General features: G+C 35.1%; 1 long non-coding RNA gene and 1 pseudogene across 2 annotated transcripts; both read right to left on the reverse strand.

The window, feature by feature from the left end:
- Window positions 1–9447: 9447 nt before the first annotated feature.
- Window positions 9448–26651, reverse strand: LOC147789874 (uncharacterized; annotated as a pseudogene).
- Window positions 26652–46708: 20057 nt separating this feature from the next.
- Window positions 46709–48219, reverse strand: LOC147789875 (uncharacterized). 2 transcript variants are annotated; one of them, XR_015423272.1, is made up of 3 exons: window positions 48039–48219; window positions 47560–47835; window positions 46709–46871 (listed from the first exon to the last, which is right to left on the reverse strand). It is a non-coding gene; the product is annotated as an uncharacterized LOC147789875 (long non-coding RNA). The 2 variants fall into 2 exon arrangements; XR_015423273.1 differs by having other exon boundaries at window positions 47560–47929.
- Window positions 48220–72089: the final 23870 nt, after the last annotated feature.

A 72089-nucleotide genomic window follows, 5' to 3' on the forward strand; every position in this document is an offset into this window, starting at 1 on the left:
TATCTAACATCTTATAATGTCCATTGATTTCATGCTGAAGTTTGTATGGAGACATCTCCCTTTCCTTCAATCTCCAAGGTTTTGTTGTCGGCAAGATACACCTTTCCGAAATTTCCTGATTTGAAATTTCGAAACAATTTCTTACTTGGAGACGAATGGAATGATGCACCTGAATCCAAAATCCAGGATTCAGCTGGGCTATCCACACTAAGGATTAAAACGTCCTCAACATCTTCTGTTGTGTATATAGAATCATCATCATCTTCAGATTTATGATTATGCTTCTTTTTTAGTTTTGTACAATCTGTCAAAAAGTGTCCTTTTCCCCACAGCTCCAACACGTTACGTTGGGTTTGTTTGGAGATTTTCCCTGGTTCTTTGATTTTGAACGCCCATGTTTGTTTGAGCTCTTTGATTTGCTTCTTCCCCTTTGATCAACACTGAGAGCATTGCGTGATGAATCTTCAGTTTCCCGTTTGCGAATACTTTCGCTGAGAACTACATCTCGAATTTCATCAAATTTCAGTTTATCAGATCCTCGGGAACTACTGATTGCGGCAACAACAGTATCCCATGACTCGAGTAAGGATGACATCAAAATCAACGCTTTAATTTCATCTTCGAAATTAATTTCCACCGAACCCAGTTGACTTATGATCATATTGAATTCATTTATATGATCCGCAACACGTCCACCTTCAGACATCTATAGATTGAACAATCTACGCATCAAATACACCTTGTTCATAGCCGACGGTTTTTCATACATATTTGACAGCGTCTTCATAAGATCTGACGTTGTCTTCTCCTTGATGATGTTAAACGCAACGTTTCTAGATAGCGTCAACCAGATCATCCCTAAGGCTCGTCGATCCTTGAGCTTCCACTGTTTCGTGGTCATGGTATCCGGCTTCACCCCCAACAGAGGTTCGTGAAGAGCTTTATGTGTAAAAGCCAAAAATAAATAAAAAACAAATAAAAATAATTATAATAAGGTAGTTAAAATATTAATAATAAATAAATAAATAAAAACAACATTTCCCCACTTCTCTCCACTAACCTCTCATCCCTTCCCACAATTGTCTCTCCTCAACCTATCTTGAGGCCAGAAAGTAACAGTTACTGCAAACAGAAAAAGAAAAACAATAATTGTCAGATTTACGAGAAAAAAAAACATTTACCCAGTTGAGGTTTGCTGAAGATTTACGTGAAGATAGATCTGATCAATAAGGTATGTATTAAATCTTCATTCATTTTCTTTTATCCTATTTTTTTTAGAAATCACAACCAATTATAGTTGTTGAATTATTACTATGATCCATCTTTTAGTTAGAAATTAAATGTCAAATCATTTATACAATTCTAGTCAATCATGTCATATTAGTAATATTAGATTAAATATGAATAGATTAGAGATAGAATGGTCAAGAAAACTTCTCAATAAGAAACAGATGGAAGTAGGAAACACTGAGATTATGAAAGATTTAGAAATAGAGGTCCACTGTAAATTTGGAATACATGAGAACAGAATTAAAAGGCAACAAATAAAACAAAAAAAGAGATTAGGGAATTAAAAACCACAAAGGGAAAGGTAAATACAGAGGGTAAATAGAGAGAACAGTAAAACTCAGAATAACTAAGTTGTACCTACTTTTTATACCACAGTAACAATGAACCAATGTAAATTAGTAACCATGAAAATATAATTATAGATATATAACATTTCAAGACTTCTAACAATGAACTAATGTAAATTAGAGAAATAATGTTGTAGAATTCAAACCCGAAACTAATGTCATGGGCTCATATAGGTTGACCCAGATTTCAAAGGACGGAATCAAACTTTCGTTAAAGATATATTCGTGACAACGACTTAAGCTAGCCAGGTAAGTGACCTTACTATCGGCAAGGTTATATTTGATGTTGACACGTGCCCTGTGGTTCTGCACGTGTCATATATATATTGATATGTGTGAATTGTCTGAGGATCGATATGCTTCCTATATGTTATGTTATGTTATGTTATTATATGTGAATTGTATGACATGAAATACGGTAAATTGCATGATACATAACCCCGCTAGGAATATGTATGATATGTAACAGAATGAGAATGAGAATGACATGTAAGCATGAAAACGTGACACGGGGTTATGTTCATTAAATGATGACTGTAGGACTAGTGGGACCTCATGCATATTGTGTGATCATGCATTTGGGGGGATACCTCTATCCCATCACGAGGGTACGGACGCGTACATCCAAATGGCAGGACAACGATCGTTATGCCCTGCATAGCGCTGCCGTGACGATTTTAGTTTTAACGGGTCCCGGTGGGCCCCCAGAGCATGCCCACCGGCTAGGGAAAGTGGCCCAGCGGTGTGCGAACTAGCTGGTGAGCTCATACTCGCACGTATGGGCTGCGTGTAGAGTATATGGTACACGTCCACGATTACCTGTTAGGATTACACCGTAGGGAAAATGAAACGAAACGAAACGAAAAAGAAACGAAACGAAAGATAGGTCCCATCATTTTATTGCATGTGATTGTTGCATTTAACCCCAATAGTGGGGTCACTTACTGAGTATTTCTTTAGATACTCAAGCCATGTGCTACTACATTTTTCAGGTTAAGGCAAGGCATTTCTGTACGGCTGACGACGGCATCGCAACTCGAGATCATGGCACATGCATAGGATAGTGGTATTCATTTTCTTAGACTTAGGATAGAGTAGGATGTTTTAAACTTAAACGCTTATTTATTTTATTTCGGGTCTTTTGTTGCGTCGTTTTAAAGATGTTTTTGAAACACGTAAGTCCATGGCTGTGTTTTTAAGTTAAAGGTTATGTTTTATGGAATTTAAATGAAGTCTTCCGCATTCAATGTTTATGGTATGTATACAGTAGCGACCTTAAATTAAGTAGAAAATTTCGGGTCGTTACAGTTGGTATCAGAGCCAGGTTATAGATCTTGTAGACTAGCCTACGATGTAGGCTTGGCATGTTCCATGGTCCCACCGTTGATGCCCCGTCTCCATCAGGTATGTCTTGCTTAAGATAAAAAAAAAAATGAAATGTCGTTGATTGTGTATGTTGTTATTGCTTGGTCATTATAAAATATAACTCATAATTGGACTTTTACACCATTGATTGTGTTATAATTTATTGCATTATTGTTGCCTTAATTCTACATTGATATTAAATGTAGAATATGTTATGTTTTACCTTGATTGAATGTGAATGTAAATTGTTGTAATGATGATGTTTTGACTTACTGAGGTTGTTATTGTGAATGAGTAGCTTTAGTTTTAGTAAGCTACTAAATGTTAGTGTATGCGTGAAAATGATTTTGCTAAGCAAGATCATATGTTTTAGTTAGACGTCTTGAACATAGATAAACTACACAGTCTTATGACCATAGAGATGGGGAGGACTGTAACAATGTATACGGAAGAGTAAGTAGTTTTAGATAAAATAAAATGACCTAAGAAGCTTGATAGATGTCAATATCCTATAATATACTATAGATATTAAAAGTGGTAGTGTCTGAAAGAGAATTTTATAACTTTGAAGTATGTAAAGATGAAATTAAAGTATCAGTAAGAAAAAAAAAATTGAGTTAAGACCATAAAAGTTTAAAACATGTATACTTAAATTGATTTGTAAATGACATAAGTGTCGTTAATGGAAGATGAGCTTTGGAAGTACTGAGATGTAGAAAACTTTCATGCCTTAATACGAGCTGAAAATTAAAAAAAAATAAAAAATAAAAAATAATAATAATAATAATACAACCAATTAGGGAAGTTGTGAGGTGATTTAAAAGTATCGAACCATAGTTTGGACGAGACATTACGATCATGGTCAAAATTTTAGAGGTATATGGAGAGGGACTACGGTATGAGATTTGAGATTATCAAGATACCTTAAATTTAAGAAACCATGATTTAAGATGAACATGGGTGGGGGACACACAAGGATTAGAGTGGGACATTGTCTCTAAATCAACTAGAAGTTTTGTGGTAATCCTCCTTAAGGTATACGAATGCACTCAGGAAGCTCAATATAAACAAATTGTTGTAGAAAATTACCAATCAATTTTTCATAGCAATGTCAACCTGGTTAAAAGGTATTACTATAGTTAAAGTTTCAAAACTGTCATTTTACGTTTGATTTTCAAGTATCCCAAGTTTATGACTTGTGAGGATATCCACCATGCTTACATAATACCAATTTTTATAAGAGAATTTTGTTAAGCCCATTCTTCATAGTACAAGGCATTGAAAGGGTTGTGATGTCTTTCCGTTATGGTTATAGGAGTTATGGTTATAGGAGCATTAGTTTTGGGTTGTACTAGATAAGGTATACCAAGAGAAAAGCCTGTTTGACAATGTTTCCAATGAAAGTTACCAAATCCTCAAACTCTAGCTTGACCACAAACCAAATACAGGAAGTGGTTCATAGATCTATGTGATTTACCAGTGCATTCAATTTGCATTGGGTTAGGGTGGAGTTTTTAACCAGTTTCATGTCATGATTTTCACTCCAAAAAAACAAATATACTAGAATTGGAGTAGGTAGCCGAAAGAGACAAAATATTACAAATTTCTTGATTTTGTATGGCAAAATAGGCAAATTTGTATATGGAATTCATCTACAAAGATGAGATCTTAATGACGAACCAAAGCAAGTGGACACTTACAAATGATACAAATACAAACAATAATGTGGAAAGAAAAACAACTCTTTTTCTTTTTAATTATTAAAAATACAGAGAACCAACAATGTTAATTGGAAACATTCCTCTAATGAATTCCCTGAGAACTTCTACAGTAAATGGACTATACAGAGTTGTGATCAGACAAATATTGCGAAGCCCCGGTATCTATTACCTGTCAGAATTGGATTATAACGAAATTTCGATTTATACCGGCACCATAATATTTGATTGGGGAGGAAGATTAGAATTAGAGATTGATCGAGAAACAAAGGTATGAGTGCTTGTGAGTAGGAAACAAAAAAATATCTATTCTAGTTCTATCATCAGCTATGGGTTCGAATCTTAAGAGAAATTCTCGAGAAGGTTTCTACCCTGAAATTTTTCGTTGTCTTTCTTTAATGATAAGGAGAGGAAAAATTTAGATCAAAAGAAAGTGTCATTTTGGAGTTTTACCCACAATTTTCTTGTGTAGGCGGAGATCCCGTATTTTAAAATGAGATTTTGAGGATGTATGGACAAACGGGTCAATTAGTGAACCTTTAGCTAAGTGTAGAAAATCTGATTTGGAGAACAATGTAAATCACAAACTAGTAAAACTATTGATCCAGTAGATGGAATCATGGAAAAAAAAAAAGTGAGGAACTAGGTAAGTTTTCCAAAGTTATTGTACACATAACATTTATTTCAATGAACTGCCTGAGCCACAAACCTTAGATAAATTATGTTGTCCATGAAATTTTAGAAGAAGACTCAATAGGACATGATAAGGTTATGTACGAAATTTGGTGACTATTAGGTTATGATAACGGGCTAAACCAAGTGTAGGTGTAAAATGACTAAAATATCCCTGTATTTATGTACCACTAGCTTATGACCAAAGTGACCTCCAAGTGATATAAAATTTGATGGGGAGCCGTATGTCATGGTGTAAAGAGATTGCACAAAGTTACAAGACCATTGGAATATGTTGAAGAATTAAACCAAGATTCGGGTTGGTAAATGACCAAAAGACCCTTATGAAAATTCTATGACATTTACAAAATCCTAGGATACTCAAAATACTATATGAAAATTATATGAGACTTATTTATGATACTAGGGGTAAGTATGAAAGATTTTAGGGAATTAAAACAATTTTAGAGTATGAATCAAGATTTAAAATATGTAACTATCCAGCAAGACAATTTATATGAAATCAAAGTTTCTACGAATACCAAGTGATAAGTTTGATGCATGCGAATAAATGTTTATGACTCATATGGATTAGGGTATACTTGTTAAAAATTTCTACTTAGTGGTAGTTGAAGACTTAACAAAGAACTCATAGAATAAAAACCCGAGTTATTCTAATATTAAAACACTTTCGAGGACGAAAGTTTCTTGTAGAGGGATATAATGTAACAGCCAAAAATAAATAAAAAACAAATAAATTTATAACAAGGTAGTTAAAATATTAATAATAAATAAATAAATAAAAACAACATCTCCCCCTTCTCTCCACTAACCTCTCATCCCTTCCCACAATTGTCTCTCCTCAACCTATCTTGAGGCCAGAAAGTAACAGTTACTGCAAACAGAAAAAGAAAAACAATAATTGTCAGATTTACTTAGAGAAAAAAAAACATTTACCCAGTTGAGGTTTGCTGAAGATTTACGTGAAGATAGATCTGATCAATAAGGTATGTATTAAATCTTCATTTTCTTTTATCCTATTTTTTTTAGAAATCACAACCAATTATAGTTGTTGAATTATTACTATGATCCATCTTTTAGTTAGAAATTAAATGTCAAATCATTTATACAATTCTAGTCAATCATGTCATATTAGTAATATTAGATTAAATATGAATAGATTAGAGATAGAATGACCAAGAAAACTTCTCAATAGGAAACAGATGAAAGTAGGAAACACTGAGATTATGAAAGATTTAGAAATAGAGGTCCACTGTAAATTTGGAATACATGAGAACAGAATTAAAAGGCAACAAATAAAACAAAAAAAGAGATTAGGGAATTAAAAACCACAAAGGGAAAGGTAAATACAGAGGGTAAATAGAGAGAACAGTAAAACTCAGAATAACTAAGTTGTACCTACTTTTTATACCACAGTAACAATGAACCAATGTAAATTAGTAACCATGAAAATATAATTATAGATATATAACATTTCAAGACTTCTAACAATGAACCAATGTAAATTAGAGAAATAATGTTGTAGAATTCAAACCCGAAACTAATGTCATGGGCTCATATAGGTTGACCCAGATTTCAAAGGACGGAATCAAACTTTCGTTAAAGATATATTCGTGACAACGACTTAAGCTAGCCAGGTAAGTGACCTTACTATCGGCAAGGTTATATTTGATGTTGACACGTGCCCTGTGGTTCTGCACGTGTCATATATATATTGATATGTGTGAATTGTCTGAGGATCGATATGCTTCCTATATGTTATGTTATGTTATGTTATTATATGTGAATTGTATGACATGAAATACGGTAAATTGCATGATACATAACCCCGCTAGGAATATGTATGATATGTAACAGAATGAGAATGAGAATGACATGTAAGCATGAAAACGTGACACGGGGTTATGTTCATTAAATGATGACTGTAGGACTAGTGGGACCTCATGCATATTGTGTGATCATGCATTTGGGGGGATACCTCTATCCCATCACGAGGGTACGGACGCGTACATCCAAATGGCAGGACAACGATCGTTATGCCCTGCATAGCGCTGCCGTGACGGTTTTAGTTTTAACGGGTCCCGGTGGGCCCCCAGAGCATGCCCACCGACTAGGGACAGTGGCCCAGCGGTGTGCGAACTAGCTGGTGAGCTCATACTCGCACGTATGGGCTGCGTGTAGAATATATGGTACACGTCCACGATTACCTATTAGGATTACACCGTAGGGAAAATGAAACGAAACGAAACGAAAAAGAAACGAAATGAAAGATAGGTCCCATCATTTTATTGCATGTGATTGTTGCATTTAACCCCAATAGTGGGGTCACTTACTGAGTATTTCTTTAGATACTCAAGCCATGTGCTACTACATTTTTCAGGTTAAGGCAAGGCATTTCTGTACGGCTGACGACGGCATCGCAACTCGAGATCATGGCACATGCATAGGATAGTGGTATTCATTTTCTTAGACTTAGGATAGAATAGGATGTTTTAAACTTAAACGCTTATTTATTTTATTTCGGGTCTTTTGTTGTGTCGTTTTAAAGATGTTTTCGAAATACGTAAGTCCATGGCTGTGTTTTTAAGTTAAAGGTTATGTTTTATGGAATTTAAATGAAGTCTTCCGCATTCAATGTTTATGGTATGTATACAGTAGCGACCTTAAATTAAGTAGAAAATTTCGGGTCGTTACATTATGGTACAGATAATCTTCAATCTGCATCTTCCAGAAACCGAAATCGGATCCATCGAACTTCTCAATTCCAATCTTTGAACTTTCCATCTTCACAGATTGTGGTGAATTTCGCCTAGCTTTGATACCAGTTGTTAGAATCGCACAACAACGCACACACTCGATCTAGATGAACACAAAGAAAATGATAGAGAAAATTGCAAGGAGAACTCTGGCTAAAAGAATTTTTATTGATGACTTTAGGTATGTACAACAAGAGAGAGTACAGAGAATAGAAAGTACATTTCCAAAGCTTTACTGGACGGGATATATATATGGTTTAGTCTACTAAATATAGCTTTACCAGATTTAACCATCTACTATAAGGTCTTGTACACAACATTGCATAACATATATCAGGCCTTGTACACAACATTGCATACATTAGACTACCTATAGCTGAGGCATAGAGAATCTTTCTCATATCCTCAACTTCTTGAGATGTCTTGGGACATTGTTCCTTTGACAATATAATTCCATGCCTAAAAGGTAGATTGCACTTTTTCGAATTTTATATCGAATACTTGACAAGAATCTTGTCAATATAGGATGTTTTAGACTGACAATATAATTCCATGCCTAAAAGGTAGATTGCACTTTTTCGAATTTTATATCGAATACTTGACAAGAATCTTGTACATATAGGATGTTTTAGACAAGGCTAGTGTTTTGTTCTTATGATCCCTTATAATTTGGATTCCTAGAACAAACTGTGCTTCTATTAAATCTTTCATCTGAAATTGATTAGCTAGCCAACTTTTTATATCAGTAAGATAGCTTACATCATTTCCAATGAGTAGAATATCATCTACATATAAGACAAGAAAAGCTACTACTTTTCTATTGATTTTCTTGTATACACAAGGTTCATCAATATTTTGCTCAAAACTATATGATTTAACCGTACTGTCAAATCTAATGTTTTAGGATCTTGATGCTTGTTTTAGTCCATAAATGGATTTCTTAAGCTTGCAAACCTTTTGCTCTTGACCTTGGCTTATAAACCCCTCTAGTTGATTCATATAGATGTTCTCTTCAAGATTGCCATTTAGAAAAGCAGTCTTCACATCCATTTGCCATATCTCATAGCCAAAATATGTGGCAATGGATAAGAGAATGCGAATAGACTTTAACATTGCAACAGGAGAGAAAGTGTCCTCATAGTTCAGTCCCTCTCTTTGGTTGAATCCTTTTGCCACAAGTCTCGCTTTAAAGGTCTGTATCTTTCCATCTACTCCTCGCTTTCTCTTGTAAATCCATTTACAACCTACAACCTATAGGTCTTACCCCATCAGGAGGATCTACAAGTTCATGGCTTTGATCCATTCATCCTTGTCAACATCATCAATTGCTCGTTTAAAAGACAATGGATCCTCGATGTTATCATCAGTTATGACAACTTGAGCTTCAGTCAAGCCTATGTAACGGTTAGGTTGTTTTCTAACCCTTCCACTACGACGAGGCGTTCCCAATTCTTGGTATGGATGTATCCGATTATCAGAAGGAATGGAACTATCAACAACTCTTGTTGATGTATTAGTAGCTTCATTTAATTCATTTAACACTATCTTACTACGAGGTTTATGATTTCTCATATGATTTTCTTCTAAAAAAATAGCATTTGTCGTTACAAATACTTTATTTTCTTCCGGACTGTAGAAGTAACCACCTCTAGTCTCTTTAGGATAACCTACAAATAGGCATACTTTAGAACGAGGTTCCAATTTCTTTGGATCTGTATTCAACACATGTGCTGGACACCCCCAAATTCTGAAGTGTTCTAAACTAGCTTTACGACCCTTCCACAATTCAAAAGGTGTCATAGTGACACTTTTGGATGGAACTACATTCAATATGTATAATGCAGTCTCCACTGCATATCCCCAAAAAGAATTTGGTAGTGGAGCATAACTCATCATCGATCGAACCATGTCTAACAAAGTTCTATTTCTCCTCTCTGAAACTCCATTTTGTTGAGGTGTTTCAGGAGCTAAGAGTTGGGATGTTATTCCATTTTCTATCAAATAGTCTCGGAAATTCATATCCATGTACTTTCTACTGCAATCTGATCGAAGTGTTCTGATGGATTTACCTAATAAATTCTCAACTTCAGTTTTGTTAAAAAAAAAGTCGTCGGCAGAACCGAAAACTCCGGCGAACGTCGGAGTTTTCGTTCGCACACGACCCACAAAGGGCGACCGAAGGCTGGGATGCCACGGAACTCGACCCCGACCTTCAGCCACCCCAAAACAACCTGCAAAGAACAAAAAAAAAATAGAGAAAAATGAAGAGGACAGAGAAAATTCAACGAAACTCCGGCGAGGCCAAACCCTACGAAATCGACATCAAAACCTCCATTTTACGCAACAAAAGTAGTCCCAGAACCTTTTACACACATCAGGGGTAGATTTAGACGAATCCTATACGTTGAACACCGTCGGCAAGGGAGACAGAACGTCGGATTTCTGAACTTCTCCAGATCCGGGAGTGTGAGGCCTTTACAAACCAAATCCATACCCAAAATGGAGTTAGGGGGAGGAAGAGACTCGGGAACAGAGGAAATAAGAGGGAAAAAGGACGTCGAAAGGACGTTAACGAGGAGAGAGAAAAGTCACTGAAAAAACCCGCAGGCAACCGGGTGAAGAAGATGAAGTGTGACCCAAGGGTCGGATCCCGCAACCCGAATCGAACCCAATCACCTTAGGTCAGCCCAGTACACGACGGTTCCCGCGGCCCAGTTGCTTCAGCCCAAACGCGTAAGCCCAGTTACGGCCCAACCCGACAGCCTTGACCTGAGACCTCCAAGCCCAGTTCAACGCGGCACGCCCAGCCCAGCCCACCTGCACTTTTTCTTCAGCCTGGGCCGGCCTGTCACCGGTGAACAACCCTAAACCCGCGAGCGATCCATAACCCGTGCCTCGACCTGAGACCGCTGCACACGCGTCACCCTCTGGTTGTGCCACGTGGCACGTCTGCAATGCGGCTCCCCTTGGCTCCGACGGCTTAATCGGCTCGGCGGCGACTTCTCGGCTTCGGCGGCTTATTCGGCTCGAGAAACCTATTTCCAGCCCGTTTGTCACCGTTCTGACCCTCCCGAACTTAGTTTCGGCCCTTTTTAAGGTGAAATAGATCATTTTAAGGTCGTATTTCATAAATTTAAGTTGGAAATTAATTATGTTTGTGAAATACTAACGAAGGTGACGAATGAACCAATAGGAACCAACCACCAATGGAAGCGTAGAATGTTCACGAGGAGCTAGGAGCTTACGTTTATATTCTAGGGAGTACTTCAGCTAAGGCCTACCAAGTAAGTTGCTCACCCGTCGTAGGTTACGCGTTAATTGCTGTTTGTTGGCACGTGCCCATTGATTCGCACGTGTCATTAAATTGTATGCTAGTTTTTTGTGCTTAAGTACGTAATCACGTGAACGTGAATCTATGCTATGTATGCTGCTTAGTTTGATGTGATATGTAATGCATGTGACGATATGTTGTTCTTAAATGATTATGACATGATTGTATGGAATATCTGAATGTAAACAGCATGAATTGTATGACATGAAATAAGGTAAAATGCATGGAAACATAACCCCGTTAGGAATATGCCTGATACATAAAGAAAAGAAAATGAGAATGACATGTAAGTATGAAACGTGGCAGGGGGTTATGTTCATTAATGATAAATGTAGGACTAGCGGAGACCTCATGCATATTGTGTGTTCATGCATCTGGGAGGATACCCCTATCCCATCACAAGGGTACGGACGCGTACATCCAATGGCAGGACAATGATCGTTTTGCTTTGCATAGCGCTACCGTGACGGTTACTAGTTCTAACGGGTACCGGCATAAGGGGCTCCCAGAGCATGCCCACCAGATAAGAAAAGTGGCCCAACGGTGTGCGAACTAGCTGGTGAGCCCATACTCACACGTATGGGTTGTGTGTAGAGTATATGGTACACGTCCAAAGTTTACCCGTTAGGACAGCACCATAGGGAAAACAAAACGAAACGAAAGATAGGTCCCATCATTTCATTGCATGTGAATGTTGCATAACCCTGATAGGGGGTCACTTACTGAGTATTCTAGAAATACTCAAGCCTCGTGCTACTTTACTTTTCAGATAAAGGCAAGGCACCCATGTGAGGTCGTCGGTGGCATCGTACACCCCGGGACCGTGGCACATGCATAGGGTATTTGCTTTCCATTTCCTAGTATAGGTTAGTTTAGGTTGAATTTTGTTTACTTCATTAGTATAAATTAGTGTAGGTTGAATTGTAATCGCATAATAAACCTTAGGGTAGATTGAGACAATTATTTCAGTATTGTTCTTTTCCTTTCTTTACCTTGTATTTGTTTTTCTCTTTCACGAGATAATAAAAGATGAGTGTTAAGTCGCATTTATATTTAGGGCCCATGTAATGTAATTTCGCATTCCAAGGTATAGTAATGACCTTAGATTAAATAGGTAAAAATTAGGGTCGTTACACTCCTCTAGCTTTAACATTCATCAGACCACATAAGTTTGAATGTATAAGTTCTAGGGGTTCTTTGGCTCTATATCGTTTCCAGTAAAAGGTCTTCTAGTCATTTTTCCTCCTAAGCAGGATTCACATACTAGTAAAGTGTCCAACTCTAACTTGCTTAGAAGACCATTTTTTACCAATCTTTCAATTCTATCTAAATTGATGTGACCCAACCTTAGATGCCAAAGATAGGTGTCATCTTTTCGAGAAACTTTATGTCCTTTTGTTCTAGATTTAGCCATTTTAAACAATTCAGTATTTAGAAGTGTCTTACATGCTGATGGTCTTAGCACATACAAGTTATTTTAAACAAAAGCGGAACAACTCTCAAAAACATTTTTCGAAACAACAACTTTGTTACTATAAAAGTTCAAGGAATGAAATTGTTCAACTAAACATGAAACTGAAATTAGGTTCCTCTTCAACTTAGGAACCAAAAATACATTTTCTAAAAGTAAATAAGATTTGTTTAAAAATAACTTGAAGCTTCCAATGACACAACCTCTCTAGTGCCTACCTTCATGATCATTTCTCCCTCGTTTAACTGCTTCCAAGAGTCACTTTCTTGAAAAGAAGAATAAACATGATTAGTGGCTCCCGAATCAATTATCCAGGTAGATTTATGATAAGAATCAAGGTGTTCCAAATGGACCTATTTTCGAGAAGATTCAAAAAATGTCAATGCCAAGAAGATTAGAAAAAATATCGATTAAAAAATGTCGATCACGGTGCTCCAAATGAACCTATTGCCAAGAAGATTAAAAAAAAAATGTGGTGTTCCAAATGGACCTATTGCCAAAAAGATAAAAAAAAAAATGTCGATCAATACCACTTGAATGACTCTAGCATGCAAGTTGTAAACACAAGAATTTGCAAAGAAAGTTTAGCTCTCAACAAAGCTAAAATAGAAATTTTATTCTTAATTCCAAAACGTCATGTCTAATCAAAGAAAAGAAGGCTTTATATAGCCTTTACAAACCTTAACCTATGTGATACATAACTCCCAAATTAAATGGGTTAGTAAATGAGAAATACCCATAACCTCCATATTAAAATGGCTAGTTAATGGTGGAATATAGTAACCTACGTGGCTTACAATATAACCTTAACTCCTATATTTAAAAATACCTTAAATATGACAAACAAATAGTTAAACTATAATTAAATAATGCAAATAATAAAATGTGCTTATTAGTCATCCTTTGACTAGTTTGATAAATTCAGCGAAGTTTATTAAATGCAACTTAAAGTGAATTTAATTCATCTCTGTCTTGAAGCTCAACTTTGCATAACATATAAGAGAGGTCTCCAACGTCTTTTAGAATTTCCTTTGATGAGCTCACCATAGCTTGAATATAACTGTAAAAGGTTTGTTGTAGCTTCTTGGCTCTCGTCCTTGTAATTGGACCTTGAGGTATGAAAATTCCTTTGTCGTGGTTCATATCATTCTTCCCCTCTTGAGAAGGATTCATCCTCGAATCCAAGCCATCACCTACATCAAAGGGACTTAAATCAACAACATTAAAAGTTACACTAACACCGTACTTACCTGGTAAATCAATTTTATAAGCATTGTCGTTGATGCGCTCAAGAACTTGAAAAGATCCATCTCCTCATGGTAAAAGCTTAGATTTTCTTTGAGTAGGAAATCTTTCTTTTCGGAAATGCACCCAAACCCAATCTCCTGGCTTGTAGATGACAATCTTACGTCCTTTATTAATTCGGGTGGCAACCTTGGAATTTTGTTTCTCAATTTGTTCTTTTACTTGCTTGTGCAGTTTATGAACAAACTCAACTTTGGCATTTGCATCAAAATTCACAAATTCTTTTGAAGGTATAGGTAACAAGTCAATGGGGGTTAAAAGGATTAAAGCCATAAACAATTTCAAAACATATGCATTTAGTAGTGCTCTGAACAACCCTATTATATGCAAATTCTATAAATGGCAAACAATCCTCCGAAGTCTTGAGATTTTTATCAATAATAGCCCTAAGCATAGTAGTCATGGTTCTGTTAACAACTTCAGTTTGTCCATCCCTTTGAGGATAACAAGTAGTTGAATATACTAGCTTAGTTCCTAACTTACCCCATAAAACACGCCAAAAGTGGCTTAAAAATTTTACATCACGATCACTAACGATGCTTTTAGGAATGCCATGCAATCGTACAACTTTCCTAAAAAACAAGTCTAGCAATATGTTTTGCATCATCAGTTTTGTGACAAGGAATAAAATGAGCCATTTTACTAAATCGATCAACCACAACAAAGATGCTATCATAACCTTTCATAGTCCTAGGTAAACCTAAAACAAAATCCATTGATATATCAATCCAAGGACCATTAGGAACCGGTAATGGGGAGTATAAACTATGTGGTTGAAGCCTAGACTTAGCTTGTTTACATGCTATGCAACGAGCACAAATTTTATGAACATCATGTCTCATTTTAGACCAAAAAAAATGTTCAGAGAGCATATCATAAGTTTTAGAAACTCCATGGTGTGCCATTAAACCACCTCCATGAGCTTCCCTCACAAGTAGCTCACGGATGGAACAAGATGGTATGCAAAGTTTGCCTTTTCGGAACAAAAATCCATCTAACAACAAGTAATTATCCACAATGAGTCCTTTTTCACAAGATTCAACAAAAGGAGCAAAGAACATGTCATGTTGATACAAATCCTTTATGTGTTCAAAACCCAACAACCTAGCATTCAAAGTATTGAGGAGGACATACCTTCGTGATAAAGCATCTGCAACAATGTTCTTCTTACCTTGTTTATATTTTATGACATAAGAGAATGTTTCAATAAATTCTAACCACTTAGCATGTCGTCTGTTGAGTTTATTTTGTACTCTCAAATGCTTTAAACTTTCATGATCCGTATGAATAATGAACTCCTTAGGCCAAAGATAATGTTGCCAAGTTTGCAATGCACGAACCAAAGCATAAAGCTCTTTGTCGTAAGTTGGATACCTCAAAGATGCACCAGTCAACTTCTCACTAAAGAACATTAAAGGTCTTTGATTTTGCATTAATACAGCACCTATCCCTACTCCACTAGCATCAGATTCAATTTCAAAAGTAGACTCAAAATTAGGTAATGCAAGCAAGGGAGCATAACTCAATTTTTCTTTCAACGTATTAAAAGCAAGTTCTTGATCTTTTTTCCATATAAAGGATACATTTTTCTTAACAAGTTCATTCAAGGGTGAAGCAATTGTACTAAAATTCTTAATGAACCTACGGTAGAAACTTGCAAGACCATGAAAACTTCTTACCTCACTTACATTTTTAGGTGTAGGCCAATCTTTTATAGCCTTCACTTTCTCCTCATCAACCTCAACACCATTAGATGAAACTACAAACCAAGAAAGTTAACTTTTTTCATGCAAAAGCTACATTTCTTTAAATTTAAGTACAAACATTCGTTTCTTAAAGTAGTCAAAACATTGCGTACATGGGTAATATGATCATCTAAAGATTTAGAGTAAACAAGGATGTCATCAAAATAAACAACCACAAACTTACCTAAGTATTCTCGTAAGACATGGTTCATTAGTCTCATGAATGTACTAGGTGCATTAGTTAATCCAAAAGACATAACCAACCATTCATAAAGACCATACTTGGTTTTAAAAGCTGTTTTCCACTTCATCCTCAATATACATGCGAATTTGATGATAACCCGATTTTAAATCAATCTTAGTAAAAAGACTACATCCATGCAATTCATCAAGCATATCATCTAATCTGGGAATTGGATGCCTATACTTTATAGTTATCTTGTTTATAGCCCTACCATCAACACACATATGCCAAGAACCATCTTTCTTAGGTACAAGAATAACTGGAACAAAACAAGGACTCAAACTTTCACGTACATACCCTTTAGCAAGGAGTTCAGTTACTTGCCTTTGTATCTCTTCAGCCTCCTTTGGATTAGTCCTATAAGCTAGTCAGTTTGGAATGGGTGCGCCAGGAATGAAGTCAATCTTGTGTTCAATCCCTCTAAGTGGTGGCAAACTACTAGGCATCTCCTCGGAAAATAAAACTTCAAACTCTTGCAAAAGCACAACAAAATCACTAGGCAAAGAAGGGTTAAGCATGTTAGTAAAGTAACAAGACCCCTTGCACATATGTACAAGAATAGTCTTGTTAGAAAGCAAAACATTCCTAGCCTCACTTGATCTAACATACAAGCTTACTGATTTGGCTTTTCTTTCTTTTTTTTCTCTAGGCTGAGTGATACTCTCTTGCTTTTCACTCAAGCTCTTTTTTTCACTTGATTCTTTTTCAATCTCTGCTTTTGCATCAGCCTCTTGCCTTTTCTTTTCCAATAAATACATCTTTTGGAGACAATGGAATAAGAGTAGTTTTTCTACAGTTGTGAGTAAAAGAGTATCGATTTGCATACCAATCATACATTACTCGACGATCAAATTGCCAAGACCTCCCCAGTAGTAAATCTCCAACATGCATGGATACAACATCACATAAAACTTCATTGATAAGGCAACCCTAATCCTCAGCCCAACGATCCAAGCTTTTGTTGAAGCAAGAACCTTTGAATCAAAGTAATTAACACCTCCTTATACGAAATTTTGATCAACCAAGAGATAAGGCTAGAATTAGATTACCTCTTACGATCGAAGATCTAGAAGCAAGATTTGGAAACCTTGTTCTAAATTGAATCACTCCACAATCTAACTTGATCAAGGCTTGATTAAATGGCTCAGGTGCAATTTTACCACAAGAATTGCTTGAAACTTAGAAATGGCAAATATGATGCTCTGGTTTTGAAGGGAAACATCTCAATTTGAGATCTGAATTACATTCATCCACGAATCTGAATTTTACATAACATATTGTTGGTATTTATAGTCTCCCGACAAAAGACGTTTGTAGACGAGATTCAATCCCGATCCCCTTTAAACTCCACAAATGACGAAGTCAATTTTGACCAATTGACCATTGCAAAATGAAAAAAAAAAAAAAAAAAAAAAAACAATAAAATTTTTCAACAAATGTTGATATGTTTGAGTGGCTAAAGAAATAAACTTAAAATCTATTAGGCTTCACTTGTTTTAATGTTTTCCAACTTCAACCGAGCCGATCCAATTTTGTAGATAAAGAATGAATGTTTGTTGAATCTTCTTCGCCTTGGATCGTGTAATAGGTCCAGTTGGAACGTTTGGAACACCATGATTCTTATCATCTTCCCCCTCTTCAAAAGAATATTGTCCTTCGTCAATCGTATCAACTTCTAATTCTACAAATGATGGTTGAACCGAGCCAATCCAATTTTTTAGATGAAGAATGAATGTTTGTTGAATCTTCTTCGCCTTGGATCGTGTAATAGGTCAAGTTGGAACGTTTAGAACACCATGATTCTTATCATCTTCCCCCTCTTCAAAAGAATATTGTCCTTCGTCAATCGTATCAGCTTCTAATTCTACAAATGATGGTTGAACCGAGCCGATCCAATTTTGTAGATGAAGAATGAATGTTTGTTGAATCTTCTTCGCCTTGGATCGTGTAATAGGTCAAGTTGGAACGTTTGGAACACCATGATTCTTATCATCTTCCCCCTCTTCAAAAGGATTCGTCCTCGAATCAGAAAAATCATCACCTACATCAAAAGGACTCAAAGTCAGCAACATTGAAAGTAGAATGTACTGAAAAGTTTTCGGGAAGGTCAATTTTATATGCATTGTTATTAATTCTTTCAAGGACTTGATAAGGGTCATCCCCTCTTGGATGTAACTTTGTCTTCCGTTGAGATGGGAATCGCTCCTTGCGAAAATGTATCCAAACCCAGTCACCAGGTTTAAAAATGGTTTACTTCTGTCCTTTGTTAATCCTTGAAGCAACTTTGAAATTTTGGTTCTCAATTCTCTCCTTCACCTCCTTATGCAATGTTTTGATCAAGTCTGCCTTACTTGTGGCTGCGTGCCTTACTTGTGGCTGCGTCACTCACAAACATATTAGAATGAATAGGAAGCAAATCAAGAGGCGTAAGTGGATTAAATCCATAAACAACTTCAAAAGGAGAACAATGAGTTGTACTATGAATTGCTCTATTATATGCAAACTCTACAAATGACAAACATTCATCCCAAGACTTAATATTCGTAGAAATAATAGCCCTAAGCAATGCTCCTAATGTTCTATTAACCACCTCAGTTTGTCCATGCGTCTGAGGATGACATGTAGTTGAAAACAACAATTTGGTACCCAATTTACCCCCACAATACTTTCCAAAAGTGACTTAGAAATTTAGCATCCCTATCACTAACAATTATTCTAGGGATTCCATGTAATCTTACTACTTCCCTAAAAAATAAGTCAGCAACATGTTTTGCATCGTCCGTCTTGTTACATGCAATAAAATGAGGCATCTTACTAAATCTGTCTACCACAACAAAAATACTATCTTTACCCTTTTTAGTGTGCCGTAAACCAAGAACAAAATCCATAGATATATTAGTCCAAGGTTCATTAGGTACATTCAAAGGAGTGTACAATCCATTTGGTTGTGATCTAGATTTAGCTTCTTTGCATTTAAAGCATTGACTACAAAATTTATGAACATCATGCTTCAATTTCGGCCAAAACAAGTGTTCATGCAACATATTATAAGTTTTATTAATCCCAAAATGTCCCATTAAGCCACCACCATGTGCTTTTTTTACAAGCAAATCTCTTATAGAGCATTTAGGAATACAAAGCTTACTTTTCTTAAATAAGAATTCATGAAACACTTAATAATAATCATCTACAGCTATTTTTGTACGACAAGATGCATAAATAATTCCAAAGTCGTGGTCATCTCGATATAATTCTTTAATATACTCAATGTACCTTCTAGATAATGCATCAGCTACCACATTATCCTTACCTTTCTTATACTTGATGACATACGAAAATGTTTCAATAAACTCCACCCACTTTGCATGCCTACAGTTCAGTTTGCTATGACCATTAAGATACTTCAAGCTTTCATGATCAGAGTGGATCACAAATTCTCTAGGCCATAAGTAGTGTTGCCACACCGTGATTTTGTTGATGGCTCTACAATCCACGCACATGCGCCACGTTCCATCTTTCTTCAGCACCAATAAGACTGGTACAGAACATGGACTCAAACTCTCTTGTATATACCCCTTCTCCATAAGCTCCTCTACTTGCCTTCGAATTTTTTTATTCTCAGTTGGGTTCGCTCTATAAGCTGGCCTATTAGGAATTACTGCCCCTGGAATGAAGTCTATTTTATGTTCAATACCTCTATTGGGAGGTAGTCCTTTAGGGACTTCATCTTGAAATACGTCATCAAATTCCTGTAAAAGAGATTGAAACATACTTCCTTGTACACAAGTACAAAGATGGTTTTTGAGAACATTGCCCTTCTAACCTCTCCAACTCTAGCCAAACAACTCACATTCTTTCCTTTTTTTCCAATTTCATTATTTTTTTTCACTATGGTTTTCTCGTTGACTTTTCTCTATTTTTTCACTCACCTCTTTTTCCTCAAACTCTTTCTTTTTTTGTTCCAACTTTAATTGATCAGCAAATACATTTGCAGAACTCAAAGGTACAAGAGTGGTTTTTCTACCATCTTTGACAAAAGAATACCGATTCAAATAGCCATCATACATAACCCTCCTGTCAAATTGCCATGGTCGGCTAAGCAATATGTCTCCAGCATGCATTGGTAAAACATCACAAAGAACTTCATCTTTATATTTTCCTAAAGTAAAAGATATTAAAGCTTGATAAGTTACCTTCATTGTTCCACTGTCATTGAGCCATTGAAGCTTGTAAGGTTTAGGATGGTGTTGGGTTGGAATTAGCAACCTTTTGATCAGCATTGTACTTACGACATTGGTGCAGCTTCCACTATCAATTACAAGACTACAAGGAGTCCCCTTGACCAAACACCTTGTGTGAAATAGGTTGTCTCTTTGATCATCAACATCATTCTCAGTAACTTGAGTTTTAAGAAGTCTTCTGGTTACAAGTACCAAATGACACCCATCTTCTAGTTCCTCCTCATTCTCCTGGATTTCCTCTTCAACTAGCTCATCATGGTCACTTTCCTCACTATCTGTAACAACTTGTCCATTCTTGATAATCATGACTCTCTTGTTAGGACAATCACGACTAAGATGACCAATTCCTTGACATTTCCAACATTTGATGTCAATATTTCTTTTTCGAATCTCCTTATATTCCTCCGCTTTCTCTTTACCCTTGGAGGTCTCAGCTTTGTTCTTTTTGTCAAGATCATACTTGCCTCCAACTTTGAAATCTATCTTTTCAATATTTGCATTCTTGTTCCAAGTGTTGAAAGTAATAGACTTTGAAATACCATACCTCTTGGAGTTATCCTTCTCCCAAGCTAGTTGCCCTTCGATTTTGACAGCAAGGTGTAACAATTCTTGCATATCAAAGTACGCTTGCCTATCCACTTGATGAGCAAGTTGTCGGTTTAACCCACCAAGAAATCTAGCCATTGTATCTTCCTCATCTTCATCAATACATGCTCTACTCATAAGGTCTCCATTTCTTTGTAATATTCTTCAACACTTTTGGATCCCTGTTGTAAAGTATAGAGTTTTTTCTTGAGTACTCGAGAATAATGCTTAGGAATGTACCTTTTTCTCATTAATGTCTTCAATTCCTCCCACGTTTCAATTGGTTCTTCATAATTTCTCCTCCACTCTGATTTCAAAGATGTCCACCATATAATGGCGTAATCACAAAATTCAGCCACGGCAAGCTTCAACTTTCTTTCTTCACTAAAATTGTTGCAATCGAAGACAAGCTCAATTTTGCTCTCATAGAAAGTTGGAATTTTTAGCTTTACTCCCCCGATTCCTTTTTCTTTTTCTCTCTCATACTAGTACTCCCTCTCAATTCTTTTTTGTGCTAAAATTTCTCTACCCCTTCTTCTGACTCTTCCTCTCCCTCGACCGACATCTCTCCCTCCCCTAGGACTATGTCCCGCTAAAAGGGTGACAGTGTCATCTTCTTCATTTTCAACTCCTTCATTCAAGAGTACTTCCCTCCCTTGAAGATTACCTAAGGCTATTTCAATTCGCTCCATCCGGTCTGTCAATGTACTAATAACTTGATTCAAACGAGTAATTGTTCCGACCTGTGCTTCTCTCCACCTAGCTTCATTGATCTCCCCTCCATGTCCTCCATCTTGGTTTATGATTGTACAAACAGTAGTGGAATATGTTTAGGACCTCACACACTCAACTCACTGATTTTACACTCAGGGACACTCATGCTTATACACACAAAGGTAGGCTGTTTGGGAAAGTGACTAAATTATGATCAAAGTAGGCTAATATATCGGTAAAGCAATTCTGATAGTAGCAAGCTATTCAAGGCAATCAAGATAAGTTAATTATGAAATAATAACAAAATAAAACAAGACGTGAACAAAAAAGATAAGGGACACGAAGATATTTTTGGATATAATTACACATTGAAAAAAAAAATCCAAAAAGAAAGGACGTGAAGATTTTAAGAACAATTTAACTCTCCTTTTTACAGAATTCGGGAAATTTAGAGGTTATCTTCAAGCGTAGATTATGAGAAAAAAAATATATTAAACACAACGGTTCTAGATTTAGATGGATGAAGAAAAAGATGTGAATCGAAGTTTATTTGATCTTCAAATAAACATGCAAATGATCTAAAAAAAATGATAAATATCGTTTATAATCACAATCGTAAGAACAAATATGATAAGATTTTTTTTTTTTTCAAGATCTCAATGTGATCTTTAGGAAGAAAATGAGAACAAAGTGAAAAGTTGATGAATAATGGCGGAAATGACAGCAAGAAAATAAATGGAGAAATTTAAAGAAAAGATAAACAAGAGCAAAAATCAAAGATAAAATCAATTCTAGAGTCGGCCACAAAGATGTAAACCTATACTCTGATACCAAATTGATATAAGGCAACCCTAATCCTCAGCCCAACGATCCAAGCTTTTGTTGAAGCAAGAACCTTTGAATCAAAGTAATTAACACCTCCTTATACGAAATTTTGATCAACCAAGAGATAAGGCTAGAATTAGATTACCTCTTACGATTGAAGATCTAGAAGCAAGATTTGGAAACCTTGTTCTAAATTGAATCACTCCACAATCTAACTTGATCAAGGCTTGATTAAATGGCTCAGGTGCAATTTTACCACAAGAATTGCTTGAAACTTAGAAATGGCAAATATGATGCTCTGGTTTTGAAGGGAAACATCTCAATTTGAGATCTGAATTACATTCATCCACGAATCTGAATTTTACATAACATATTGTTGGTATTTATAGTCTCCCGACAAAAGACGTTTGTAGACGAGATTCAATCCCGATCCCCTTTAAACTCCACAAATGACGAAGTCAATTTTGACCAATTGACCATTGCAAAATGAAAAAAAAAAAAAAAAAAAAAAAACAATAAAATTTTTCAACAAATGTTGATATGTTTGAGTGGCTAAAGAAATAAACTTAAAATCTATTAGGCTTCACTTGTTTTAATGTTTTCCAACTTCAACCGAGCCGATCCAATTTTGTAGATAAAGAATGAATGTTTGTTGAATCTTCTTCGCCTTGGATCGTGTAATAGGTCCAGTTGGAACGTTTGGAACACCATGATTCTTATCATCTTCCCCCTCTTCAAAAGAATATTGTCCTTCGTCAATCGTATCAACTTCTAATTCTACAAATGATGGTTGAACCGAGCCAATCCAATTTTTTAGATGAAGAATGAATGTTTGTTGAATCTTCTTCGCCTTGGATCGTGTAATAGGTCAAGTTGGAACGTTTAGAACACCATGATTCTTATCATCTTCCCCCTCTTCAAAAGAATATTGTCCTTCGTCAATCGTATCAGCTTCTAATTCTACAAATGATGGTTGAACCGAGCCGATCCAATTTTGTAGATGAAGAATGAATGTTTGTTGAATCTTCTTCGCCTTGGATCGTGTAATAGGTCAAGTTGGAACGTTTGGAACACCATGATTCTTATCATCTTCCCCCTCTTCAAAAGGATTCGTCCTCGAATCAGAAAAATCATCACCTACATCAAAAGGACTCAAAGTCAGCAACATTGAAAGTAGAATGTACTGAAAAGTTTTCGGGAAGGTCAATTTTATATGCATTGTTATTAATTCTTTCAAGGACTTGATAAGGGCCATCCCCTCTTGGATGTAACTTTGTCTTCCGTTGAGATGGGAATCGCTCCTTGCGAAAATGTATCCAAACCCAGTCACCAGGTTTAAAAATGGTTTACTTCTGTCCTTTGTTAATCCTTGAAGCAACTTTGAAATTTTGGTTCTCAATTCTCTCCTTCACCTCCTTATGCAATGTTTTGATCAAGTCTGCCTTACTTGTGGCTGCGTGCCTTACTTGTGGCTGCGTCACTCACAAACATATTAGAATGAATAGGAAGCAAATCAAGAGGCGTAAGTGGATTAAATCCATAAACAACTTCAAAAGGAGAACAATGAGTTGTACTATGAATTGCTCTATTATATGCAAACTCTACAAATGACAAACATTCATCCCAAGACTTAATATTCGTAGAAATAATAGCCCTAAGCAATGCTCCTAATGTTCTATTAACCACCTCAGTTTGTCCATGCGTCTGAGGATGACATGTAGTTGAAAACAACAATTTGGTACCCAATTTACCCCCACAATACTTTCCAAAAGTGACTTAGAAATTTAGCATCCCTATCACTAACAATTATTCTAGGGATTCCATGTAATCTTACTACTTCCCTAAAAAATAAGTCAGCAACATGTTTTGCATCGTCCGTCTTGTTACATGCAATAAAATGAGGCATCTTACTAAATCTGTCTACCACAACAAAAATACTATCTTTACCCTTTTTAGTGTGCCGTAAACCAAGAACAAAATCCATAGATATATTAGTCCAAGGTTCATTAGGTACATTCAAAGGAGTGTACAATCCATTTGGTTGTGATCTAGATTTAGCTTCTTTGCATTTAAAGCATTGACTACAAAATTTATGAACATCATGCTTCAATTTCGGCCAAAACAAGTGTTCATGCAACATATTATAAGTTTTATTAATCCCAAAATGTCCCATTAAGCCACCACCATGTGCTTTTTTTACAAGCAAATCTCTTATAGAGCATTTAGGAATACAAAGCTTACTTTTCTTAAATAAGAATTCATGAAACACTTAATAATAATCATCTACAGCTATTTTTGTACGACAAGATGCATAAATAATTCCAAAGTCGTGGTCATCTCGATATAATTCTTTAATATACTCAATGTACCTTCTAGATAATGCATCAGCTACCACATTATCCTTACCTTTCTTATACTTGATGACATACGAAAATGTTTCAATAAACTCCACCCACTTTGCATGCCTACAGTTCAGTTTGCTATGACCATTAAGATACTTCAAGCTTTCATGATCAGAGTGGATCACAAATTCTCTAGGCCATAAGTAGTGTTGCCACACCGTGATTTTGTTGATGGCTCTACAATCCACGCACATGCGCCACGTTCCATCTTTCTTCAGCACCAATAAGACTGGTACAGAACATGGACTCAAACTCTCTTGTATATACCCCTTCTCCATAAGCTCCTCTACTTGCCTTCGAATTTTTTTATTCTCAGTTGGGTTCGCTCTATAAGCTGGCCTATTAGGAATTACTGCCCCTGGAATGAAGTCTATTTTATGTTCAATACCTCTATTGGGAGGTAGTCCTTTAGGGACTTCATCTTGAAATACGTCATCAAATTCCTGTAAAAGAGATTGAAACATACTTCCTTGTACACAAGTACAAAGATGGTTTTTGAGAACATTGCCCTTCTAACCTCTCCAACTCTAGCCAAACAACTCACATTCTTTCCTTTTTTTCCAATTTCATTATTTTTTTTCACTATGGTTTTCTCGTTGACTTTTCTCTATTTTTTCACTCACCTCTTTTTCCTCAAACTCTTTCTTTTTTTGTTCCAACTTTAATTGATCAGCAAATACATTTGCAGAACTCAAAGGTACAAGAGTGGTTTTTCTACCATCTTTGACAAAAGAATACCGATTCAAATAGCCATCATACATAACCCTCCTGTCAAATTGCCATGGTCGGCTAAGCAATATGTCTCCAGCATGCATTGGTAAAACATCACAAAGAACTTCATCTTTATATTTTCCTAAAGTAAAAGATATTAAAGCTTGATAAGTTACCTTCATTGTTCCACTGTCATTGAGCCATTGAAGCTTGTAAGGTTTAGGATGGTGTTGGGTTGGAATTAGCAACCTTTTGATCAGCATTGTACTTACGACATTGGTGCAGCTTCCACTATCAATTACAAGACTACAAGGAGTCCCCTTGACCAAACACCTTGTGTGAAATAGGTTGTCTCTTTGATCATCAACATCATTCTCAGTAACTTGAGTTTTAAGAAGTCTTCTGGTTACAAGTACCAAATGACACCCATCTTCTAGTTCCTCCTCATTCTCCTGGATTTCCTCTTCAACTAGCTCATCATGGTCACTTTCCTCACTATCTGTAACAACTTGTCCATTCTTGATAATCATGACTCTCTTGTTAGGACAATCACGACTAAGATGACCAATTCCTTGACATTTCCAACATTTGATGTCAATATTTCTTTTTCGAATCTCCTTATATTCCTCCGCTTTCTCTTTACCCTTGGAGGTCTCAGCTTTGTTCTTTTTGTCAAGATCATACTTGCCTCCAACTTTGAAATCTATCTTTTCAATATTTGCATTCTTGTTCCAAGTGTTGAAAGTAATAGACTTTGAAATACCATACCTCTTGGAGTTATCCTTCTCCCAAGCTAGTTGCCCTTCGATTTTGACAGCAAGGTGTAACAATTCTTGCATATCAAAGTACGCTTGCCTATCCACTTGATGAGCAAGTTGTCGGTTTAACCCACCAAGAAATCTAGCCATTGTATCTTCCTCATCTTCATCAATACATGCTCTACTCATAAGGTCTCCATTTCTTTGTAATATTCTTCAACACTTTTGGATCCCTGTTGTAAAGTATAGAGTTTTTTCTTGAGTACTCGAGAATAATGCTTAGGAATGTACCTTTTTCTCATTAATGTCTTCAATTCCTCCCACGTTTCAATTGGTTCTTCATAATTTCTCCTCCACTCTGATTTCAAAGATGTCCACCATATAATGGCGTAATCACAAAATTCAGCCACGGCAAGCTTCAACTTTCTTTCTTCACTAAAATTGTTGCAATCGAAGACAAGCTCAATTTTGCTCTCATAGAAAGTTGGAATTTTTAGCTTTACTCCCCCGATTCCTTTTTCTTTTTCTCTCTCATACTAGTACTCCCTCTCAATTCTTTTTTGTGCTAAAATTTCTCTACCCCTTCTTCTGACTCTTCCTCTCCCTCGACCGACATCTCTCCCTCCCCTAGGACTATGTCCCGCTAAAAGGGTGACAGTGTCATCTTCTTCATTTTCAACTCCTTCATTCAAGAGTACTTCCCTCCCTTGAAGATTACCTAAGGCTATTTCAATTCGCTCCATCCGGTCTGTCAATGTACTAATAACTTGATTCAAACGAGTAATTGTTCCGACCTGTGCTTCTCTCCACCTAGCTTCATTGATCTCCCCTCCATGTCCTCCATCTTGGTTTATGATTGTACAAACAGTAGTGGAATATGTTTAGGACCTCACACACTCAACTCACTGATTTTACACTCAGGGACACTCATGCTTATACACACAAAGGTAGGCTGTTTGGGAAAGTGACTAAATTATGATCAAAGTAGGCTAATATATCGGTAAAGCAATTCTGATAGTAGCAAGCTATTCAAGGCAATCAAGATAAGTTAATTATGAAATAATAACAAAATAAAACAAGACGTGAACAAAAAAGATAAGGGACACGAAGATATTTTTGGATATAATTACACATTGAAAAAAAAAATCCAAAAAGAAAGGACGTGAAGATTTTAAGAACAATTTAACTCTCCTTTTTACAGAATTCGGGAAATTTAGAGGTTATCTTCAAGCGTAGATTATGAGAAAAAAAATATATTAAACACAACGGTTCTAGATTTAGATGGATGAAGAAAAAGATGTGAATCGAAGTTTATTTGATCTTCAAATAAACATGCAAATGATCTAAAAAAAATGATAAATATCGTTTATAATCACAATCGTAAGAACAAATATGATAAGATTTTTTTTTTTTTCAAGATCTCAATGTGATCTTTAGGAAGAAAATGAGAACAAAGTGAAAAGTTGATGAATAATGGCGGAAATGACAGCAAGAAAATAAATGGAGAAATTTAAAGAAAAGATAAACAAGAGCAAAAATCAAAGATAAAATCAATTCTAGAGTCGGCCACAAAGATGTAAACCTATACTCTGATACCAAATTGATATAAGGCAACCCTAATCCTCAGCCCAACGATCCAAGCTTTTGTTGAAGCAAGAACCTTTGAATCAAAGTAATTAACACCTCCTTATACGAAATTTGGATCAACCAAGAGATAAGGCTAGAATTAGATTACCTCTTACGATCGAAGATCTAGAAGCTAGATTTGGAAACCTTGTTCTAAATTGAGTCACTCCACAATCTAACTTGATCAAGGCTTGATTGAATGGCTCGGGTGCAATTCTACCACAAGAATTGCTTGAAACTTAGATATGGCAAATATGATGCTCGGATTTCTAAGGGAAACATCTCAATTTGAGATCTGAATTACATTCATCCACGAATCTGAATTTTACATAACATATTGTGGGTATTTATAGTCTCCCGACAAAAGACGTTTGTGGACGGGATTCAATCCTGATCCCCTTTAAACTCCACAAATGACGAAGTCAATTTTGACCAATTGACCATTGCAAAATGAAAAAAAAAAAAAAAAAAAAAAACAATAAAATTTTTCAACAAGCAAGATTGATCATGTCTAGCTTAAATGATTCTTGTTGATCAAATATCTCAATGCAAGAACACTTGATTGAGATTCGAATCAGTCAACAAGCAAGATTGATCATGTTGAGCTTGAATGATTCTACATGCAACCTAAAACTACATAGAATTGCAAATAAACTTAGTCATTGGCTAAAGAAAGCACAAATGCTCCTTTTACTATATTTTACAAGTCTCCCTACAAATACAACATACATGGCTATATACCCTAAAAAATGAAACTATTAAACGCATTCCAAGAGTTGTAACATTCATACTTAATGGTCATAATTAGCCATTACCTAAATGTAACCTAAAGTAAATAAAGTCTTAAAATATAATAACTTTAAATTACTCTAAATTGTAACCCACCCAAAATTTATAACAATCAAACTTCATTCTTTTTCAATGTGGCATGAATTGAAACATCTTTTGATAATTTTGATAACCTTTACTTCACATCTTCATTTAAGTATATTGTATGATTGATGTCTTTTCGTTCATATCATTCTCCACTTCTTCAAGAAGATTCGTCCTCGAATCTATTTGTGAAACTTTGCTGCAAAAAGTAAGTTATGGAAATACAAAGAACCTCACAACACTCTCTCACGTGTATACACTCAAGGAATTTTAGGCCACTCTGTTTGCACTCATGTACACAAATGAAGCTCTCATTCTCACCTCTCAAATTTTTTAGTAGAGCCCAGATTGGATTTTTTTATTTTGGGTCCATTAAAAACTATAAAGATAAAAACAAATTGAAAAGAAATGCAAAGAAAACATATATCCAATCTTGAGCCTGAAGCTCTGATACCAAATGATAAGATAAGGAATCAATACAAGAGGAATAAGATTCGAATTACCTTGTTGATCGAATATCTCAAGGCAAGAACATTGTTTGAGATTCGAATCACACCACAAGCAAGATTGATCATGTCTAGCTTGAATGATTCTCGTTGATCAAGTATCTCAATGCAAGAACACTTGATTGAGATTCGAATCACTCCAGAAGCAAGATTGATCATGTCGAGCTTGAATGATTCTTGTTGATCAAATATCTCAATGCAAGAACACTTGATTGAGATTCAAATCACTCCACAAGCAAGATTGATCATGTTGAGCTTGAATGATTCTTGTTGATCAAATATCTCAATGCAAGAACAATTGATTGAGATTCGAATCACTCCACAAACAAGATTGATCATGTCGAGCTTGAATGATTCTACATGCAACCTAAACTACATAGAATTGCAAATAAACTTAGCCATTGGCTAAAGAAAGCACAAATGCTCATTTTACTATATTTTACAAGTCTCCCTACAAATACAACATACATTGCTCTATATAGCCTAAAAAATGAAACTATTAAAGGCATTCCAAGAGTTGTAACATTCATGCTTAATGACCATAATTAACCATTATGTAAATGTAACCTAAAGTAAATAAAAAGTCTTAAAATACAATAACTCTAAATTACTCTAAATTGTAACCCACCCAAAATTTATAACAATCAAACTTCATTCTTCTTCAATGTGGCATGAATTGAAACATGTTTTGATAATTTTGATAACCTTTTCTTCACATCTTCATTGAAGTATATTGTATGATTGATGTCTTTTCGTTCATATCATTTGTGGAGATTAAAGAAGATCGGGAATAATTCTCGTCCATAAACGTCTTTTGTCGGGAGACTATAAATATAAAAAATATGTTATGTAAAATTCAGATTCGTGGATGAATTTAATTAAGATCTCAAATTGAGCATTTCCCTTAGAAATTCGAGCATCATATTTGCCATTTCTAAGTATCAAGCAATTCTTGTGGTAGAATTGCACCCGAGCCATTCAATCAAGCCTTGATCAAGTTCGATTGTGGAGTGACTCAATTTAGAACAAGGTTTCCAAAACTTACTTCTAGATCTTTGATCGTAAGAGGTAATCAAATTCTAGCCTTATCTCTTGGTTGATCCAAATTTCGTATAAGGAAGTGTTAATTACTTTGATTCAAGGGTTCTTGCTCAAACAAAAGCTTGGATTGTTGGGCTGAGGATTAGGGTTGCCTTATCAGTTTGGTATAAGAGCATAGGTTGCATCTTTGTGGCCGACTCTAGAATTTATTTTATCTTTAATTTCCGCTATTATTTATCGTTTTTTAAATCTGTCCATTTATTTTCTTGCTGCCATTTCCACCGTTCTTCATTATCTTTCCACTTTGTTTATATTGTCCTATTAAAAACCATTTGAACCTTTATTTGAGGACAAATAAATTTCAATTCTCATTTTTACCTAAAGCATATAAATCTGAAATTGTTGTGTTCAATATTTTTTTTTTCATCATTTAAAACCGAAGATAACTTCTAAATTTTTTCAAATTCTGTAAAAATGAAAGTTAGATCGTTCTCAGATCTTCACAACCATTCTCTTTGGAATTTTTTTTTTTCAGTGTGCAATTCTATCCCAAAATATCTTTGTGTCTCTTATTTGTTTGTTCACTTATTATTTTATTTTGTTGTTATTTCATAATTAACTTATCTGGATTGATTTGAATAGCTTGCTACTATCAGAATTGCTTTATCCATATTACCTACCTTGATCAGAAATTAGTCATTTTCCCAAATAGCCTACCTTTTTGTGTTAAACATGAGTGTTTCTGAGTGTAAAATCAGTGAGTTGAGTGTGTGAGGTCCTAAGCATATGATAAGGTAACCCTAATCCTCAGCCCAACGATCCAAGCTTCTGTTGAAGCAAGAACCCTTGAATCAAAGTAATTAACACCTTCTTATACGAAATTTGGATCAACCAAGAGATGAGGCTAGAATTAGATTACCTCTTATGATCGAAGCTCTAGAAGAAAGATTTGGAAACCTTGTTCTAAATTGAGTCACTCCACAATCGAACTTGATGAAGACTTGATTGAATGGCTCGGGTGCAATTCTACCACAAGAATTGCTTGAAACTTAGAAATGGCAAATATGATGCTCGGATTTCTAAGGGAAACGCTCAATTTAAGATCTGAATTACATTCAAACACGAATCTGAATTTTACATAACATATTGTGGATATTTATAGTCTCCCGACAAAAGACGTTTGTGGACGAGAATTATTCTCGATCCCCCTTTAATTAACTTTTACATAATTTATGAAATTAAAAATAGTTCTTTCTAGCAAATGTTGATGTGCTTGAGTAGCTAATGCGACCGGTTCAAAATCAATTGTGCTCTATGCGCGTAGGTTCGAATTCTCAAAATCAATTGAGCTCTCTGCGCGTAGGTTCGAATTCTAATTCTATTGTTGACATTTTAAAGTTTTCCAACTTTAACCATGCAAATATTCAGTTGTCCTTCGTCAATCGTATTAGCTTCTAATTCAAGAACAATGAGAATCGCTCCGCTCCTTGCGAAAATGTATCCAAACCCAGTCACCAGGTTTAAAAATGATTTCCTTCCTAATGATTTCCTTCTCCCCTTTGTAATAGTTGAAGAACTTTGAAATTTTGGTTCTCAATTCTCTCCTTCACCTCAAACAACTTCAAGAGAACAACAAAATGATTTCCTTCCGCCTTAATAGTTAAAGCAACTTTGAAATTTTGGTTCTCAATTCTCTCCTTCACCCAAAACAACTTCAAGAGGAGAAAAATGAGTTGTACTATGAATTGCTCTATTATATGCAAACTCTACAAATGGCAAACATTCATTCCAAGACTTAATATTCTTAGAAATAATTGCCCTAAGCAATGCTCCTAATGCCATACCTCTTGGAGTACCCTAAGCAATGAGTTGTACTATGAATTGCTCTTTGAAATACCATACCTCTTGGAGTTCTCCTTCTCCCAAGCTAGTTGCCCTTCGATCTTGACAGCAAGGTGTAACAATTCTTGCATATCAAAGTACGCTTGCCTATCCACTTGATGAACAAGTTGTCGGTTTAAGCCACCAAGGAATCTAGCCATTGTATCTTCCTCATCTTCATCAATACATGCTCTATTCATAAGGGTCTCCATTTCTTTGTAATATTCTTCAACACTTTTGGATCCCTGTTGTAAAGTATAGAGTTTTTGCTTGAGTACTTGAGAATAATGCTTAGGAATGTACCTTTTTCATATTAATGTCTTCAATTCCTCCCACCTTTCAATTGTATCTTCCTCATCTTCATTAATACATGCTCTATTCATAAGGGTCTCCATTTCTTTGTAATATTCTTCAACACTTTTGGATCCCTGTTGTAAAATATAGAATTTTTGCTTGAGTACTCGAGAATAATGCTTAGGAATGTACCTTTTTCTCATTAATGTCTTCAATTCCTCCCACGTTTCAATTGGTTCTTCATAATTTCACATCCACTCTGATTTCAATTGGTTCTTTAAAATTCAGTCACAACAAGCTTCAACTTTCTTTCTTCACTGAAATTGTTGCAATCGAAGACATACTCAATTTTTCTCTCATATTGCAAATAATACACCTCTGGATCAGATCTCCCATAGAAAGTTGGAATTTTTAGCTTTACTCCCCCGACTCCTTTTCTTTTTCTCTCTCATACTAGTACTCCCTCTCAATTCTTTTTTGTGCTAAAATTTCTCTACCCCTTCTTCTGACTCTTCCTCTCCCTCGACCGACATCTCTCCCTCCCCTAGGACTATGTCCCGCTAAAAGGGTGATATTGTCATCTTCTTCATTTTCAACTCCTTCATTCAAGAGTACTTCCCAACCTTGAAGATTACCTAAGGCTATTTCAATTCGTTCCATCTGGTCTGTCAATGTACTAATAACTTGATTCAAACGAGTATTGTTCCGACCTGTGCTTCTGTCCACCTAGCTTCATTGATCTCCCCTCTATTTCCTCCGTCTTGGTTCATAATTGTACAAACCGTAGTGGAATATGTTTAGGACCTCACACTCTCAACTCACTGATTTTACACTCAGGGACACTCGTATTTATACACACAAAGGTAGGCTGTTTGGAAAAGTGACTAAATTATGATCAAGGTAGGCTAATATATCGGTAAAGCAATTCTGATAGTAGCAAGTTATTCAAGGCAATCAAGATAAGTTAATTATGGAATAACAACAAAAATAAAACAGGACGTGAACAAACAAATAACGGACACGAAATTTTTTGGATAGAATTGCACACTGAAAAAGAAAATTCCAAAAAGAAAGGAGGTGAAGATTTTAAACGATCTAACTCTCCTTTTTACAGAATTCAGGAAATTTATAAGTTATCTTCAAGCGTCAATTATGAGAAAATAATAATATATCAAACAGAATGGTTCTAGATTTAGATGGATTAAGAAAAATATGTGAATCGAAGTTTATTTGATCTTCAAATAAACATGCAAATGATTTAAAAAAAATGATAAAGATCGTTTATAATACAATCGTAAGAACACATGATAAGATTTTTTTTTTTAAAGATCTAAACGTGATCTTTAGGAAGAAAATGAGAACCAAGTTAAAAGTTGATGAATAATGGCAGAAATGACAACCAGAAAATAAATTGACAAATTTGAAGAAATGATAAACAATACAGAAATGAAAGATAAAATCAATTGTAGAGTCGGCCACAAAGATGTAAACCTATGCTCTGATACCTAATTGATAAGGCAACTCTAATCCTCGGCTCAACGATCTAAGCTTTTGTTTTAGCAAGAACCCTTGAATCAAACTAATTAACACCTCCTTATACGAAATTTGGATCAACCAAGAGATAATGCTAGAATTAGATTACCTCTTACGATCGAAAATCTAGAAGCAAGATTTGGAACCTTGTTCTAAATTGAGTCATTCCACAATCTAACTTGATCAAGGCTTGATTGAATGGCTCGGGTGCAATTCTACCACAAGAATTGCTTGAAACTTAGAAATGACAAAATTGATGCTCGAATTTCTAAGAAAAACGTCTCAATTTCATTCATTCACTAATCTGATTTTTACATAACATATTGTGGGTATTTATAGTCTCCCGACAAAAGACGTTTGTGGCTGGGATTCAATCCCGATCCCTTTTAATATCCACAAAAGACAAAGTCAATTTTGACCATTTGACCATTGCAAAATGAAAACGAAAAAAAACAATAAAATCTTTCAACAAATGGATGATGCAAAGCAGGTGGTCCTTCAAAAAATGTCATGAAGATTCAAAAATGTCAACAACAAAATTCGAACCTACGGATCAATTGATTTCAAACTTGTTGCATTAGTCACTCAGACACATCAACATTTGTTGAAAAGTATTATTCTTAATTTCATAAAATATGTAGGAGTCAAAGGTCAATTTGACTTCGTCTTTTGTGGAGATTAAAAGGGACCGGGAATAAATTCCAGCCACAAACGTCTTTTGTTGGGAGACTATAAATACCCACAATATGTTATGTAAAAATAGATTCATAGATGAATGTAATTCAAATCTCAAATTGAGACGTTTTCCTTAGAAATCCGAGTATCATATTTGTCATTTCTAAGTTTCAAGCAATTCTTGTGGTAGAATTGCACCCGAGCCATTCAATCAAGTTTGATTGTGGAGTCACTCAAATTAGAACAAGGTTTTCAAATCTTGCTTTAGATCTTTGATTGTAAGAGGTAATCTAATTCTAACCTTATCTCTTGGTTGATCCAAATTTTGTATAAGGAGATTTTAATTACTTTGATTCAAGATTCTTGCTCCAACAAAAGCTTGGATCGTTGGGCTGAGGATTAGGGTTGCCTTATCATGTTATGTTTTCTAAATTGTATGGATACAACATGTTATGAATGACATGATATCACGATAAATGAAATGAATGTAACCCTGTTAGGATTATGTCTGATATGTAGACTTAAAAATGAGAAATGACATGTTAAGCATGAAAGATGATAGCGGGGTTATATTCATTAATGATAAAAGTAGAAATGTTGGGGACCTCATGCATTATATGTGTTGGGTTTTATGTCCTAAAACTCATAGTTTGTAAACAAAAACATATTCTATTTTCAATAAAGTTATTATTGTTGTTTATTCATTAAAGATTGTTATTGAATAAAGTGAACTTTACGATCATTAATCTAAATCCAATAAACTAAGAACACTTTGGCTATAGTATGATTACTTGAACTATATGTAGTGACATAAGAGTGGATCAAGTTCAAGTATATAGTCAAAATGATCTATAGTACAAGGATAAGGCTGAGTACCTTATTCTGGGGACACTATGGATGCGGCCCACTTTTGTATATGATATAAAAAATGTGATCACTAAATTGTACATGTGGAGACATGTGAGTGGGGGCATCCTATGCAATGAGTATTGCATAGGATCGGACCATGAAGAAAATCACTCTCACTTTATAATGTCGTTTACTGTTGAGACTGATTTTCTTTTCATTCGATGACCTAGGTAACTCGATCTTAATCCTGAGCTAACCATGAAATCCTGTTCATTCGGAATTATCCTTAGATTTGCATGGGTGAGAGTGGCTTGAGTTCGCCGACTCAATAGGCCTCCCATTTCAAGGGTAAGACTGGGTGAATAGCTGGGACATGGGGTGCAAGATGGAATTCGCTCCTACCCACTTTTAGGGATAGAAGAGAGGTAGTTCTCTTAAGTACTGACTCCAGGTTTTGAACAAGGGGCCCCACCCACTCATTGGCCTGAGAGGGATTCGGTTTACTGGTTGGACCACAAACCAATTGTTCATAAGAGGATTAGTGGGACATAAGGAACAAGAAGTAACTAAAGGGGTAAAACGGCTAATTGACCCAGCTCTAGTTACGAACAACCTGTGAATGATCGACTTACTAATCATAGTTATATCAAATGGACAGAAATATATCTATAGTGAGGGGAGTGCAATTACTAGGCTATAGTGGAGTGTCTAGTAGTTAACTGGAATTGATGATTAACAAGGTTAATGAGTTTAACTGGTTAATCTTGGATCGTTGGAGCCCGTGATCTATAGGTCCATTAGGTCCCTCTGCTAGCTCATATCGGACTAAACAGTAGAACAGTGTGACGAGTGAGTTCGAAGTGTTCAAATTCAAATTAGGGAATATGTGCTACATATATACGATATATTTAACCGCATTTTTGTTTTATTTACGAATTAAACAAAAAAAAGAGAATTTGAGATATTTAAATAAGATTTAAATATTTTAATCAAATATGTGTGATTGAGATTCGCTTTTAAATTAATAATAAATATTAATTAAATAGTTTAATTAATCATTTAATATTACTTTAATTTGAAATTAATTATTCAAATTTTGTTGAATTAAAATGGAAAAAGTCAAAATGTTGACTTCATTTGAAAAATCCATGTTAGTGGAATTTTGAGGTGTCAAATTTTGGTTTAACCAAAGTTGCATGGTTGCCAAATAAACCCCACAAATTTGAGTGGAATTTTGAGTGTCAAAATTTGGTTAACTCAAACATGCATGCTTGTCACATAATCCCAAACATTTGAGTGGAATTTTGAGTGTCAAAATTTGGTGATCTCAAATTTGCATGAACATGCAAACATTTAAATAGAGTGATCATGGTACATGGAAGGTCTTCTTCTTGGGGAAAAACCTTGAGAAAAACCTCTCACAAACACTCTCTTCATATATACACAATCTCTCCTAAGTTTAGTCACTCATCGGATTCCACAATCCCGTTCTAAGGCCGGAGGATAATGGAGAAGACACTAGTGGTGGTTCGAAACCGGTTCGTGAGGAAACAAGAATTTGAACTACAAAAAGTTAGTATTCAAACTCATTAAGTTTTAATACTTATGAACATGCTAGTTATTTACTATAATTGATGTTCTAAAAGTGCCTAAGATCCAAATTGCTTCCGCATGTGTTATATTAAAACCATCACAAACACACTTAATATTATAACGAAACAAAAAAAAAAATAAATAAATAATTGCTCGAGGTCTCCGACGAAACCCCAAAACTCCAGTGAGTGTTGGAGTTTTCGTTCCAACACGCCCTGAGGCTTCTCCCTACTCCCACGAGTCACCATGCCCATCCCCAAACTCCACCCACACTTCAGCAACCTGCAAAGAAGAAAATACAGAGAAAAAGAGAGAGAGGGAAAAATCAGTGAAAACTCTGTAAAGATCAAAACAACGAGACCGACGTTCGAAACCTTCGAATCTTGCCACGAAAAGAATCACCGAAGCTTTTATAAATAGTTTACTTTTAACTCTTTTGCAGAAAAAAATTGAAAGAAGTCTAGTTTTGAAATGGCAAGAAATGATCAATGATCATGAATCTCAAATATTGCATGGTTTTACTGAATAAACGTTCAATGTTATTTGTTAGTTAATTTTAGTGAGTTTTAAATTCAAGAGTAAGTAGTAAAGGAAAAAGTACAAACAGTTGAAAATGAAAGGCAAGATTTATTTGAGGAAAGAGTAGTTTTATGGGTAAAGGAAACAGTGACCGTCCTAAGGCTATAATTAGTAATACCTATAAATACATCATTACTTTCTCTTGCACAGAAGAGCAGAGAAAAAAAACATAGAAGTAATAGAAGAATGGTTTTTTCAGATAAACTCAGTGTTTTTTTTTTTTTTTTTTTGTCTCTCCACTCTCGACATCTCTTTCATAAATTCATGAGATTGATTTAACAAATTGGTATCAGAGCGAGTTTTCTTTAACAACTTGGTATCAGAGCCAATGGTGAATGTGATGGGTCAAATGCCGCTACCGCGATTAACGAATACAAACTACGAGAATTGGAGCATCCAAATGAAAGCTTTTCTCGGTCTCAAGATGCATGGGAGGTGGTCAAAGAAGGTTTCGAAGAACCAAAAGATACCACGGGTTATACGACGGCACAAAATAAGGCGTTAAAAGAATTGCGAGCAAAGGATAAGGCCACATTATACATGCTGTTCCGAGCCGTTGACGAGTCGGGCTTTGAAAAGATTGCCAGTGCAACTACTTCAAAAGAAGCATGGGACACTTTAGGAAAAGTGTTCAAAGGAACCGACCGAGTCAAGTAAGTACGTCACCAAACCCTTCGTGGCGAGTTGGAGAGCATGAAGATGAAGGAGTGAGAAAGTGTATCTGACTACATCACGCGTGTACAGACCGTGGTAAACCAACTCAATCGAAACAGAGAAATGTTTCCCGAGATGCGGGTTGTGGAAAAGTTCTTGAGGTCATTAACCAACAACTTTAAGAATGTTGTATGTACAATAGAAGAGCCAAAGAACCTAGCAACGTTCATGGTCCATGAGCTCACTGGTTCCCTCGAGGCATACGAGCAACGTAAGAAGAAGAAGAAGGAAACACTCGATCAAACACTTCAAACCAAGGTGTCAATCAAAGATGAAAAGGTACTCTACTCTCAAAATTTACAAGGTAGAGGTTGTGGTCGTAGAAGTCGCGGAAATGGTCGAGGTGGTCAAGGCAACGGTCATGAAGGATACTATAAGGAGAAGGTACAATCGAGCCAAGCAAATTGGCGTGAAAGAAGACGCAGTCGAGGAAGAGGCGGCCGATCAATTTATTCAAACATTTAGTGCTCCAAGTGTCACAAATATGGTCACTATGTGAATGATTGTAACTCTGACATATGTTACAATTGTGGTAGAATAGGGCATTTTGCACGAGATTTTCGAGTCGATAAAAAAGTGGAAGAAACGATCAACCTAGCCTTGGATGACGCAACAAACGAAGGTATTCTCTTGATGGCTAAAAATGAAAATCTGAAAGCAAAAGAACACAGCGGCGCGAAAGATGATGGCGACGGTCGTGAGGCGGTGGAAACCGTTGGAAATGAGGGGATACGCAGCGGATTTAGTGAAATCGCGATATCGGAGACGAGAAAATTGAAGAAGGATGAACAACTGTATAACAGAGAGCTTGAGCTCGAAGAGAGAGAGCTTCAATGGCGGGAAAGGGAATTTGAGGAAGAAAGAAGAAAGAGGATGAGAATGGAAGAAGAAAAGATGGAATGGGAAGAAAGGATGGTAGAAATGCAGGTTGAACATGAAAAATAGATGATGCAAATGTAAGTCGCAATCCCTTCAAAATCCCAAAACAATGGCGAAGAAGAAGCCCATGCGATCAGCGAATGAGCCAAATAAATTACAGGATCATGAGCAGGAGAACAGAGATTCAGAGCAACAACCCAAAACTGCTATGGATAAATCTGTGGAGAAGTCTCAGTTGTAGACATTGAAATCGTTGAACGAGCACCTTTCGAAGGAGAAAATAGAGATTGAGAAATAAAAGAAAGATTTAGAAATGGAGATTGAAAGATTAGAGAAGGAAGTGGCTAAGCTGAGTGAGAATTCTTTCTATCTTAAACAGGAGAAGGAAGAGAATGGGAAGGTAATTTCTGAACTTGTGAAGAAAATTGAAGAAGGTGTGGAGAAAGAGAATGACTTATTAATAAACATTGACGGTTTAGTGGAAGAGTTAGTGAAGGAGGAGAAAGATGTAGAGATGCTAACTCAACAGAGAGACTCACTTGACGTGACTCTGAATCGAGTCCAACAGGAGGCAGTGAGTTTACGACACACGATTGAGATAATCACTCGTGATAAAGCCGAAATGGGGGAGGCAACAGTGGAAGTGAAAAATGTCGTTGTGGACTTGCGAAGGAAATTGAGTAAACTAAAAGAAGCTGTGACATCTTTGACTGAGTCAAGTGTGGCTGAGAATGGGAGAAGGAGTTGCTGTCTCAAATGGGCTGTTTTCGAGAAGCTCCAAATGAAGTTTCGTCAGAAAAGGATATCTTAGTTTGTTGCTCGAGGACAAGGAGAGGAAATTTTAGAAGCCACGACTGAGCTCGAGAAAATGAAAATGGCGCAGGTGGATTCGTTGAATATAGCATTTAAGTTTATGAGAGAGTTTTATTGAATAAACGTTAAAGGTTATATTTGTTAGTTAATTTTAGTTGGTTTTAAATTCAAAAGTCAGTTGGAAACGAAAAGGAATAAGTGTTGAATTTGAAAGGTATCTATAACTACATTATTTCTTTCTATTGTAAGTCAGAGAGAAAAAAGAAAAATAAACTCAGTGTTTTTTTGTCTCTCCACTCTCGACATCTCTTTCACGAGTCTCTCCACTCTCGACATCTCTTTCACAAATTCGTGAGATTGATTTAACAGGTTTTAGATTGGGTTATAATGGCATTCACCATGGTTCAAAAAAACTTGCTTTGCAGATCCATTTGAGCACCGGTGTGCATGGGTTATAATGGCATTCACCATGGTTCAAAAAAAACTTGTTTTGCAGATCCATTTGAGCACTGGACTGTGCATGTAACCAATGAAATGCAAAATGGGCCAAGCTTTTTTCTTCCTTACAAGTCGAAAGATGACATATGAGAGTTTGATTCCTCGAGATTTAAAGTGAATTTGTGGTGAATAACATTGTTATGGTGTTACATTATAATCGCCTAGATCCACCCCTAGCAGATATTGTTCTTTTTGGGCTTTCTGTTTCGGACTTTCCCTCAAGGCTTTAAAACGCGTCTGCTAGGGGAAAGTTTTCACACCCTTATAAAAAGTGTTTCGTTCTCCTCTCCAACCAATGTGGGACTCTCACAATTATATCTGCTAGCAGTGGATCTGGACTGTTACAAATGGTATCAGAGCCAGGCACCAGACTATGTGCCAACGAAGAGGCTGTTCCCGAAAATGGGGTAGACACGAGACGGTGTGGCAGTAAGAACGCTGGCCCCTAAGGGGGTGGATTTGGTGAGGGTCCCACATCAATTGGAGAAAGGAAAGAGTGCTAGCGAGGACGCTGGACCGAAGGGGGGTGGATTGTGAGAGTTCCACATTGGTTGGAGAGGAGAACGCAACACCCTTTATAAGGGTGTGGAAACCTTTCCCTAGTAGACGTATTTTAAAGCCTTGAGACGAAGCCCGAAAGAAAAAGCCCAAAGAAGACAATATCTGCTAGCGGTGGATCTGGGCCGTTACATACATGCAAAACAACCACGATCATAATGTTTTAGAAGTGTTTTAGCCAGAATACGGAAGTGTTTTAGCCAGAATACGACTCCCTAACGTAGCTCTCCCACATAAGTAAAGATTATGAGTGCTTTTGGTCGGTAAGAGATGATGGAATGCATTTAAAAAATGTTTCTAAAAATAAGTTTGAGATTCCTACTAAACGGCTGGGAGCATTATTGTAAGACTATGCATGAAATTCTAATATTTAAATAAATAAATGATAAAGGTGTTCCCAATTTTAAAATCATGTTCAATTTATACATGGAACTACTTATTTCCTTTCTACTTATTCCAATCTCAACATTGTTTTTTAAAAATTGTTTAATAATGACCTAAATATAATAATCTTGCTTGGTTTAACCATCTAAAAATTGTTTAATAATGTACGGAAACTTAAAAATTAGTATGGAAGTTTGATACGATAATGCCCATATCCAGGATTCAAATTAGGATTTGGTAATTGATGGTCCCATTATCTCTTGCAGCATGGTCACGTTACCCACTCATTGTTACTCAAGAGTGAAAACTATCTCCACAGACCAATACGAATCCTTCAATCATATTTTGTCCTCGCTCACGTGCCTCTCAAAATCACTACAAGTAAAACACGTTTAACCATGAAGTTTTATGATTGAGCCAACAAAAAGAAAGGTACACGGTGAAATACTCAATTTGAACACTTTTAAAAGTTTTAAATATATTTTCTCTATTTATTTAATATGATATATTAAATTTAATTTGAACACTTCCCATTTTCTTTCAAATAAATTGAATCTTTGTGCATTACTATGAGCTAGCAAGGGGACCTTATGGATCTACAGATTATAAGCTCCAATGATTTAAAATTAATTAATTAAACATTTAATTAATTAATTTCCATTCATTAACTATAGGTCACTCCAGTATAGACTTAGAGTTGCAATTTTATGACTGTAGGACGAGTTATGTCTATTGATATAATATTACAAGCAAGTCGATCCTTCACGAGTTGTTCATAATTATAGCTAGGTCAAAAGTCCGTTTTACCTCTGTAATTACATCTTTCACTTTAAGTACCACTGAATCTCTAGTGAAAAATTTATTTATGATCCAATCATAAACCAAGTCCCTCCCGGGCCAATGAGAGGGTGGGGCCCCATTGTTCAAATCCCGAAATCAGTACTTAAGGGAACAACTCATCTGCTTTCCTTATATGGAAATGAGTGAATTCCATCTCATGATATTATGTTCCTAACTCCTTATTTGGCCAAGTCCCCAAAATGGTAGGCATGAATCGGCTAAAAGAGCCATTCTTACCCATGTAAATTAAAGGACAAGCCCTCATAGGCAGGAGTTCATAACTCACTCAGGATTAAGATTGTGTCGCATATGATCATCATGTGAAATATTAATCTTCTCAATTAATGGATTTATAAAGAGAGATTAAATATTTCTTGGTCCAGTCTTATACACAAACTCATTGTATAGGATACCCCCATTTACATGTCTCCACATGAACAATTTGGATCAAATCATTTGTAACGGTTACAAAGTGAGTCGTATCAATAGTGTTACCAGGATAAGGCACCCAACCTTATCCATATACTATAGACTCTTTAGGTTATTACTTGAACACGATTCTCTTGTATGTCAACCACATACTGATATGAACCAAGAGACATTAATTGTAACGACCCTAAAATTTTACTTATTTAATCTAAGATCATTACTATCCCTTGAAATGCGGAATATACATTAAATTGGCCCTATTCATAAATGCGACTCACACTCGCCTTTTATTACCTCGTGAAAGAGCAAATGATTACAGGGGAAAAAGAAAAGAACATTATTGAAATAAATGAAAAGGAACAAAACCGAAATGAATGTTTTATTCTACCCTATGGTTTATTATGCAAATACATTTCAACCTATACTAACCTATACTAATGATGCAAACTGAATTCAACCTAGACTACAAAATGAAAAAAAAAAACAACTACCGGGGTTATGTGACAATCACATGCAAGGTGTACGATGCCGCCATCGTTGGCACATGGGTGCCTTGCCCTTATCTGCTAAAGTAAAGTAGTACGAGGCTTGAGTATTTCTAGAATACTCAGTAAGTGACCCCCTATTGGGGTTATGCGACAATCACATGCAATGAAATGATGGGACCTATCGTTTCGTTTCGTTTCTTTTTTCCTATGGTGTAGTCCTAACGGGTAATCGTGGACGTGTACCATATACTCTACACACAGCCCATACGTGCGAGTATGGGCTCACCAGCTAGTTCGCACACTGCTGGCCCACTATCCTTATCCGGTGGGCATACTCTGGGAGCCCCTTATGCCGGGACCCGTTAAAACTAGAACCGTCACGACAGCGCTATGCAAAGCATAACGATTGTTGTCCTGCCATTGGATGTACGCGTCCGTACCCTCGTGATGGGATAGGGGTATCCCCTCAGATGCATGAACACACATAATGCATGAGGTCCCCCCTACTTCTACATTTATCATTAATGACCATAACCCCCTGTCACGTTCCATGATTCATGTCATTCTCATTTTCAATTCACATTTCATACATATTCCTATCGGGGTTATGATTCCAGACAGTTTACCGTGATTCATGTCATACAATTCATGCTGTTCACATTCATATATTCCATACAATCATGCCATAATCATTCAGGGATCACATATCGTCACATGCATAACATATCACTTCAAACTAAGCAGCATACATAACATACATTCACGTTCACATGAGTTCGCACTTAAGCACATCAAACTAGCATACAATTTTAATGACTCGTGCAAATCTACGGGCACGTGCTAGCATACAGCAAAATACGCGTAACCTACGATGGTTGAGCCACTTACTTGGTAGGCCTTAGCCGAACTCCCTAGAATATAACGTAAGCTCCTAGCTCCTCGTGAACGTTCTACGCTTCCGTTGGTGGTTGATTCCTATTGATTCATTCGTCACATTAGTTAGCATTTCACAAACATAATTAATTCAAATCTTGAATTTGTGAAATACGACCTTCAAATGATCTATTTTACCTTAAACAGGGCCGAAACTAAGTCCGGAGGGGTCGGAACGATGACAAACGGGCTGGAAATAAGTTTCTCGAGCCGAATAAGCCACCGGAGCTGAGAAGCTGCCACCGAGCCGAGGGGAGCCACACTGCAGACGTGCCACGTGGCACAATCAGAGAGTGACACATGTGCAGGGGTCTCGGGTCGAGGTGCGGGTTTTCAGATTGCTCGCGGGTTTCGAGCTGTACGCAGGTGACAGGCCGTTCGGCTGAAGGAAAAATGCAGGCGGGCTGGGATTATGAGTTTTGGGCTGAAGCGCCTGGGCCGCGGGAACCGTCGGGTACTGGGCCGACCTAAGGGGACTGGGTTCGGTTCGGGTTGCGGGATTCGACCCTCGGGTCGGACTTCGTCCTCTTCGCCCGATTGTCTGCGCATTTTTCCAGCGACCTTTCTCTCTCCTCGTTAACGTCGTCTCAACGTCCTTTTTCCCTCCTTTTTTTCTCCGTTCCCGAGTCTCTTCTTCCCCTAACCCCGTTTATGGTATAGATTTGGTTTGTAAGGGCCTCACAATCCCGGATCTGGAGAAGTTCGGAAATTCGACGTTCCGTCTTCTTTGACAACGGTGTTCAACGTAAAGGATTCGTCTAAATCTACTCCTGTTTTTTATGGTTTTGACGTCGATTTCGTATGGTTCGGCTTCGCAGGAGTTCATGGGGCTTTTCTGTTCCCTCTCATTTTTTCTCTGTTTTCGTTCTTTGCAGGTCGTTTTGGGGTGGCTGAAGGTCGAGGTCGAGTTCTGTAGCATCCCAACCTTCAGCCGCCCTTTGTGGGTCGTGTGCGAGTGAAAACTCCAGCGTTCGCCGGAGTTTTCGGTTCTGCCGACGACCCCCCCCCCCCCTTTTTTTTTTTGGTTCCATTACATCAATCTTACAATATGCTTCAATGAAGATGTGAAGAAAATATTGTTGAAATTATCAAAAAGATATTTCAATTCATGTCACATTGAAGAAGAACGAAGTTTCATGTTTTAAATTTTGGGTGGATTACAATTTAGAGTAATTTAGAGTAATTGTATTTCATTAATGTATTTTAAGAATTTTAATTTACTTTAGGTTACAATTACATAATGGTTAATTAAGGCCATTAAGTATGAATGTTACAACTCTCGTAATGCCTTTAATAGTTTCATTTTGAGGCTATATAAAGCCATGTATGTTGTATTTGTAAGTAGACTTAGAAAATATAGTAAAAGAAGCATTTATGCTTTTCTTTAGCAAATGGCTATGTTTCTTTGCAATTTTATGTAGTTTAGGTTGCATGTACAATCATTCGTGCTCGACATGATCAATCTTGCTTGTGGAGTGATTCGAATCTCAAACAAGTGTTTGAGATATTTGATCAACAAGAATTATTCAAGCTAGACATGATCGATCTTGCTTGTGGAGTGATTCGAATCTCAATCAAGTGTTCTTGCCTTGAGATATTTGATCAACAAGGTAATCCGAGTCTTACTCTCCTTGTAGTGATTTTCACATATCACATACGGTTCAATATTACATTAATAACCTTGATTTTCATACAATGGATAACAATTAATTACAAATAAAATAATAAAAATTATTGTTAAAAACTAAATAATTAATTACGAAGCTTTAGAGCATAAATCCCAACCGTACCATCTTTTTGTGATATGACTTGGTGGCAATCATCTATCTATGTGTATAAGGATTGTATTGTTGTGTTTTGATTTTACTTGTAGCAATTACTCATATGTGAGCACGAGAGTTATTCAGTGTTCAACGATTTATATATCCCCTTGATTTCACAATTTTTGTTGTGATTGAATGTATATCTAACTCGATAGGAAGGTTACTTACTTAGTGAGTGTTTTCAATACTCAACATTTTTAAACAATGTTGTTTTCTAATTGCTATGAGAAACTACCTTATTGTACTTTACCATTTTTTTCATAATTCACTAGGAAGATTCTCTATTGGTGTAACATCCGCTCATCGTCAATGCGATTCACAGGAGCTACCACTGACATCGATAATAAAACTCGACAACCAATCATAAATTTCAAATTATTTCTAAAAACATCGAGTAAAAAAAAACATTTAAAACCAGTACTATTTAAAACTTAAAACGACCAAAGTAAATTCTTGACAACGAAAGCATAAGTACACAAAACAGACACAGACATGGATTCCCAAATAGTCTCTAGCCTGCTGGTCTCGTCCTCGTCCTCGGTTGGCCTGCATCAACTAAATCTGGAAAGAAAAGTTAAAAATAATTTTGATGAGTAATTAAATTACCCAGTAAGTAGCGAGCTTATTTTTCATGAGTTCATAACTCATCTTTCCCGGTGTTTTTAAGTTTTATTCGCCATTGACTCCTAGTTTCTCTTACTAGAGTCATCTGTTCATTAATGAGGTATCTCAGCTACCTCAATCTTAGGTTACTGACTCTCTCTCGATATGCTTATCTAGAATTTTTGAACTCGTATGTAAGGCTCGCTCTCAGTCAAATACGGCCCGTCTACTAATTCCTCTGGCGGCTTGTTTATCTCATATACCAACGGTCAGGAGTACTCATGCTCCCTAACTTAGCACACAATGCGTTGGTCAGGAACTCCGCAGGAATTTGTAGACTATCATACTCATATAAATAAGTCATGGCTCAACAACCAATAAGCATATCCTAGAGTCATAACATTTCCATTAACATGCATACTCACATTTACTGCATGCTTTCATACATTTATCATGTTCAACACATAGAACATTCTAGTAATCATTTATATCATGCTTACATCACAAGCAAGCAATCAAGATATACAATAAACATTCAACATCATCAAAACTCATTTTAACATACTAAGCTTTTAATCAGGTAAACAACATACTCACATGTTGTCAACAAGTTAAGAACTAGCTTAAAGAACGATATGCTACTTACCTGGTTTCGAATCCTTTTCTCTCTTGAATGTACGTTTAATAAGGTATTTCAACACAATTTCCTCCAATCAGACCTATATGTCACTATTTTCAAGGTAAGTATAGGTCAAAACGAATCGAACGGGACAAACCCGAAGTCGAAATGAGGTCTCACGCGCCCTCACATTCTCGGTGTGTTTGTCCCACGCGCCAGGAGAACTCCTAGTCGCACGCCCAGTCCCGGCTCCTCACGCGCCTTGCGTGTAGTGCACGCGCTCCTTCTTCTTCCTTGCATTTTCTGAAATTTTCCCAACTTTTCTATTAATACCGATTATGTCCCGAAGCCATATTCCACCCCTACAGCCCGAATTTCGTCCCGACTTCCACTACAACTTTATAGATCTCCTTATTACGATTCTAACAAGCCATATTTTATAACTTATTATGCAGTATTGACCAAGATATCAGAATTTAAAGATTCGGTCAAATGGGTTTTCTTACCTTCGAATAAATGCCTAATATGGCTTATCCGTTGAGCTTCGAATGCTAAGGAATTTCTCAAGCTTGCGCCCCCGACAAGGAAATCTCCAAACCATGAGGAATTTCGAAAGAGTCACCAATTTCAACTCATTCCCCTGTTTACTGTTTTTCCTTCTTTTCTGTTCTTAGTTTTTAATCCCAGAACCACCGGCACCACCTCACACTTCCCTCTTTCTTTCTTTTTCGTGGTCTATGTTTTGGTTCAGGTTTTAGTTATACATATCAATTCCTATTTTTACATCACTATTTAAATTCATGGACTCTTCCTATTTTAAAACACACAGAATATTTCACAATACACAACTTTCATAGTTTCCTCCATCTAAACTTTGTTTTTAAAAAGCCTCCATTGTTGCTCTCTCCAAATTTTTCAATTTAATTTTGTTTATCTTATTGCCAAGAGAGATGTGTATTGTAGTATGAGAAAATTGTAAATCTACTACTTTAGAGAGTTGTGGTGTATGGTGTGTTTCTATAAGGTTTTACACAATTGTATCGGTTTGATCCTGAGCCGTGGAAAGGATTGAGTTTGCTCTTGAACTCGTAAAAAGAGCGGTGTAGCGGTTGGGCTCTGATCCGAAGAAAGAGTCAAGAAAGGTTTATTCAAATTCCCAAGAGGCGCTTAGGGAGTGGAGTAAGTCGAGTTTGACCGAACTATAAAACTACAGTGTTATATTTTCTAACCCTTTTCCTATTTAAATTCTAAATTATTGTTAAGTTTTATTGCATGTATTAAGTTTTATTGTTATTAAAAAAAATTAATAATTATATTGTTAAAACCCTATTCACCACTCTAGGGTTGCCATATCAATCCAACTAGTATCAGAGCACGTTGCTCTTATTGATTTTTTTATATATAAACTTTATTTTTAGAGCTTATGGCAAATCTACTTGTTAAAAATGGTTTTTGTGAAGGACAATCAACTTCTAGACCTTATTTTGATGGAACTAATTATACGTATTGGAAAGCTAGAATGAAAATTTATTTGCAATCAATTGATTATCAATTATGGTTAAATGTTAGTAAAGACCCTTGTATTCTAATAAAAATGGTTAATAATATTGAGGAGCTAAAAATGAAGGATGAATTTGATGAGCATGATATGAAAAAATGTTCTTTTAATGATAGTGCTATAATCTGTCTTTATTGTACCCTAAGTAATGATGAATTTAATAGAGTATCTGTGTTCTTCACATATGAAATTTGTAAAACTCTTGAAGTAACTCATGAGGAACAAATCAAGAAACAAAAATTAGCATGTTAGTTCATAATTATGAACTATTTAAAATGGATGCAAATGAATTTATAGGTGAAAAATCTTGGAAAAGTATATTCTACTTCCGAAAATGTATGGAAAATTCTTAGGTCTCTACCTAAAAGTTGGGAAACAAAAGTGACGGCAATTAAAGAAGCAAAGGATCTCACAAAGCTTCCTTTGGATGAACTTGTTGGTTCTCCCATGACGCATGAGATTACCATGAAGGAGCGCATGGAAGAGGAGCGCATAGAAGAGGAATCCAAAAAGAAGAAAAGTATAGCCCTAAAGTCTATCACATTGGAAGTTGACTCTGACGATGAGGAAGCCCTTGATGAAGATGATGTTGCCTACTTCACACATAAGTATAAAAATTTCATCAAAAGAAAGAAACAATTTAGGAAACATTTCACCAACCAAAAAGGTGAGGAGAGCAAACATGATGAGATAATATGTTATGAATGTAAAAAGTCGGGTCATATAAGACCGGATTGTCCTCTCCTCAAATTATCTAAGAAATCGAGGAAGAAAGCAATGAAGGCTACTTGGGATGATAGTGATGAAAGTGCAAATGATGAAGAAGTCACAAATTTTTGCTTCAGGGCTCATAGTGACAAAGAGGATGAAGAAAATGAGGTAATTCTTGAATCTCCAATTATTTAAAGTTTTTTAGGAGATGCAACTTGATTTAGAAAAACTTGGTTCAAAGTATGTTATGGTTCAAAAGAAATATAAGGCTTCAATTATTAAAATTAAGTCTTTATTAAATGAAATTTCTTGCTTAAAAGAGAATAATCATAACGTTGTAAAACTTGATATACCCTGTGAAAAGCATGTATTTGATTGTGATGAAAAAACTCCATTAATTGATAAAATTAAATTTCTTGAGCATGATTGTTGTAAAAAAGATAAATTAATTAAATTACTCAAAGAAAAGGAATTAAATACTATGTAAGAACTTGGTAAGGCTAAGGAGTCTATTATAAAAATTTAACTATAGGTGCTCAAAAATTAGATAAAATAATTGAATAGGTAAGCCTTATGGTGATAAAAGAGGATTAGGCTATGTTGATGACTATTCTACTCCTTCAAAGTTCTAAAACAATATTTGTTAAGCCATCCCCATTATGCCTAAGCCTAATACATGCAAATTTGTATCTTAGTATGATAAATCTAGATTTGTGCCCATATGTTATTATTGTGGTGTTGAAAGTCATATTAGACGTAATTGCTTTAAATTGAAAAATTCTCAAAACATTACTTCCGGAAAGAAAATTTTCTCAAAATATAAAATTTAACAATACTTTAAGAAATAATTTTTCTATTGAAAATAGAATACATAAACTTAGTCCAAGAAATAAATTCCTGCATGATGTTGTTTGTTTCCCGTGTGGTATGTTTTTTAATATGAATGCAAGCATGATTCCTAAATGTGTGAAAACTAACTTGTTAGGACCCAAACAAGTATGGGTACCAAAAGAACAATTTTGAATATCTTTATTGATAGGTTTATTTGAAAGCCTCCAAGAAAAAGAAGTGGTATTTGGATAGTGGTTGCACAAGACACATGACGGGAAATCAATCCAAGTTTGTGAATCTCTCCAGGAAGGATGGTGGTTTAGTAACTTTTGGTGACAACAAGGAAGGTAAAATAATTGGTAAGGGTACTATAGGTAATGACTCTGGTACTCTCATTGAAAATGTACTTTTAGCTGATGGTTTAAAGCATGACTTACTTAGCATTAGTCAATTATGTGATAAAGGTTTTAGAGTTATATTTGATAAAAATAATTGCATAATTGAAAATGTTAGTGATAGAAAAGTGTTGTTTGTTGGAAATAGGGATAATAATGTGTATATTATTGATTTAAATGATTGTCCAACAAATGATAAATGTCTTTCGGCTTTGCATGATAATTCTTGGTTATGGCATGGAAGATTAGAACATGCTATTATGCATTTGATTTCAAATATATAAAAAAATTCATTAGTTAGAGGCCTTTCTAACTTTAAATTTGAAAAAGATAAAATATGTGATGCTTGTCAAGTGGATAAGCAAACCAAGTCCTCTTTCAAATTTAAGTACGTGATTTCTACTAAATTTAAGTACGTGATTTCTACTACTAGACCTCTTCAACGGTTACATATGAACTTATTTGGACCTTTTAAAATAGCTAGCTATGGAGGGAATTACTATGTCTTTGTGATAGTTGATGATTTTTTCGAGATTTACTTGGGTTTTGATGATAAAACATAAAAATGATGTTTTGAAAAGATTTGTCACTATTGTAAAACTAGTCCAAAATGAAAAAGATTTTTTAATTACTAAAATTAGGAGTGACCATGGAGGAGAATTGGATAGGGTAGCATTTGAAAATTTTTGTGAAAATAATGGTTTTTATCATGACTTCTCCTCTCTACGGACTCCTCAACATGGTGTGGTTGAAAGAAAAAATCGTACTTTACAATAATTTGCTAGATCAATATTAAATGAATATGATTTACCTAAATATTTTTGGGTGGAAGCTGCTAATACCACATGTTATGTTTCAAATAGAGTTTTAATTAGACCCTGTTTACCTAAAACTCCTTATGAACTTTGGCATAATAAATTCTAAATATTGGGTATTTTAAAGTTTTTGGTTGCAAATGTTTTATTTTGAACAACAAAGAAAAGTTGGGACATTTTGGTTCTAAGACGGATATTGGTATTTTTTCTTGGTTATTCATCTATTAGTAAAGCTTATAGAGTTTTCAATAAGAGAACTTTAGTTATAGAAGAATCTATGCATGTGGTATTTGATGAATCTTGTAATGATATTTTTTATGAGTCTATTTGTAGGGATGATTTAGAATTTTTTTTGGAGATTTACTTGTCAGTGACAAAGGAAAGGAAACTCCTTCAAGTAAAGAAGTGAGCTTAAATGAAAAGAAGGAAGAAAGTTGATTCTAAGACGGATATTGATATTTTTTCTTGGTTATTCATCTATTAGTAAAGCATATAGAGTTTTCAATAAGAGAACTTTAGTTATAGAAGAATCTATGCATGTGATATTTGATGAATCTTGTAATCTATGCATGTGGTATTTGATAAATCTGGTAATGATATTTTTAATGAGTCTATTTATAGGGATGATTTAGAAATTTCTTTTTTGGAGATTTACTTGTACAGTGACAAAGGAAAGGAAACTCTTTAAGTAAAGAAGAATGAGTTTAAATGAAAAGAAGAAAGTTCATTTTTTAGAGATTTACTTGTCAGTGACAAAGGAAAGGAAACTCTTTCAAGTAAAGAAGAAATGAGCTTAAATAAAAAGAAGAAAGTTCTTCATTTTTTTTTTTTTTGGAGATTTACTTGTCAGTGACAAAGGAAAGGAAACTCTTTCAAATAAAGAACAAGTGAGCTTAAATGAAAAGAAGAAAGTTCTTCTCAGTGCCAAAAGTATGGAGGTATGCCTCATTGATAAGAATCACGGTGTTCCAAAACAACAGAATTCGAACCAACGCACGGAGAGCTCAATTCATTTCAAACCTGTTGCATTAGCCACTCAAGCACATCAACATTTGTTAAAAAAAAACTATGTTTAATTTCATAAATTATGTAAAAGTCAAATGGTCAATTTGACTTATTCTTGGTGGAGATTAAAAGGGATCGAAAATAAATCCCGTCCACAAACATCTCGAAAAATCCCATTCACAAACGTCTTCTGTTGAGAGACTATAAATACCCACAATATGTTATGTAAAATTCAGATTCGTGTATGAATGTAATTCAGATCTCAAATTGAGACGTTTCCCTTAGAAATTCGAGCATTATATTTGTCATTTCTAAGTTTCATGCAATTCTTGTGGTAGAATTCCACCCGAGCCATTCAATCAAGCCTTGATCAAGTTAGATTGTGGAGTGACTCAATTTAGAACAAGGTTTCCAAATCTTGCTTCTAGATCTTCGATCGATAGAGGTAATCTAATTCTAGCCTTATCTCTTGGTTGATCCAAATTTCATATAAGAGGTGTTAATTACTTTGATTAAACATAATCTTGGATCATTGGGCTAATGGTAAGAATCACGGTGTTCCAAATGGACCTATTACGAAGAAGATTAAAAAAATGTCATGAAGATTCAAAAAAATATGTCAACAACAGAATTCACCTATTGCGAAGAAGATTAAAAAAATGTCATGAAGATTCAAAAAAATATGTCAACAATAGAATTCAAACCTACGCGTTGAGAGCTCAATTGATTTCAAACCTGTTGCATTAACCACTCAAGTACATCAACATTTGTTAGAAAAAACTATGTTTAATTTCATAAATTATGTAAAAGTCAAATGGTCAATTTGACTTATTCTTTGTGGAGATTAAAGGGGATCGAGAATAAATCTCGTCCACAAACATCTCGAATAAATTCCGTCCACAAACATCTTTTGTCAGGAGACTATAAATACCCACAATATGTTATGTAAAATTCAGATTCGTGGATGAATGTAATTCATATCTCAAATTGAATCGTTTCCCTTAGAAATTCGAGCATCATATTTTCCATTTCTAAGTTTCAAGCAATTCTTGTGGTAGAATTGCACCCGAGCCATTCAATCAAGCCTTCATCAAGTTCGAGTGTGGAGTGACTCAATTTAGAACAAGGTTTTCAAATCTTGCTTCTAGATCTTCGATCATCAGAGGTAATCTAATTCTAGCCTTATCTCTTGGTTGATCCAAATTTCATATAAGGAGGTGTTAATTACCTTAATTCAAGGGTTCTTGCTTCAACAAAAGCTTGGATCGTTGGGCTGAGGATTAGGGCCTTATCATTTTGGTATCAGAGCCTAGGCTTACATCTTTGTGGCCGACTCTAGAATTGATTTTATCTTTTATTTATGCTCTTGTTTATCTTTTCTTTAAATTTGTTCATTTATTTTCTTGCTGTCATTTCCGCCATTATTCATCAACTTTTTACTTTGTTCTCATTTTCTTCCTATAGTTCACGTTTAGATTTTGAAAAAAAATAAAATCTTATCGTATTTGTTCTTATGATTGTGATTATAAACGATATTTATAATTTTTTTAGATCATTTGCATGTTTATTTTGAAGATCAAATAAACTCCGATTCACATATTTTTCTCAATCCATCTAAATCTAAACTGTTGTGTTTGATATTTTTTCTCTCTCATAATCTACGCTTGAAGATAACTTCTAAATTTTCTGTAAAAAGAGAGTTAGATCGTTCTTAAAATCTTCACGTCCTTTCTTTTTTTAATTTTTTATTTTATTTTTCAGTGTGCAATTCTATCCCAAAATATTTGTGTCTCTCATTTGTTTGTTCACTTCTTGTTTTATTTTGTTGTTATTTCATAATTAACTATCTTGATTTCCTTGAATAGCTTGCTACTATCAGAATTGCTTTACCCATATATTAGCCTACCTTGATCATAATTTAGTGACTTTCCTAAACAGCCTACCTTTGTGTGTATAAACACGAGTGTTTCTAAGTGTAAAATCAGTGAGTTGACTGTCTGAGGTCCTAAACATATTTCACTACTGTTTGTACAATCATGAACCAAGACGAGAAAAATGGAAGGGAGATCAATGATCTAGTTGAAGAAGTCCACAAGAATGAGGAGGAACTAGAAGATGGGATTCATTTGGCACTTATAACAAGAAGACTTGTTAAGACTCAAGTTATGGAGAATGATATTGATGATCAAAGAGACAACCTGTTCCACACGCGGTGTTTCGTCAAGGGGACTGCTTGTAGTCTTGTCATTGATAGTGGAAGTTGCACCAATGTTGTAAGTACCATGTTGATCAAAAGGTTACAAATTCCAACCCAAGATCATCCTAAACCTTACAAGCTCCAATGACTCAATGATAGTGGAACAATGAAGGTAGTTTCCCAAGCTTTAATATCTTTTACTTTGGAAAAATAAAACGATGAAGTTCTTTGTGATGTATTACCAATGCAAGCTGGAGATATATTGCTTGGCCGACCATGGCAATTTGACAGGAGGGTTATGTATGATGGCTATTTGAATAGGTATTCTTTTGTAAATGATGGTAGAAAAACCACTCTTGTACCTTTGAGTTCTGCAAATGTATTTGCTGATCAATTAAAATTGGAGGAAAGAAAGAAAGAGTTTGAGGAAAAAAAGTTAAAAGAAAAACGAGAGTTGAGGGAAAAAATAGAGAAAAATCAAAGAGAAAAAAAGAAGAATGAAAAAAGAGATTAAATTGAAGAAAAAAGGGAGAGAGAGAGTTATTTGGCTACAGTTGGAGAGGTGAGAAGGCTTTCACAAAAATCGATCTTTATACTTATGTACAATGGAGGATATTTGGTCTCTAGCTATAACAACTTGGCTTTGCCTAGTGTTTTTCAATCTCTTTTACAGGAATTTGAAGACATGTTTCAAGATAAAGAAATACCTCCCGTTAAAGGTACTGAACATAAAATAGACTTCATTCCAAGGACTGTCATTCTTTATAAGCCAGCTTATCAAGTCAATCCAACCGAGACAAAAGAAATTCAAAGGCAAGTAGAGGAGCTCATGGAGAAGGGCTATGTACGAGAAAATTTGAGTCCATGTTCTATACGAGACTTATCGGTGCCAAAGAAAGATTAAACTTGGCGCATATGCATGGATAATAGAGTCATCAACAAAATCACGGTAAAGTGTCGACATCCTATTCCTAGGTTAGACGATATGCTTGATTTATTGCATGATTCGTGTCTATTTATAAAAATTATTTTGAAATCTAGATATCATTAAATTAGAATGCATGTAGAAGATGAATGGAAAACAACTTTCAATATTAAGTTTGGATTGTATGAATGGCTTGTTATGCCTTTTAGGTTAACTAATGCTCCCAGTACACCTATGCGCTTAATATATAATGTTTTGAGAAAATATATGAGAAAACATGTTGTTTATATTGATGATATTATAATTTATATGAAGATTTTGCTTGAGCATGTGGAGCATGTTAAATTAGTTTTGATTACACATAGAAAAGAGAAATTTAATTTTAATAAGGGTAGTTTTTGCATGGAAAAAGTTCACTCTATTGGCTTCATAGTTGATAAAAGTAGAATAGCATTAAATAGAGACAAAGTTAAATTCATTATGGATTTGCCAACACCAAAGAGTGCACGTAAAGTTCGGAGTTTTCATGAGTTAGCTAACCTCTATAAGAGATTTGTAAATGATTTTAGAACCATAACTGAACTATTGAATGACTTAGTGAAAAAGAATGTTGTTTTTAAATGGCGAGGAATGCAAGAGAATGCATTCAATTTGCTTAGGAACAAATTAAGCAATGCATCATTATTTGTTTTGCCTAGCTTTTATAAAACTTTTGAAATTGGATGTGATGCATGTGGTTTGGTCATAAGTGTTGTTTTAATTCAAGATGAAAAGCCGTTAGTATATTTTAGTGAAAAACTAAATGGGGCAACATTGAAATATCCTACCTATGATAAAGAATTGTTTGTAGTTCATATATTGCATGTGCCGCAACACCACTTATGGCCTAGAGAATTTGTGATCCACTTTGATCATGAAAACTTGAAGTATGTGAATGGTCAAAGCAAACTGAACCGTAGACATGCAAAGTGGGTGGAATCCTTTTGAAGAGGGGGAAGATGATAAGAATTGCACCTGAGCCATTCAATCAAGCCTTGATCAAGTTCGATTATGGAGTGACTCAATTTAGAACAAGGTTTTCAAATCTTGCTCTAGATCTTCGATCATAAGAGGTAATCTAATTCTAGCCTTATCTCTTGGTTGATCCAAATTTCATCTAAGGAGGTGTTAATTACTCTGATTCAAGGGTTCTCAGCAGCATGCTTTGCATCATCCATAAATCTATCTGCCATAAATTGCACCACCAACTTAGCAGTGGCGGCTATGGAAGGTGGGAAGCCGACTATTGTAACCAACGCCGAAGGCCAGAGGACGACTCCATCAGTGGTGGCCTACACTAAGAACGGAGATAGGCTTGTGGGTCAAATTGCGAAGCGACAGGCAGTAGTAAACCCTGAGAATTTAAATTGATAAGGCAACCCTAATCCTCAGCCCAACGATCTAAGTTTATGTTGAAGCAAGAACCCTTGAATCAAAGTAATTAACACCTTCTTATACGAAATTTGGATCAACCAAGAGATAAGGCTAGAATTAGATTACCTCTTACGATCGAATATCTAGAAGCAAGATTTGGAAACCTTGTTCTAAATTGAGTCACTCCACAATCTAACTTGATCAAGGCTTGATTGAATGGCTCGGGTGCAATTCTACCACAAGAATTGCTTGAAACATAGAAATGGCAAATATGATGCTCAGATGTCTAATGGAAACGTCTCAATTTGAGATCTGAATTACATTCATTCATGAATCTGAATTTTACATAACATATTATGGGTATTTATAGTCTCCCGACAAAAGACGTTTGTAGACAGAATTTATTCGAGACGTTTGTGGACGGAATTTATTCCCGATCCCCTTTAATCTCCACAAAGAATAAGTCAAATTGACCATTTGACTTTTAGAAATAAAGCTAGACTTGTAGCTCAAGGTTATTGTCAGAAGGAAGGTATAGACTATGAGGAACAAAGTTTAGGAATGAGTTTTTAGAAATAAAATTGATGAAAATGAGAATATCATTAGAAATAAAGGTAGACTTGTAGCTCAAGGTTATTGTCAGGAAGAAGGTATAGACTATGAAGAAACTTTTGCACCCGTTGCTAGATTAGAAGCTATTAGAATGTTACTTGCATTTGTTTCTTACAAAAAAAATTTATATTATATCAAATGGATGTGAAAAGTGCATGCTTAAATGACTATATTATGGAGGAAGTTTATGTAAAACAACCTCCTCGATTTGAAAATTTTGATTTTCCACATCATGTAAGTTAAAAAAGGCTCTTTATGGCTTAAAACAAGCTTCAAGGAGCTTGATACGATAGACTTAGTAATTTTCTTATTGAGAATGATTTCAAAATGGGTAAGCTCGACACTATCCTCTTTATTAAAATTAAAGAAAAAGATATGCTATTAGTACAAATATATGTGGATGATATTATATTTGGTTCTACTAATCCCTCTTTATGTGAAGAAATTTCTAAATGTATGCATAATGAGTTTGAGATGAGTATGATGGGAGAGATCAGTTTCTTTCTTGGACATTAAATCAAACAACTGAAAGATGGTATCTTCCTAAATCAAGAGAAGTACACCAAGGATTTACTCAAAAGGTTTAAGTTCAATGAAGGTAAGATTGCAAAAACTCCAATGAGCACATCTACCAAGCTTGACAAGGATGAAAAAGGTAGATGTGTAGATATAAAATCTTATCGAGGTATGATTGGATCTTTACTCTACTTGACTGCTAGTAGACCTGATATTATGTTTAGTGTATGTCTTTGTGCTAGGTTTCAATCTTGTCCTAAGGAATCTCATCTACATGCCGTTAAAAGAATATTTAAATATTTGTTTCAGACTATTAATTTAGGATTGTGGTATCCTAGAAATGTTGAGTTTAAATTGGTAGGATATTCTGATGCAAATTTTGCAGGAAGTTTACCTGATCGTAAAAGTGCTAGTGGAACTTGTCAATTTCTTGGTAGTTTATTAGTTTCTTGGTTTAGTAAAAAGCAAAATTCGGTTGCCTTATCTACTACCTAAGCGGAATATATTGCGGTTGCTAGTTGTTGTGCTCAAATTCTTTGGATGAAAAAAACTCTTTGTGATTTTGGATTAACATTTGATAGTGTGCCTATATTTTGTGATAACACTAGTGTTATTAATTTAACCAAAAATCCTGTTCATCATTCTAGAACTAAACATATTGACATTAGACATCATTTTATTAGAGAGCATGTGCAAAATGGACATATTATTCTTGATTTTGTAAACTCTAATAATCAATTAGTAGATATTTTTACCAAGCCGTTAAATGAAGAATTTTTTTTGCAAAAATAGGCTTGAGCTTAGTATTATTCGGTGTGATATATCTTGAATTTGAATTTGGTATTACTCGGTGTGATATATCTTGAATTTTATAATTTTGTTTAAAGAGCATGTAATTCTTTTATTATTTTGTATTTTTTTTTTTTTTTTTTTTTTTTTTTTTTTTTTATCATTACAAAGGGGGAGAAAATTAGGAAAAATATGCTCTAAGTTTGTCATTTTATAATTAATGAATCACTTAGTTGTTATTTTATAATTAATGAATCACTTCGTTATTGTGATGTTTCGTAATTCATTGGAACATTAATATAGGGGGGGAATATGGATTTGAGCGAATTTCAAATTTATGATGATATATTAGAATGCCTATCATGATGTATCAATATTATTATTTGGACATGTGCCATTAGTGGTCCGTATCGATTCTTATTTTTAGGACTTGATCACTATTTAAACTCATCCCCTCCTCATATTTTAAAACACACGTAACATTTCACAATAAATTCATCCCTTCCATATATTTTAAAACACACATAACATTTCACAATACACAACTTTCATTAGTTTCCTCGATTTAAACTTTTTTTAAAAAACCTCTTGCTCTCTCCAAAGTTTCCAATTGTAACATTTCACAATACACAACTTTCTTTTCTTAAAAAACTTCCCTTGTTGCTCTCTCCAAAGTTTCCAATTTTATTTCTGTTTATCTTATTCAGGGAGAGATGTCTATTGTAGTGTGAGATATTCAGGGAGAGATGTCTATTGTAGTGTGAGAAAATGATAATTTTATTTCTGTTTATCTTATTCGGAGAGAGATGTCTATTGTAGTGTGAGAAAATGTAAATCTACTACTTCAGTGGTGTGTGGCGTGTTTCTATAAAGTTTCAGACAATTGTACCGATTTGATCCTGAGTCGTGGAAAGGATTGAGACAACTGTACCGGTTTGATCCTTAGCCGTGGAAAGGATTGAGACAATTTTACCGGTTTGATCCTGAGCCGTGGAAAGGATTGAGACAATTTTACCGGTTTGATCCTGAGCCGTGGAAAGGATTGAGATAATTGTACCAGTTTGATCTTGAGCCGTGGAAAGGATTGAGTTTGCTCTTGAACTCGTAAAAAGAGCGGTGTAGTGGTTGGGCTCTGATCCGAGGAAAGAGTCCAGAAAGATTTATTCAAATTCCCAAGAGGCGCTTGGGGAGTGGAGTCGAGTCCACCTACTATAAAATTACGGTCTTATATTTTCTAACCCTTTTTCGTATTTAAATTCTAAATTATTGTTGATTGATTGCATTTAATAAGTTTCTTAAAAAAAAATTAATAATTATATTGTTGAAACCCTATTCACCCCCTACAGTTGCCATATCGATCCAGCAATGATTAAATTTCTTTCTTGCCAATCCATTATATTATCCTCTCAGAAATTAAATTAGCTCACTAGGGTTCCCATATCGATCCAATAATGATTAAGTTTCTTTCTTGCCAATCCGTTATATAATCCTCTCAGAAATTAAATTAGCTCACTAGGGTTGTCATATCGATCCAACAATGATTAAGTTTCTTTCTTGCCAATCCATTATATAATCCTCTTAGAAATTAAATTAGCTCACGAATATGAACTTAAAGTAGATTTTCGTGGGTGCATATGCCAAATTTATGATATTTCTATAATTAAAAAAATTCATATACGCAATACCTTGATCACAAGCTAGGAAGGGAAAGCCCAAAGAAACAATCTAAGAGTGAATTTGGACCGTTACATATAACTAAAAGCTTATCCCATTTTGTCATAAAGGTTAACCTAGATAGATGTCTAAGAATTTGTTAAAACATTTATTCTTGAGTAAAAATTTAGAGGTTTCAATTTTATATGGATGACCTGATAAGCCAATCCTAATCCTTAGTCGAACTGCAAGCCTTTTGTTGAAGCAAGAACCCTCGAATAAAAAAAAATTAACACCTCTTTGTACAAATTTTCAGATCAATGAAGAGATAAAGCGAGAATTAGATTACTTCTTAAGATCAAACATCTAGAAGCATAATTTGGAACCTTGTTCTAAATTGAGTCACTCCACAATCAAACTTGATCAATACTTAATTGAATGACTCGGATACAATCTATCAAAATATTACTAGAGATGACAAAGATGATGCTCAAATTTATAAAGGTGAAAAGATGACAAAGATGATGCTCAAATTTATAAAGATGAAAGTCTCAATTTAAGAACTAAATTTCATTCATCGAGTTCTGCATTTTATAGAGTGATTTGTGGGTATTTATAGTCTCCACTTAGAAGTAACTTCAAACTCTTCTTCAAATGGCCACTAAGAAGTTAGCGACCATGATTGGAAATACTCTTCAAATGGCCACTAAGAAGTTAGTGACCATGATTGGAAATTACTCCCACCTTTCTTTAAATCTCAAAAAATAAAAAATAAAATTAAAAAAAATTATATCAACTTTGACAAGTAACACCCCACCCTTTTGCCTCAAGAAATCATGAAATTGAAATAATAAATAAAGTTTGGTAAGAAATCTTCAATCAAATTCAATTTATAACAACCACATCCGCTACTTTAACCGTGCAAATATTCACTTTTGAAAATCAAACTTCAAATGAAATTTCCTCAATCGAATCAACTTGTAACACATGAAATGAAAGTTGAACCAAGCCTATCCAATTTTGTAGATGAAGAATGAATTAATCTTCTTGGCCTTGCATCGTGTAATAGATCCAGTTAGAACACCGTGATCCTTATCATGATCTCTTACACAATAATAACATCAAAAAATTTTGGGATTAGAGAAATGCGAAACTTTAATTAACAATATAATTAGGGATACAAGGATAGTAATTATTAGTATTATTTTGGAAAATTGCACGAGTAGGCTGCTGTTTAAACCAGTTTGGGATGTTAGAAATTCAAAACTTTATGGTAGATTAGCAAGTTTAAAGTGTCCTAATATAAATTAGATGTTTAATTGTGAGCGTTAGGAAAACTAAATCGCTTAATGTGTTCTAATTCGGTGTTGTAAATTAACATAGGTTGACTTGGATTTGAAGGGATGAATTTGTTCTAACTCTAAAGATAAATTAGCAACTTTGGCTTAAGCTACTCAGGTAAGTTGCTTCACTACTGGTTTGGTCGAATGAATTGCTTGAATTATGAACGGTACGTACACTTTGGCCCTTGCATGTGTCGTACATTGTGATTGTTTAATGCTTGTTTATTATGTTAATGTTGTGTTGTGAATATGTTGTGCTATGAAACTTGATATGTTAAGTTATGTTGTAATTATAAGATATGTCATGTTATGAAATATCATTTTGAGATGTTATACAATTAAAAGTTGTGCTATGTTATACATGAAATTTAGAGGCAATAGCGTGAGTGTATGCTAGCCGAAGGCCAGGTCCAGGGGTTCATATACGAGCTCGCCCGGGGTTCATGTGTGTGTATGTGGGCCGTGTGTAGAGATGTAATACACATTTAATTCTGCCCGGACTGTAAGTTGAGACCAAAACCATGAAATGATGTTTTAATAAATGATTGGTCCTAAACATTATTGCATATTCCAACCCCAATAGCGGGTTTACTTACTGAGTATTTCTTAAAATACTTAACCTACGTGCTACTCTTATTTTTCAGGTAAAAGTAAGACCCTTTTACACAAATGACAATGTTGCGGTAAACCCTATGGAACTGAAGTTCGAGTAGATGCATTCATGTTGTATGTAGTCCTTAGGATATATTATGGATCTTTTTTTTTATTTTATTTAAAAATTTTAAGCTATTTATTTTCGCTATATTGTTTTGAGATTTTATTGTGAACGTTTAAATCCATAGCATCGTTTAGTGGCGACCTTGGTTTTGATAGAAAATTAGGGTCGTTAGAGTTGGTATCAGAGCGATACCTCTCACAGTAAGATGTGATTCAAGGAAAAATCTTGGAGGAAGCTAGTGGGCATGTGACATTTAAGTAAAGGTGATATGAATTCAATTGCTGACCCTTTGCATGTACCCGAAGGACCGATTACAAAAATCAAGGTTAAGAAGGTTCAAGAGGCCTATACATTGCATATTCAAAGGCTAGCTAGTGTACAAGTTGAAACAAAGCTAGCTGTGCAAGTTGAAACAAAGACTTTTGAGCCCAAAAATCTTTATAGCATTAGCATATCAAATCAAGAAGATATTGGAATGGCTGACATTGGAAAGTGATTAGAAGACTTGCTTTGATAGTTGAACTATCAATTAAGACAATTTATGAATGCCTTATTTTCTTAAATGTATATTTAATAGCATTTATTAGTAGTCCGCAGTTGGTGGTTGAATTTATTATGTTAGGGTTATCTTTTTTTCGCCTATTTAAAGGCATGTAATATTCATGTTTGTGGATCGATGGTTGAATACAAACAAAACCTTTGTGTTTTGTTGATACCTTTTTTGTGTTATTCTTTTTCAAACCTTGTTTTAGGTTTGATGTTTAATCCGATTCATTGAATTAGTTTTGATCAAGCTAATTTTGGAGTGAATTGTCTTGGTATCTAAGAGTGACCATCATAGATTTCAAGTTCAATCTAAGAGTCATTCATCTTCTAACCAGCTCTTGGTTGGATTCAATCCGTTAAGTTAGCTTTCTCTATAAACGTTTTGCAAGGATTCTAGAAGAACCTCTAGCTTTGCAAAATCTAGCATTGTTGGCGCTTATCATTTGGTATCAGAACATTTGGTTGACGTTCTTTAGCCGTTCTAGAGGTGAAATATCTTTATTGTTATTTTTTTTCTATTAATTTGTTTTTTCTCTAAAAAAATTATTGAAGAAAAAAAGAAAAAAAGAAAAAAAATATCAGTTTTGAGAGAAAAAAAAAAAAAAACAGTTCTTATCATTCATTTTCAATCTCTTGATCCTTGAGATACTAGTCTGATATGATAAGGAATCACCACAAGGAGAGTAAGATTCGGATTACCTTGTTGATCGAATATCTCAAGGCAAGAACACTTGATTGAGATTCGAATCACTCCACAAGCAAGATCGATCATGTCTAGCTTGAATGATTCTTGTTGATCAAATATCTCAAACACTTGTTTGAGATTCGAATCACTTCACAAGCAAGATTGATCGTGTCAAGCTTGAATGATTCTACATGAAACCTAAACTACATATAATTGCAAATAAACTTAGCCATGGGCTAAAGAAAAGCACAAATTCTCTTTTACTATATTTTTCAAGTCTACTTACAAATCAACGTACATGAGTTTATATAGCCTCAACAATGAAACTATTAAAGGCATTTCAAGAGTTGTAATATTCATACTTAATGGTCATATTAGCCATTAGGTAAATGTAACCTAAAGTAAGTAAAAAGTCTTAAAATATAATAACTCTAAATTGTAATCCACCTTAAATTTATAACATGAAACTTCATTCTTCATCGATTGACATGAATTGAAATATCTTTTGATAATTTCAACAATATTTTCTTCACATCGAAATTGAAGTATATTGTAGGATTGATATCTCTTGGTTCATATCATTCTCCACTTCTCCAAGAGGATTCGTCCTCGAATCTATTTGTGAAACTTTGCTGCAACAAATAAGTAATGGATATACAAAGGACCTCACAACACTCTCTCACGAGTATATATACTCAAGGAATATTAGACCACTCTTTTTACACTCATTTACACAGATGAAGCTCTCATTCTCACCTCTCAAAATTTTCAATCCAGCAAAGATGGAATTTTGAACTCTAGGTTGATTAAAAAGTAAAAAGATAAAAATAAATAAAAATCAAATTAAGAAGAAACGCAAAGGAAACATATATCCGATCTTGAGCCTAAATCTCTGATACCAAATAATAAGATAAGGAATCACTACAAGGGGCGTAAGATTTGGATTACCTTGTTGATCGAAGATCTCAAGACAAGAACATTGTTTGAGATTCGAATCACTCCACAAGCAAGATCGATCATGTCTAGCTTGAATGATTCTTGTTGATCAAATATCTCAAGGCAAGAACACTTTCTTGAGATTCGAATCACTCCACAAGCAAGATTGATCATGTCGAGCTTGAATGATTCTACATGCAACCTAAACTACATAGAATTGCAAAGAAACTTAGCCATTGACTAAAGAAAAGCACAAGTGCTTCTTTTTACTATATGTTCTAAGTCTTCCTACGAATACAACATACATGGCTTTATATAGCCTCAAAATGAAACAATTCAAGGCATTAACCATCATGTAATTGTAACCTAAAATATATAAAAAGTCTTAAAATACATTAATGAAATACAATAACTCTAAATTACTCTAAATTGTAATCCACCTAAAATTTATAACAGGAAACTTCATTCTTCATCGATGTTACATGAATTGAAATATCTTATGATAAATTTAACAATATTTTCTTCACATCTTCATTGAAGTATATTGTATGATTGATGTCTCTTAGTTCATATCACTTTTGCACCGATGGACAATGTCGTGGTGACATCTATGGATTTGAAGTTTTAGTAGATGCATTCATGTTATATGTAGTTCTTAGGTTATACTATTTATTTTCGGTTATATTGTTTTAAAATTTTTATTACGAACATTTAAGTCCAAAGAATTGTTTATTTTAAATGAATTTCTCCACGCATTTTAGTTACATTTCTTTTAAATGAATTTCTCCCGAATAGTTATATTATGCATGTAGCGGCGACCTTGGTTTTAATAAACCATTAGGATCAGAGCGATACCTCTCACAGTCAGATGTGATTCAAGAACAAACCAAGGAGGAAGCTGGTTGGTATGTGACACCTGAGTAAACGAGGAGTACTTGAATGAACTGAGACCACATCCAAGGAGAGTGATCCTGAAGATAGGATGATTAAGAAAGTCTTAAAGGAAATAAAAGTTACAGCCTATACCAACAATGTGCATCTTCCTTTTTAGTGGTTTCGTCATAGGAACTCCATTGTTAACGTACTTTGTTTGGAGTAATTCTATGTTGGGTGACGTTCTAGAAATTTTCCTATGATACATGTGAGTGAGGAAAAAACATGCTGGAACGACTCGTGTTGGTTTGTAGGGATAATTTTACTGTTAGAAGCGAGGAGTATGTAACGTGACTATGTAGTAGGAGAATGCTAGAGCCATCAGGTGTCGAATCAAGATTTCGAATCTTGATTTGAATCTTAGACATGAGTCGTTACACATTTGTGACAGCGAGGGGATAGTCTTCCTTTTATCTTTTCTATCATTCACTATGAAATTTCCTTTAACTTTTATGTCATTTTCTTTTACAAACTAGATAGACTAGTCATGAATTTTTTTATTCTTTTAAAATAAATTGAATGCATTGTTACCTGATTTGATTTTAAAGGAATACCTCGTACAAATTTAATTATTTTTTTATGACTATTAATACGAATTTAAGTTCGTATGTTGTCCAAAAGACAAATAAGCAAATAAAGCAAAGTGTGTCAAAAGATTAAATAAAAAAAAAATTATACATATATCATATATTATTGTATGGTATTCAGTATTATTGCGTTCCAAGGATAGAATTTTGTCCCGCACGCTAACAATCATAACATATTAGTTTTGTTCATATTAACACTTAATTCTTGAGGTCCTCTTGTTTGAGGTCTTCAAATTGCATATCATTGAGCTTCAATTCATTGGTTGCGAATTGAATACAAACGCATAAACCGAGATAAGAACACGAGCAAGTACGATCTCCGCAGTCAGCAGAGGTGTTGCATGTGATTTGTTTTAGAAGGCTTCTCTTTGGTACCAGTGGCGGCATCCCTTCAACTTCAACTGCAATAATATTTAAACACTCGACATTATGTTTGAAACTTTTGAACTCTTAGCATGCGATTTGTCTTAGAAGGCTTCTCTATTGAAATATTAACCTTCAAAGAGATTCAAAAAACAAAGAACGAAGAGCTAGAAATTTTACCAGAGCGAGACACAACCAGCAGTATCATCGCAATAATGAAACTCAACTTCACACTACAAATCTCTGCCATGTTATTATTTGTGTTCAAAATAATTTGAATGGACAGGTGTGATGGTTAAGTTTCATTCTTGTCAATCCATTATATAATCCTCTAGACGTCAAATTAGTTCACCAATATGAACCTAAATAGTAGATTTTGGTTGATGCATATGTCAAATATATGATATTTCTATAATTACAAAACCATAAATCCCATTTTTTCTGAAAATGTTAAAAAGAAATTCACGTAGGAAATGTATTGGGTTTCAGTTTTTTTTTTTTCTTAAAAAATGATAGTCATTTGCCCAAAATTTAACTTGAGCTTGAGAAAAATAAGTAAATATAAAGGAACTGTCACAATTTAATTTAATTTATTTTATTTATTATTATTTTGCTCTAAAGCTAAATAAGGTAAGATTCCACCTTGATTGAACAGGGAAAACAAAACATTCTTTATAACAGTATGGAAACCTCCATCTAACTAGACGTGTGTTAAACCCTCGACGAAAAATTCCGAAGGCCATTGGAATAGGTTGAAGAATTAAACCAAGATCTGATGTAGTAAATGATCTTAAGACCTTTATGAAAATTCTATGACGTTTTCATGATCCTTGAAGACTCGAAATATGATAAGAAATTCATATGACACTTATTTATGATATTAAGGGTAAATATAAACGATTTTAGGGAATTAAAACAATTTTGGACTATGAATCAAGATTTAAAATAGGTAACTATCCATCAAGACAATTTATAAGAAACCAAAGAAAAGCCTATTTGACAATTTTTCTCATGAAAGTTACCAAATGCTCAAACTCTAGCTTGACCACAAATCAAATACAGGAACTCGTTCCTAGGTCCATGTGATTTACTAGTGCATTCTATTTGCATTGGGATAGGGTGGAGTTCTTAACGAGTTTCATGTCATGATTTTGACTCCAAAAATTTACTAGAATTGGGGTAGGTAGCCAAAAGAGAAGAGGTATTACAAATTTCTTGATTTTTTATGGGAAAATAGGCAAATTTGTATATGGAATTCATCTACATAGACCAGACATTAATGATGAACCAAATCAAGTGGACACAAACAATATTGAGGAAAGGAAAACAATTCTTTTTTTCTTTTTAATTATTAAAAATATAGAGAACGAACAATTTTAATTGGAAACATTCCTCTAATGAATTCCCGGGGAACTCCTATAGTAAATGGACTATACAGAATTGTGATCCGTCAAATATTGCAAAGCCCCGGTATCTATTACCGATCAGAATTGGACTGTAACAAAATTTCGGTCTATACCAGCACCGTAATATTTTATTGGGTAGGAAGATTCAAATTAGAGGTAGATCGAGAAGCAATGATATGAGCGCGTATGAGTAGGAAACAAAAAATATCTATCATAGTTCTACCATCAGCTATGAGTTTGAATCTTAACAGAAATTCTCCCCAATGTTTCTACCCCTAATTTTTCTTTGTCTTTCTTTATGACAAGGAGAGAGGAAAAAAAATGTGGATCAAAAGAAAATGCCATTTGGGATATTTTAAAATCAGATTGCCAGCAATATCTGTTTAAACAATTGAAAATCTATTTAGAGAATCAAAATAATTAGGGAGGGGATTGAGGAAAGATTTGTTGAAGAGAATTTAACAATAAAACAGGAAATATGCAATGAACTCCATTAAATTTTGTCGAATAGTAAATATCAGAATTTTACCATGGCCAATGTAAATTAGAGGAATAATGTTGTAGAGTTCAAACCTGAAACTAATGTCATGGGCTCATATAGGTTGACCCGGATTTCAAAGGATGAAATTGAACTTTCATTAAAGATATATTTGTGACAACGACTTAAGCTAGCCAGGTAAGTGACCTTACTATCGGCATGGTTATATTTTGATGTTGACACATGCCCTGTGGTTCTGCACGTGTCATATATATTGATATGTGTGAATTGTCTGTGGATCGAAATGCTTCCTATATGTTATGTTATGTTATAATATGTGTGTTAAGGATATTTAGTAATAAATTATAGTTTACCATATACATTATATTCGATATTTTATTATAAGGCAAATATCTAATCGTTGCCTTATTACCATAGGTATTTTTCCATTTATTGTTATTTCCATTTATTACTATTTCCATATCCTTGTAATTTATTTGATTATAAATAAGATAACTTTCACACCATTTAGGTGTGGTGGATTAATCAAACATTCACATGGTATCAGAGCCATTTTGGTTTAGCAACCCGGATCCTTTCTTTTCTTTATGGCTTTTGAAATCTTCTACCGTTCTTCTCCACCACCACTGCTGTCTTTGACTCCGCAGGGGCAGTCGTCATGGCTGCCACATGCAAAGCCGATTGATTACTGTTCGGCTCAACCCTTTTGACCTCCAAATCATCCTTCGCCATACTCTGTACATACAAACTCACCTTTTCCAAACATAGCCTCTTTCATTTTCTTCCCAATTTTCCCTTCATCCTTCACAGAAACCCTAATCTTAGGATATTCATCAGTGTTCTCTTCGGAAATATACAGAATCTCAATAAGCCCCATCGACCTTCTGCATAGATTTACCTTTGGAATCTGGGCGCCGCACTGGCATCTTCGCCAACCAAGTTGCCGCCCCCTTCTCGCCAAAATTGGCTCCTTCGCCCCAATGTGGCGACTCTTCCGACTGCCCTTCTCGCCAAAATTGGCTATTTCGCCCAATGTGGCGACTCTTTCGGCTTCAACATTGTCTTTGTCCCTTGCTCTAGGTTTCCCCTTCTACTTCTTGGGGTTAGACATATTCTCACCAGAGCCAAGGCAGCATCGTCGCTAAGCGACAATCCCTCTTCATGGGTTAGACATATTCTCGCCGAAGCCAAGGCAGCATCGCCGCTGAGTGGCGATCCCTCTGCAATTTTCGATGGTCAAGAAAGTGTTTCTCTACGCCTCCTCTGAATCAGGTTGTTGACATCTTCACGAAAAGTGTTTCTCAACCTCTTTGAATTTTTCAGATTCAAGCTTCACGTTCGTTCAAATCCGACGTTCAGCTTGCGGTGGGGTGTTAAGGATATTTTGTAATAAATTATAGTTTACCATATACATTATATTCGATATTTTATTATAAGACAAATATCTAATCGTTGCCTTATTACCATAGGTATTTTTCCATTTATTGTTATTTCCATTTATTACTATTTCCATATCCTTGTAATTTATTTGATTATAAATAAGATAACTTTCACACCATTTAGGTGTGGTGGATTAATCAAACATTCACAATGTGGATTGTAGGATAATAATTATGGTACAATGTGCTCAAGGATATGTTTGAGCTAGGATACGAGAAGGATGCACAAAATGAAATGTAACGATAGGAGTTAGATACGTTCATGAAACGTTAAGGTTAGGTTATATACCGGAGTGCTACGGATAGGAGAGATTGATGAAAGAATACGGCTAGGTTATAGGTAGAAAGGGATAGGTTTGTGATAGATTGATAGAACATTACGTAATGATATGTCTATGATAGGTATAAGAACGTTAAGGCTATGGTAAGTTAGAGAACGATATGACTATGAAGTGTTTACGTTATGACTTGTTATGATATGATACATTGTATGCTAGATTATTGTGCATAAGTACGTAGTTATGTCAACGTGAATGTATGTTATGTATGCTTTTAATCTGATGAGATGTGTAATGCATGTAACGATATGAGGTCCTTGAACGATTATGGCATGTTTGTATGGAATATGTGAATGTGAATAGCATGAATTGTATGACATGAAACACGGTAAACTGTCTGGAACCATAACCCCGATAGAAATGTGTATGAAAATGAGAATGACATGAAGCCTAGAACATGACAGGGGGTTATGGTCATTAAAGATAAATGTAGAAATAGGGGGACCTCATGAATTATGTGTGTTCATGAATCTAGGGGGATATCCTCATCCCATCATGAGGGTACGAACGCGTACATCCAATGGCAAGACAACGATCGTTATGCGTTACATAGCGCTGCCGTGACAGCTCTAGTTTTAACGAGTCCCAGCATAAGAGGCTCCCAGAGTATGCCCAACGGATAAGGACAGTGGCCCAGTGGTGTGCGAACTAGCTGGTGAGCCCATACTCGCACGTATGGGCTGTGTGTAGAGTATATGGTACCCGTCCACGATTACCCGTTAGGACAACACCGTAAGGAAAACAAAACGAAAGATAGGTCCCATCATTTCATTGCATGTGATTGTTGCATTTAACCCCAATAGTGGGGTCACTTACTGAGTATTTCTTTCAATACTCAAGCCATGTGCTACTACATTTTTTAGGTTAAGGCAAGGCATTCTTGTACGGCTGACGACGGCATCGCAACTCGAGATCATGACACATGCATAGGACAGTGGTATTTATTTTCTTAGACGTAGGATAGAATAGGATGTTTTAAACTTAAATGCTTATTTATTTTATTTTGGGTCTTTTGTTGTGTCGTTTTAAAGATGTTTTCGAAACACGTAAGTCCATGGCTGTGTTTAAGTTAAAGGTTATGTTTTATGGAATTTAAATGAAGTCTTCCGCATTCAATGTTTATGGTACGTATACAGTAGCAATCTTAAATTAAGTAGAAAATTTGGGTCGTTACATTTTTTTATTCTTGATCTTGATCATCAAGGTAATACGTTTCATACTTTTCCTTGGGTTGATTCCATATCAATTAGGGTCATTACAATTGGGATTAGAGTGATACCTCTCACAGTCAGATGTGATTCAAGAACAAACCAAGGAGGAAGCTGGTTGGTATGTGACACCTGA

Source organism: Cucurbita pepo, chromosome 12 (assembly GCF_057944985.1).
Source record: "Cucurbita pepo subsp. pepo isolate OVF chromosome 12, ASM5794498v1, whole genome shotgun sequence".
NCBI lineage: Eukaryota > Viridiplantae > Streptophyta > Magnoliopsida > Cucurbitales > Cucurbitaceae > Cucurbita > Cucurbita pepo.